Here is a 72,089-nt window from a genome sequence, read left to right on the forward strand (position 1 = left end):
GGTCCTAGCAGCCACCCACAGCACCAAACTCCAGAACTTCAGGAGACAATGATGACAGTGCTGTTCTAACTACACTGCCATATAAAAAGTTGCACACCACTGTCTTCTCTGTTATTTATTTCCAAGGTCATTGAATTGATAGGTTTTAACTGTAACATGCAACATAAAATTAAGTCAGGTAAAATAGTAACTCTTAATATATTGTTTCTGTCTGTACATCTACTGAAGTACACCAGTTGGTTGGAAGATTTGGCAGACAGTGTGCCATTATTTACTTCTATTCGTATTGTTCTGGTTGAATGCTGAGAAGGCATTTTCACTTCAGCAGGCACCTAAACACAAGTGATTTATTTGCCTGAATTAAAATGAATTCTGAAGTTGAAATGAAAAGGGAACCAGGCACACTGTAATTTATTATGTTGCATTAGTCTACAGCTAAGCACAGCCATCTACTAACTTTAAAAATTTGTGCCAGGAAAAGATATTAAGATAACCACTTCATTTCTCAGTCTTAAAATAAATCGTGCTTTTCTTTGCTTTTTTATAGATTTTAATAACACATAGTCATCATTCATGGTTTTCTGTTAAATAGGATAATTTTGATTTACTTTTTCAAATTTACAGTTTAATGTAACATTTGTATCTTTGCTAAGATCCACTACACTATCTTGATCAAAAAAATCAAATTTCTACAATTGTTTAAAATGTCACCATAGGCTTTTACTTCATGCATTAATTTTTGATTTTCATTGTTATAACGTTTTTCTGTTGTATGAAATTTACAGTCACAAAAATGGAATATAATGAGAAAACGGTATTATTTCACCATAACTGAATAATATTAATGATCTGTGGCTCCTGAATGGCCTGTGTTTATTCTCTAACATTCTATGACTCTATGTGTAATGCTGAACTAAATTGACCTATTCTAATGGCTCTATGATCAATGGCCCATTTCTTCTGCAGTGCTATGTAAAGGACAGAGTCAGATGATCCATTTTAATAGGGTGAGCTAAAGCCATCAGCGTGATATTTGTGCTCTTAATGCCATGAAATACTTGAGCTAGCAGTGCTAACAGACTACCTTGGAGATGATATTGTGCAATTTCTTTATGTAGCCACATAACATCTTGAAAAAAATATGCTTGGAATTCAAATGGGGATCATTTGTATTACTTCAAGTTTTAATTATATTTTTTTAAATCTTGTTATTTTGTGCAAAGAATTATCTAAGGAAATATTTTTAGTGTTTTCCCGCATTTAAAAACTACAAACACAGAAATATAACGTGAATCTTGGCATCATGCATTAAGTGAAGGAAAGCTTTTCATTCATAGTGACCAAAATATTATGTATTGTCTTTCCTTTTAAAACTAGAATGGGAATATTCCAACAATGGGGGATGGAATTGTAATGGTAATGTCATTATCCTTATGATGTAGTGTTTTAAGATGATGCTCTGCGGCCATGGGTTCAAATCCTGCTATGGCAGTTGCTGGAGTTTAAGTTTAATTAATAAATATGGAATCTAAAGTTAGTTTCAATAATGTTAGTTGCCATTAGCTATTATTCATTGTTTTTTTTTTAAAAAAAGCCCATCGGGTTCACTAAAGTCCTTGTCTTGTCTAATTGTGACTCCAGACCAACAGCAGTATAGTTGACTCTTAACTACCCTCAAAAATGGCCTTGCAAGCCACTTAGTTCAAGGGCAATATGGCCAATAAATTCCTGGGATGCAATGCTCACAGCCCATAAAAGAGTAGAAAAAAAGTTGCATAACTACACAGACAAACTCTTTATATTGCTTGGTAAATGAATAAAAAAACTATATTTATTTATTGCCTTTAATGTGGACAAATATCCTGAAGCAACATTGTACACACAATATGGCCATTGCCAAAGAAGGAAATACCAGGTGACCAAAAGCTTAAACAAGGGCAGCCTTAAAAGAAGAGGATAACTAACATAAAAGGGGATGGTTGGGATGAATGGAATGAGGTTGGACTTGGGATGGGTGAGGATTGGAATTCCACAGCCCAAGGCCTAGGCCAAAGTATGTTTGGAGCAAAGAAAGGAGGAATGCAAAAGAAGCTAGAGTCAGAGGACCAGAGAATTTGAATGAAGGTTGTAACACTGGGGGAGATTAAGACAGGGACAAGTGAGGCCATGAAGGAATTTAAACATGAGAAATCAAATTTTAAACTTAAGGCGCTGGCTTGATCAGCAATTGACAGGTATGATGGGTGAGCAGGACTCTGTATAGAATGTCAATATGGGCCACTGTGTTCATAATATGAAGGACTGAGTATAGAATGTTGGTCAGGCGTTCATTGGAATAATCAAGTCTACAGGTGACAAGGGCATGGAAGAGGGTTTGAGCAGCAGATGAGATGAAATATGGTTAGTTAGAGGTGGGCAATGTTCTGCAGCTGGAAGGTGGGGCTGTTGATGGAGAAAATATAGGTTTGGAAGCTCAGTCAGAGTTGAGTAGGATGGCAATGTAATGAACTGTCTAGCTCCACCTTGACATTCTCATCCTCTTTGAAGTATTAGACACAGTCAGTCACACAACAGGTTAAATGAAGAGGGGTGGAAAGAGGCTTGTGTGGAGCATAAATGGCCAGCTTGACCAAATAGCCAATTCTATGTTGTGGGTTCAATGGCCCTGAAATTGACCAATGCAGATTGTGAAGACTTGGGCAGGAGAATCCAGCTATTTTGGTTTTCTTGTATGGTGTGGAGCTTTGATTTCATAACATGCATATTGTTTTTTTTTTTCGCTAGGATTCCTGCCTGGAAGACAGCCTGATTGACAAGCACAGCTTCCAGTCATGCAGGGAAATGTCTGGAACAGGTTTTAGCCACACTAGGAAGCCTGCAGTTGCTACTGGAAGAATGAAAAGGGGCCTGATCCTTGATTGCGCAGAGCGGGTCCAATTCCTGATGCCGTAAGGGTCTTTGTATGGGAGATGTGGGGAGGAATGGGAGGAAGGCCCAAGCCAGTGTAAGAGGGATGTCCTTTTCTCTTCCACCAGCTGTACTATAAAGACTTTTCCCTGAAGCTGTCCCCACCTCCCTCTTTAATGAGTGCTAGCAGGCAACTCAAGGGCTCTTTAAAAATTCCTTGTGTGGCTGTTCCGAGTATGCGCTTAACTCCTTTACCAAGATGGTACCTTGTGCTAAACCTGGCCATCTCAGAGACTCTTAACACAAATCATGGAAAATTGAGCCCTTAAAATTTTAACATCTAACTCAACCCCAACCCAACAACGCATGGAGGATAGAATTCACCCCTATCTAACTCTATCTAATATCCTTCCAATTAACACCTCTCCTCAGTTCTCCAGCTCAGTGGGACTCTATTTACCTAGTTTCTCTATTACCAGTACAATCTTTGAACATTGTGTGATTTTGAAGTATTTGTCTACAATTCTGTAATTGTACTTTAATTCTTATGCTGTGAAGTAGTTAGTGACACTTGGGGATTTGAAAGGTGCTATTTAAGTGTTTTTAGTGCTATTTAGATCTGCAGCCATCTTGGGTGGAATCTTGTGGAAGTGGAGAGTCTCAGCTGTCAGCTGGAGCAGCAGCAAAACACCTGCATTGCCACTTTTCAAGAAAGTCTGCCACTCAGGCACCCAACAGGCCACTGATGGGCCTTCTCCTGGTATCAATGACCCGGGTTGAAATTCCTGTCTCCCGAGAGCTGCTGGTCAATCGGAGGCAGGCAGCTTTTCTGTACTCAGCAGCACCATTATGGGGGTGGTGGCTGCTGCTGGTACTCAGATTGAGGCCTCAGATTGGGGAGGGGCTGAGGCACAGGTTATTATGGGGGGGAGGTGGGGGAGAGAGGGGGCCATGTGGGAGGGATGGGGAGGGGATTCTGCAGCAAGGGCAGGGAATAGCTCTCAGCAACACCTCCCACCCCTTCCCAATGCCGGGTCCGTCGATCGGGCATTCACTTTGAACAAGGGACCCCCCCACCCCCCGCACTCCCTTGGGATCCTATAAGCAGACATGCCTGGGTTTGCATATCAAGCAAACCCTGCATAGAGAGACCCCACCCACTGTGGAGTTAATGCCAACAGTGGCAGCAGGAGGCCCTTAAGTGTGCATTAATTGCCCACTTAAGGGCCTGAATTGGTGGGAGGGCAGGAAGATCCTGCCAGGACTTAATTGGGTGAAGGCAGGAAGGTGGTGAGGTCCTCACCCACCACCCTCCTGCCTGTTTAAATGACATCCCCCACACCCCCACCACCAAGGTCAGCATAGGGGAGGGCACAAGATTACGCCCCTTCTCTTTTGTAGATCTGCCATTATGCTAATATCATATACTGTGCCTTCAGAGTAGTGTGTGATTCTGTATGAAAATTGAATTAATTGATCAATAGATATGTGATTATGTTAATAGATTGTTCTTAGTCCTTAGCATGAATGCACCCTACATTCCACCTGAACACTGAAAAATATTAGAGCATGAAAATTATCTGTGTGATGCTGTCCTGTTGAAGTATAAAATAAGGACACTTCATTTTGTCAGGTGCCTCAGCAATGACACAACATTGCTGTCATTACCCCTCTGAAACTGACCGCAACTTCTGGATGTCAGGCAATGTGCAGATTAGCGTGTAAATTCTGAGGTTGTGGCTTGTCACACAGCGCTTTGGCACAGCCTGCATTCTGCAACCACCCAACCATGAACACCACCCACACCTTACATCCCTTCTGTCCCCCACCCCCCCTCAACACACCCCAAACCAGCAATCACTGAAATCAGCGAGAATTTAAACTTTCCCACTCTCACATTGCTGTTGGAGATCCCATTAAAAAGTTACACCTTGTTCAATAAGGTATAACTGGGTTTTTAATGGTGACGTGATTCATGAAATTTGAACAACAGAACTATTGCTGAATATATAATTTTATACTAATGGTGTAAAGAAGATTTTTAAGCTAATTTTTAAAATTTGTTTTTAAGGTTTTTCGCAATATTTTTGCTTTCACCTTCACCCCATATGTATGACCTAATTTTAATTTGCTTTATGAAAACATCTTTAAAACTGATTTTACTTTACTGCCTTTTGTTTCCTATTTGTCTGTCTGTGAAAATCTTTTAAAGTTGCTTGGACAGCCTAATGACATCACTCCATTGGAAATTAATGGCAGTAAAGAACACTGAAATCAGTTGCAGTACCACTACAGGGCGATAGGGGTAAAATTCTTGAGTGATGTCACTAGGGGCAGCATTTCCCCGTTGGTGAGCGGGGGGCAGGTCCCGCTCGCTGAGACGTAAAATATTGTGCTGTGACATCGGGCGTACATCCCGATGTCACCGTGCGTCATTTAGACTGTCAGTTCAGCAGGCGTGCAGCCGAGTCACCTGCGTGCCCGACGAACTGTCAAAGGCCTGTTAAGACCTGTTAAAAACTAATTAACTCAATTTAATGAGCTGCCCGTCCAACCTTAATGTTGTCGGGCAGGCGAAGAGCCCAGGCGGCCTTCGCATTTTTCATGAAACCTCATCCACCGGCAGGATGATGTTTCATGAACTTTTTAAAAATCTAATAAAAATGTATACATTTATTCTTCGACCTGTTCCAGCTCATGTGATTATCACATGAGGGGACATGTTTTAAAAGTTTAAAAATCCTTTATTTTAAAGTTTAAGAAGCCCCAGGGAGATCTCTGTGCCCTTTTCGCACGCTTGCGTGTGGAAGAGCGCAGGAAACCACTCAGGGAATCCCCCCACACCCCCCTGCACAGGAAACGAACAGCGCTTTCAAGTGCGTGTCACAATGGGCGGGACGTAATTGGCCCGCTCACGTAACATGGCGCCGCTGCCCTGATCGGGGCGCCAATAGGGTTTGCACCCACCCCCGCACAACCCCCCGCAACGGGGGTGGGGGGGGAAATCTCTGGCCTAGGTCTTTTAGTGAAGCTTACTTTGAGAGCAGTGGAGAGTGCCCTTGCTTCACCACCGACCTCAAACCCTGGGCCAATATAGTTAGTAACGTTTAGCCCTGATTTTGTGGTGCTAATGTTGGTGAAACTGTCAGCAATCACTGTCATTACTCTGCTGAAACTGACAGCAACATCGAGAGCCCGCACATCGTTAAGCACAGAAATTTAGAAGTTGCTGTCAGTGATTCTATGCTTCTCCAGAGGATGCACTGTTGATGTCTCTCCAGACTGCAATCAATTGAAAATCAATGAAGTGGTGACAACTTCCACTCTTACATTTGGCAGAATAATACAGGAGGGCAAACAGCATGTCACCTCTCCCCACCACCGTAAACCACAGAGCCGACATGCTCCATGCTAACTCATCCCACCTCAGCAGACATAAAGCACAGTGGGAGGGACTAATGCCCTAAACTGAGTGGTTGCTAGGTTATTTTGGAGGGTATTTAAGAGTCAACCACATTGCTGTGGGTCTGGAGTCATATGTAGGGCAGACTGAGTAAGAATGGCAGACATTATAACAATCAATAGTTTCATGGTGACCAGTTTCCATAGTGGGATTTGAACCCATGCCTCCAGAGGATTAGATTGGAACTCTGGAGTACTAATCCAATGACATTGACATTACCACTACACTATGCTACCATCTCCCCCAAGTGGTATATTAACTCCATAATTACTGATAACCATTCTCTCTGACCCTGGAAAATTAATTTTATATTTGAGTATTGCTGAAAAAAGATATTTTGTCAAAGTTTTTTGTCTTGCAATCATCAGGACAATCGCAAGAATACCAATGTCAGAGGAAGCAACAACTTTTTACTGTATGAGAAGAGAGTGATGATTGGTTGGCAAGTGGACTCTGATTCATAAAGGCATTGCCAAGGAGAATGCACCAGTTAATGGTGACTGACAGTTAACTGCCAAGCATTGTTTGAATTTTAAACCAGGCAGCTTGACTCTTGTGCATTCTCCATGGCAATGCCTCTACCAATCAGTTCACTTGCCAACCAACCAGCATTCTCTTCTCATATTGTATAAAGTTGTTGCTTCCTCTGACATTGGTATTCTTACAATTATCCTGATGAGTGCAAGACAAAAAGCCTTGACAAAATGTCTATCTTCAGCAGTACTCAAGTTCTGTACTACCAAATGACTAAGTTTATATTTGTGGAATGCCAAATTTTCCCATGATGATTAAAAATTCACTTATTTTTAAACACATTTATTGAAAGTTCCTTTACCTTCCGTTTAGTTTCTACTTTAAACCAATCATAAACCATTTATTTTTCTATCCAAAATTTTAAATTAAAAGTGTTATTAACTTCCATGTGGCTGATTGCTTGCTGACATCTCTGCTGATGGATGTCTGGAGATCCCTTGACTTCGCTCCAGATGTAAATTGCTGTCAAGAAAGGAGAGTTCCGCACCTCAGAGATTGTTAGATCTATGTGAACAGCATTCTTCAAGGTCAGTGGCATGCACTGTTTCTTTGTTTCTAACCACAATATCTGGACCAAAGTGAATCTTTCATATAGTGATCTTTGTCAGAGAAAAAGAGAGAAATTATGTGTTCCCTCCAGGTAAGGATCAATACCCATAAGCAAATTAGATCCTGCCATGTAAAGACATGTATATATATATGTGGTAAAAGCTCAGTTGCTGACTTTGAAAATATCGTTCTCCAAGTACAATACTCTTTCTATACATTGCCAAACATATTGTTAATCATCTAAATTGGATTTCTCCAAAGATGTTCATATACTTTTCCATTAACAGCATTTTAAATGCCCATTTTTTTGTATTTGTACTTCAGTAGAATTGAATACTACAATGACTTTTTTTAATTTCCAGCCAGATCATTGTATTTTTTTTGCAGTGTTACTTTGACATATTGAATCAGGTTTAATCTGAGCGGCACACTCCCATTTACTTAATTTAAATGATACAAACAAACATTCATCTCGTCATTGGCATCAGTTCAGATTTGTATTCTAGTGCACCTTGATTTACTTCATACAATGTATGAATTACTAAGGTGACAAGGGAACAGCTGAGTTTCACAATCAATCACACCAGGCTGTAATAATTAACACACAACAATGAAACAGTGAATCATTTCCTCAAAACAAAACAATTCATTACCTTTCAAGACCCTGCAGCTTTACCTGGAAATTTTCATTTGGACTGATTTGAGTGATTATTTTTGACTTTCACATCCTATTTCCTTACATGGGTTTCTTCTGATGCTTTATATGAAACCCTCATTGCTTATTTCCCATCATGTCCACAATGGTCAACTTTAATATTTTGCATTAATATTTATTGCTAAAATTCATGCTTTTCTTAAAAGAGAAGGCTTTGCTCATCTGCACATCTTCTCTCCATTGACTGAAGTATGCTGGTCATCACAGATTGGGGGAGAGTTATGACGATGGTAACTGAAGGAGATGTCATGCATGTTTTTTTCAAACATATTTATTACTTCATCCTTGTATCCCACCCAACACAATCTAAATGACAATCTGCCAATGCTTTCACCAGCCACCTATCTCTCTTTGCTATATTTTCATAATAAAAGCTAACCCTTGTCTCTCTCTTTCATTTCAAGTGCTGAAGATGTGGAGATGCTTCTACCACTTCAGCAAGAGGAGACCAGCCTTTCTGAAGACACATCTTAGTTGGTTTCACCCTGGAAAACACCAGCTCAGAAACTGGCATCATGCAAATTTTAAAGGCTGAGATGTAGGATGGATCTTCTTGCAGTAAGCACCACTGCAAGCGCGCAGGAGCTAGTGGGGGGATGGGGGGTGCAGGTTGTGGTTATAGGATGTCACAGGTGCCAGCTCGCTGGAGAGCAAGATCATATATTAGCTCTGCTGCAGAGGACTGAGACGCTGACTTTGAGGGCCCAGGCTACCAAAGAATGTTGATAAGCATACATTGGGAAATGCCAGGTGCATTGAACAGTTTGCCAGTGAACTTGTGCACAATGGCTCAGAGCATATTTGTATCAAAACTTTGTACAAAGCACAGAGATCATTCTGTCCAACAGTGAGCAGCCCATGATCACAACACTGGCACCTAGTGTGATGGAACCTCTGTCGTCAGCTACCATGGAAGTTCGAATGTCTGCCATCATGGGTTTTGGGACTATTGGTGACAGAAGCTTCCATGATGTTACATCACTCCTACACTCTTTTCTCGCTCAGCTTTAGGAGTTCTAAGACTCAGACTAAGAAATGCCCTGGTTCCATGAGAGAAGTACCTGCTATCCACCCTTAAGACCACAGCATGCCAGTTCCACTGCTGCCCACTATGTCATATTAGTGCCACTTAGCCAGCCGGGTCAAACCGCTTTGGTCCATGTTGAGATGCTACAATTTGGAGTTGGGTCCTCAAGGCCAAATTTGCTTGATGCTGCCCACCATGGCTATCTGAAATGTCTTCAATGAAAGTTTAGCCTTCCATCTTCCAAGCTGTAGCCACTGAGGAGCACTTTGTGGGAACAATAGGATAAGTAACTAAGCACAAAACACAGGTATTTGCACAAGGGTGATTAATAATTATTTTTGTTAACTATTAGATACAGATGGAATTGAATTATTTTTGTTTCATCTTGAGTTCAGGGTCTAGCAGGAATTTCTTTAGGATATGCCTGTTACCAAAGAACACTACCATAAACAGTTATCTGTAAAAAAAATCTTGTTCATTGACCGTTCTTTGTACATCTCAGTACTCTAGACGAGGCTGTACATCTGCTTCCCATCAGGTAAGTCTCTTAGTTATGTGACATTGCATCATAGTTACGTCAATAGATAAATTGGTATCAGGTGCTCCTGATGCTAACTTTTCACTCTACATCTCCCCCCAAGTCTTTATCACAAATATATGCAAACTCCTACATCGCCGCCCAAAGTCTTAGGGCAGAATTTTATGGCCCCTCTTGTTGGTGGGATTTTCCAGTCCTGCCAAAGTCAATGGACTTTTGAATGGCTCGCTGCATTTTACGGCCCTGTACCCATTGCCACAGGGCCATAAAATTCCACCCTCAGACTTCACAGGGTTAGTCTCTGTGGTGCCTCGACCACTCTCCCTGAACTGGCCCTGATTTTATTGAGGTTGAGGGCTAACTGCACTCATTGTTCGATAGGAGTATCATCCACCTAGGCGGTAGGAGAGTTCCTACTTGTTTCTGCTTACTTGCCTTTATCCAGATCTAAATGACATGTCCAAGGTTCCATTGGTTTTCTTCCCAATGATATCAAGGTTCTTTGGTTCATTCTGATATTTCCCTGGTCCATCTCAATTCTATAAGATCTTGGCTGAAGGGCTCTTTCTATTACAATGCCTTCTTTCCATTGGTCCAATATCCACACCCTCTCCCCAGGCTGTAGCACTTTTGAGTCTCATGCTCTGCCTGAAGTTGAAATTATGAGCTTGACTGTCTCTTTGTTGCTCCTCACGCTTCCTAACTCTCTCATGATCATCTGGGGTAATGTTAGGTTGTAGTGTTTGTTGTAGAGCTGGAAGCTGTGTTCGCAGCTGTCTTCCCATCAATAGCTCTGATGGTGAGAACCATTTTTTAGTGGTGAGGTTCTGTAGTTAAGAAGGGCTAAGCTCATATCTTTGTTCTTTTTCATCAATTCCTTGATTATTCGATCTCTGGACTTCTCCATTTGACTGAAGATATCTAGGCAAACTAGTCACATGCATTAAATCATATTCCCGCATAAAGTTATGGAACAGCTTGTTAGCAAACTGAAGACTGTTATCTGACACCACAATGTCTGGGATGCCCTGAGTCATGAAGATCATTTTTAGTGATGTAGTAACTGCTTCTGTCATGATTCTGTGCTATCTACTCACTTCAAACCGTCTGGAATAGTAGCAATGACGAGGATGAAAACTTTGCCTTCAAATTCAAATAAATCCATTCCTAGGCACTGCTGTGGCCTCGAAGGAAAAGTGGAGGGTGCCAGTGGCTCGCTCTGTTGTTGGCTATTCACTGCACATGTAAGGCAATTCATGATTAACTCTTCAATGGAATGACTGATGTCTGGCCACCAGATTGACTGCTGGGCTCTTGCTCAGCATTTTGCTATTCCAAAGCAAATGGATGGATTTTCTGGGGAATGTTGAATCCATGTATTTTAAGGATGACTAGTCCATTGTAAAAACTAAGAAATCACCAATAATTGTGAATCTTTTTCTCTGTTCAAAGTGTTGGCAAAGTATCAGGTTGGTAGGAGTATAATCTGACCGTTGGTTATCAAAATCCATGATGAGGCCTTGGACTTTCCATACGTTGGAAGCCTACTGTCAACAAGAGCAGACAATGACAACGAGGTTCAACACCACCTTCAGTGTGCCAGTGCAGCCTTCTATCACCTGAGGAGGTGTGCTTGTTTGAAAACCAGGACCTCAAACCCAGCACCAAGCTCATGGCTCACAAAGCAGTAATGATACCTGCCCTCCCATATGGCTCAGACATGGACTATGTGCAGCAGGCACCTCAAAACTGGAGGAGTACCAGCAGTGCTGTCTCCGCAAGATCCCGCCATCCCCAGCATCGAAGCATTGACCAAGCTCGATCAGCTCCGCTGGGTGGGCCACATTGTCCAGATGCCTGACATGAGTCTCCTGAAACAAGCACTCTGCTTGGAGTTTCAACACAGCAAGCGAGCCCCAGGAGGGCAGAGGAAACACTTCAAAGACACCTTCAAAGCTTCCTTGAAAAAGTGCAACATCCCCACCGACATCTGGGAATCCCTGGCCCAAGACTGCCCGGACTGGAGGGAAAACATCCGGGAAGAAGCTGAACACTTCTACTCTCATTGCTAAGGGCTAGCTGAAACCAAGCATCGACAGTGAAAGGAGCGCATGGCAACCCGGGTGCTCCACCCACCCGTTCCCCTTACCACCGTCTGCCCCACCTGTGACAGAGACTGTAGGTCATGCATTGGCCTCTTCACTCACCTGAAACTCATTTTTAGTGTGGAAGCAAGTCATCCTCGACCCCGAGGGACTGCCTAACAAGAAGGTAATGAGTGAAATATATGCTTCCGCTTCTTCAATAAAATGTAAATCTTCCACTTTGACTCCTTCTACTGGTATTCTTGATAACGTATCTGCTGTTACCTGGTACTTCCCTTGAAAGTACTCAGTTGCTGACTTGTATTTCACGAGTCTCAGTCTAAAATGTTGCATTCTAGGTGGCATTTTTGCAATTTCCTTTAGGTTAAGAAGAGCAACCAAATGTTTGTGGTTGGTTTCAATTTTGAATCTTAATCCCATGACACAATCAGAGAATTTCTCACAGGCCCAATGTGACTACTAATGTTTCTTTATCAATGGGTGCCTACCACTTCTCTGTGTCCGCGAGAGATCTTGAGGCTTAATAAACTGGTCTTCTTTGTCCATCTTTTTGAATTTGAAACAATACTGTGCCCAAGCCTGTAGATGATGCATCCGCTGCCACAATTGTTGGCAACTCTGGATCAGGATTTCTGGCAAAATTAGAAGATTTTTGACCTTATCAAAAGCATTTTGCTGGTCCACGTTTCAGCACTACTGTTGATCTTGTCTCTATAGTGGCTCATTGTTTTCTGTCAGGTTTGGTAGGAACCTGCCTACTTGGTTGACCATCTCAAGGATTTTTGGTAATTCTGTGATGTTTTTAGGCTGTGGGAACTCTCAAATGACCTTGTGGTTTTCTGTGGTTCAGTCATAATTCCCACAGCTTGCACAATGTGCCCTAAAATTGCAAATTCACATTTGTCATTTAATGTCAACCCTGCTTCTTGTAGAAACTTGAGGGCTCCTCTCACTTGATGGCCATGTTCTTTTCTCGATGAACCATGTATGAGGATGTTATCCATATGGCATATTACTTCTTCCATGCCTTCTTTGGTCTGAGACATCATTCTTTGGAATGTCTCAGATGTAGAAGCAATTCTGAATGGTAACCTATTAAAACAATAATGACCAAAAGGTGTGATCATAGCTGTTAGCAACCTGGATTATTTGTCCAGAGGCAATTGCCAAAAGCTGCTGTTAGCACCCAATTTTGTTAAGATGATGCTGTAAATCAGCCTCAACTGCAGGCATGCTTTCTGCTCAATAATGATGACTCCTGCTCCTGTATAACATAAGGGATTCAATAATTTATTTTTCCTTGTATCTTAATCTTGCCAAGTGTTGACTAATTACATTCAGCGTAGTCCCTCCTAGATCTTGCAATTGAATGGGGGATGGCTGTCACATGATATTTTTAAGCTACTTTACTTCATCAGATAATACAGAAGTGCCTGTGCCAGTATTCACTTTGAATTTTGTGGGGTGACCATCAACTTTAATGCTCCAATAACTATTTTCTGTTTTAATTTATCCTAGAAATGTTATTTGTTTTTTTTCTGTGCATCTTCCACTTCTTGAATTTGATTACTGTGTTATTTTCACTTTCTTCCTGTGAGCTACTGCATTTTAGATCAGCAGGTATTTTTAAACTTTCCATAGTTGTGGCACCCTGCTCCCTCTGTTGGGCATTCTTTCTATTTGTGCAGGGCTTTCACGCCACACCGAGAACATCTCAAGAAGGCGATTGGTGTGTTTTTTCCCAATTTTGGGGGCTTTTGCTTCACCATGCTCTCTCATTCTTGTCTGTCATTGAATGGCTTCGCTCATTTCTTTCCAAGGGTCATCACTCTCGTTACGAACAGCTGCTCTGTTTTGCTTCTTAAGCTTAGTCTGTCATGCTATTTGTACTATTTGTGAGAGTTATATCTTCCCTCATTTTGCAAAAGACCTGTTAGAGTTTCATCTAAGACCCTGACTACTATAATTCCAATTTTCCTTGAGTGTGTACAAGTTATTTATAAATGAATCCATTTTGCCCATTTTTTGCCTCCTCTTATTAAATTTCACCTGCTCAATTATCAATTCTTTTTGAACACTGAAGTATGAATCAAATGTCTGGAGGATTTCCTCATATAAGCTCGAATGCTCTGACTTTCAATAGCATTGTCTGCTATGGCACCTATTGCATAGAGTAAAGTAAGTGCCTGATCCCTTTGTTCCTTCCTAGACAGACTTGAACCTATTTTGTATCTGGGGAACCTCTTCTTCCATTTGCCCCAGTGTTGAGCCAGTTGTGAGCATCAGCACTTTGAAGAGGTTCTGGGCATTGCATTGTAGACACCATCCTTACCCTAAGCTATGGATTTTTTTTTTGCTTCAGTAATTTGGTTTGTAGGTTGTGACCTGTACTTACTTCTGTCTTGGCTCTGGGTCTGTGTGCCTGTTTGCATCTGCAGCACCTATGATGCTCCATTCTCAGGTGAGTCATCGGTCTTCCTTTTTCTTGCCTTTTTCCCATGGGTATGTAGGTTTTTCAGGTCCGCTGTTGTCCTTTAGAGCTTTTCTGGGCCTTTACGCTCTGTCTGCTGCCACCATGTGTTGCTTTGAGTTCGGGGCCTAGATGGGGTTTAATTAGGGTTTGCTTGTTACACTAAGAATGCTACCATAGAATGTTATTTGTAAAATCCATTCTTGTTTATTTCCAGGTCTATGTACATCTCAGTATTCTACAAGGTTGTACTTCTGCTTCCCATCAGGTCTAAGTCTTAGTCATGTACCATTGCATCATAGTTACATCAGTATCTGGTGCTCCAGATGTTAACTCTTTACTCTACATCCTTTGTTTTGTTCTTGATTTGGAATTGGTGCTTATATTTCTCGTGAAATGCAGGCAAGACTCATATGACTGGATTGAAGGAATACAATCAGATTGTGGCAATAAGAAGGGTACTGATAGGGATTGTGGAAACTGCTAGTTTACTGGAGATGGGAGAGATGCTTCTGGTGCAGTGCTCTTTGATGAGCTGCTCTTTGGTAGCCAGGTTGACTGGTGGTCAATACCACTCCAGCTCTTCTTCCTCTTCATACTCCTCCTCCTCCTCCACCACTACTGCTCTTTCTGTACTTCTTGCTACACAAATAGTGGTAAAGCCTGGTCTCTCAAAATGGCAAAGTTATGGAGCATGGTGATGGAGAGCATACAAGCCAATGTGGATGATGGGGAAGCCAGGAATGCAGGTCTAGCCTAATGCTCTCTCATCCTGTTTCACTCAATCTATCACAGAAGTGTATATCTGTTCAGCTTAGCGCAGAAAGCCGTGGTGCCCTCCCTGATACAGCCTTGAACTGCAAATTATGAGATGTCACTGATGTCACCTGCTGCAGCCTGATAGGAGTCCAGTAAAAATAATAGTCTACAATAACTTCTATTAACATTGACACTTAATTTTGAAATAATTCATTGCTTTTTTGATATCTGTCCCTAAACGCATATTTCTGTAAGCAGATCAATACTCCCAGCATCTCTTTCTATAATTCTCAGCACTGACAGCTCTGTAACTTTTCAACTGTAAACAAGGCTTTCTGCACAGTGTTTCCCACACTTTGACAGGTTGCTAGGGATTGATGAAGAATAATGAGAAACCGAGAAACAAACCCCCTCTGATCCACATAATTAATTTATCCTAAAAGGGGTAACAGTTACATTTTAACACAACAGTTCAGTGATTGATCTATTCCAAAGAACTTGTTAGCTTCCGATGTTCCACCACGGATACTTTAGTTATGATATCAATGCAAAATTAAGGACAATGCCGTCTTAATGTGCAAAAGTGGAATCCAAATCTATAAGTCTAATGCTGATTTTTTTTTGCTGTATTGTTATACCAAGATATCAATCCAGTGTAATGTGGATTTGATGTCAATGCTCTCTCTTAACCTCGCACAGTTGAAATGTGTTCGACATTATGAAGCACCTCTCAACAGTGCTACATAAAAGAGATCATCAACTACTTTCAGGTTAAGTGCTAATTAATTTCTACTGGCTATTTCAGTGATTGTAGACGTTTTTGGTGGTTTCCAGAATTGTTTAAAATGGTTGAAGTCTATAGGGAATGGTGTGGCACATGTTGTAGGACTTTACAAACCATTTGCTCCCGGACATGGCTGCTGTAGCTAACAACTCCTTTTGGATTATAGCATGACGGGAGAAAAAGCAATGGTAATATAGAGGAGGACAAGATTCTGGAAGAGGTAGGAGGAGGAGGGAGAGAAGGGCTCTCAACAGGAGACCATATCTGTCCACACAGTATTCAAGATTCTCCTGCCTCAACCTTAGGGTGGAACAGTGTGTCAGAAGTTTACACTTCACTAAGGACATTCTCGCTGAAATTCACCACCTGCTGCCACAAATGCAACATGGGTGTTCCCATCTATCCGCTGCTCTTGTCCTTCTAGATTGTAATGGTTGTAGGTTTGGAAAGGTGTTGTCTAAAGAGCCTTGGTGAATTCCTGCAGTGCATCTTGTAGATGGTACACACTGCAGCCACTGAGCATTGGTGGTGGAGGGAGTGATTGTTTGTGGATGTGGTGCCAATCAAGAGGGCAGCCTTGTACTGGATTGTGTCAAGCTTCTTGAGTGTTGTTGGAGCTGCACTCATCCAGGCAAGTGGAAAGTATTCCATCACACTCCTGAATTGTGCCTTGTAGAGGATGGACAGGCTTTGGGGAGTCAGGAGATGAATTACTCGCTGCAGGATTCTTAGCCTCTGATCGGTTCTTGTAGCCGCAGTATTTATGTGGCTGGTCCAGTTCAGTTTCTGGTAATGGTCAATGGTAACCCCCAGGATGTCGATAGTGGTGGATTCAGTGATGGTCATTGAATGTCCAGGGGCGATGGTTAGATTCTCTCTTGTTGGAGCTGGTCATTGCCTGGCACTTGTGTGGCATGAATGGCACTTGCCACTTGTCAGCCCAAGCCTGGATATTGTCCAAGTCTTGCTGCATTTGGACCTGGGCTGCTTCAGTATCCGAGGAGTCGTGAATGGTGCTGAACATTGTGCAATCATCAGTGAACATCCCCACTTCTGGCCTTATGATGGAAGGAAGATCATTGATGAAGCAGTGAAGATGGTTGGGCCTAGCTGATGTGTGATCAACTCATCATACAAGTCAATGCCCAAAATCCTGGCAGCAGTCATGATACCTTCATGCTGTGGCAGTGGGCTTTACCATTTACCATGGAGCCACCATGACAAACTAAAGAGTTGCTATTGGATGACAACTGCTATCCTTTGTTGACATGGGTCATACATAATTCTGATGCAGTACTCACTTACATGTTACAGCATACATAGAACGAAAACCATGCTGCCACACAAAATGTCATCAAGCAGACCATTGGAATGCTGCAACAATGCTTCTGCTGTCTGGGCTGGAGGATCACTGCACTACTTGGCAAAGCGCATGTCGAGATTGTGATAGTCTGTTACATGCTGCCCAACCTCGACACTGTGAGTGCACAGCTCTTGCCGCCATCTGGTAAGCAACTAATGTTACAATTCCCATGGGGGAATCGTAAACCAAATTTACCAAACAACCCCCCAGTGAAGAAATTACCAAAAAGATTTCACTTTTTGTAACTTTTACTTTAACACGAATCAGAACTGATAGAAATTAAACATGAATTAACGGCCAACTGGTATGTCAAATAAAGAGATACATTTCACTTTAAATAGTCAATACAACAAAAATACTTCTTACACAACCACAAGCATTACCCTTCTGCATTTGTGGCACAACCTAACTACATAGTTCCACACTATACTGTTCTTTATTCACGCAGTGTTGGTTTGAAGTTCTATCTGACAACAACTTTCACCTCCGAGTTTCATGGGTATGATTATCAGCATCAAAGCACATGTCTCCGAACTCTCTGTTCCTCAGTTCACAACAGTCCTGATGGCGTGGCTTTCCTGAGTTCCAACCAATAACACCAGGTTCACAGTTTGGCCACTTCTGGCAAAACGCTCAGTTCTTTAGCATCTTAAAGCTCTTTACATAGCCTTCCTGGTTTTAGATTTAGATTTTAGATTTTAGCCTACTTGCACAGTGCCTTCAAATTGTCCTGCATCTGTGTGATGACGACCTTCTACCTGCAGCTCTCCTTCATATCTGCCAGCCACATGGCTTTCATATGTTACCTTCCTTCCTGTAGGTACTGCTTACAGGTCAAGGGTCACCAGGTCACAAGGACCAATATTTCTTATTATCCAAGAAAATTACAATTGATTGCTTTATAATTGATGCAAACTCTTAAAAGTCCTTTCCAAACATTCTTAAAAACAATTGCAAATTCCACAGACATTTTGAAGAAATTACATATTTTCCTTTAATATACTGTTCCTGGGTCAAATATCATCTTATGGAGGAGAGAGAAAAGAAAAGAATAGTTCTTTTTGGCTGGTCTGACCAGAGTTGACCCATCTGACTGTGATACCAGTAAACACGACCCAAATTCTACATTCACTAACAATCCCACACATTGTGTAGAATTTAATTGGTCCAAGGGAGCAGCTTGAGAGGCAATGCTAATGCCATTAAATGTTAGGGGGTGCGCTTAGACTCTTTCTGATTGGAGATGGCCATTGCCTGATGCTTGTGTGATGTGAATGTTACTGCTACTTATCAGCCCAAACCTGAATGGTGCCCAGATTTGCTGCATGCTGGCATGGACTACTTCATTACCTGAGGAGTTACAAATAGAACTGAACACTGCAATCATTATCAAACATCCCTGGTTCTGACCTTATGATGGAGGAAAAGTCATTGATGAAGCTGATGAAGATGGAAATTGCCCTGAGGAACTCCTGCAGTGATGTCCTGAGGCTGGGCTGATTTGCCTCCAACAAGAAAAATCTTCCATTGTGCGAGTTATGAAAGCTGCATGAGGAGAGTTTTCTGCCTGATTCCCATTTACTCCAACCTGACTAGGGCTCCTTGATGCTACACTTGCTAAAATGCTGCCTTGATATTAGGTATGAATCAGGATTGATAAGAGATTTTTGGTAGGGTTTTTAGTGCATGTGTTCCATTGAATGTTGTGAGAGGCTTGTTATGCAGTTGGTAGGATATGGTATTTGAAAATGCATTCACTGCCCTTGGCCACTTGTGTAAAGTCATTAAACCTTTAGCTGCACTGCATCCAGATCCTCAGAACTAATACCCATGCAGTGATCACTGTGGCTATCTGGTCATACTGCTTTTTGAGAATTTTTCTGGAAGGCCTTCTGGCTCCCTAGCATAGATGATGTCTCCCTCTCCCTCTCCTGCAACAGAACTCCAGTACAACATTGGAAATTCTTAGAGCCCAAATGCTGCCATGATTTGTCATTCTTGTGTCTTTCTCAGGTCAGTATCAGTTGTAGAATGACTTCCAGCTCTTGCTCGAACCAGAATTCACTTCCCCTGAGTGCAGCTCCCACAACACTCAAGAAGCTTGACATAGTCCAGGACAAAGCAGCCCATTTGATTTGCACCACATCCACAAACATAAACTCCCCCCACCACCCATGCACAGTAGTAGCAGTGTGTACCATCTGCAAGGTACACTGCAGGAATTCACCAAGGCTTTTTAGACATCAACTTCCAAACACATGACCACTACCATCTAGAAGGACAAGGGCAGCAGATAGATGGGAACACCACAACCTGGAAGTTCCCCTCCAAGTCACTCACCGTCCTGACTTGGAAATATATCGTTGTTCCTTCACTGTTGCTGATCAAAATCCTGGAACTCCCTTGCTAACAGCACTGTGGGTGTACCTACACCACAAAGACTGAAGCAGTTCAAGAAGCCACCTTCTCAAGGGCAGTTAGGGATGAACAATAAATGTTGGCCCAGCCAGCGAAGCCCACATCCTGTTAATTAATAATTAAAAAGAAGATACAGGCTGACTTTTAATAATGTTTTACATGGTTCTAGCCACTCATGATTTTGCACTCAGCTGCTTAGGCATACAAGCACTCAGCACCACGCTTAGCACTGGCTGCACACTACAATCATTTAAATTAGAGACATTGTGAAGTTTGTGTGCTGCCTGTATCGGAAGTAACAGGTGTGAGTTAATCACACATTGCGATCCCTGCACCCATTTTCAGGGGCTATTACATTTCACAGCCAGTATTTTATTTAGGCTGCAGATTATGGAGCCAGAGATGTTTGGGGATGTAAACTATGAAGTAAGAAGAGGAGCCAATGTAAAGAAAAATATCAGTTTTTTCCAATATTACTGTGGGATACTGTGAAGCAGACTTGTGTGTGTGTGTGTGCGCGTGTGTGTGTGTGTCTGTGTGCGTCTGTGTGAAGACAGTCAGACTGCAAGGTTTAAATCACCAAAAGGTTAGGTGTAAAAGCAGGCATTTTGAAGTGGAGATGAACAACCTACGATGGGGTACAAGTAAATACAACATGCGTAGGAATTTGCATTAGGAGATAATTGAGGAGCTGAGTTTTTAACTGTTGAATTTCAAAGAGAAATAAAAAGAAGTTTTACAACTGGCAACGATCATAAATGAATAAAGCAAAGTTATTAAGTTTATTTTACCCAAAAGTAGTGGCCATAAAGACAACATGAAAAATTTTTGTATTCTGGGAAAGGTAACTTGCAAAGTTAAGAACAATCGATTTAAAGGTGAAAGAGAAAAAACATATTTAAGGAAAGATTGAAAGCTAGATGAGATGTGTGGCCATGTGAACAGTTTGCTGTGTGAGGACAAACCTGTGAAGTAAGCAGCCTTTAGCCATCCCAGAAAAGTGTTTGTTTGTTCCAGAAAGCAATGTTTTTGTACAAGCCTTGGATTTCCATTGTCAAGTGAGAGAGAGAGAGAGAGAGGAGCATGCCAAATACCTCCCCTATAGCAACAGTGGTTGCCTTGGAGTAATATTACTGGCGTTTTCATAGATTAAGAATCTGTATCCAATTCCTGTATTGAGGAAAACAGTCTAATTGTTGCTGCAATTATATTACTCTTTTCATCAATGACAACCCAACAACAATGCTTTATCTGTAGTAATCATTATCTTCAATAATTTTGGGGATTGTGCTTTATGCTTTTTAAAAATGTATTAGCTCATGGGATGTGGGTGTCTTTGACTAGGCTAGCATTTATTGCCCATCTCTAATTGCCCTTGTGAAAGTGATGGTGAGCTTCTTCCTTGAATCTCTGCAGTCAATGTGCTGTAGATACACCCACAGTTGTTTTAGGAAGAAAGTTCCAGGATTTTGAACCAGTGACAGTGAAGAAACAACGATACAGTTCCAAGTCAGGATGGTATGTGGCTTGGAGGGAAACTTGCAGGTGGTCGTGTTCTCATGCATCTGCTGCCCTTGTCTTTCTAGTTGGTAGAGGCCTCAGGTTTAGAAGGTGCTATTGAGGGATCCTTAGTGAGTTTCTGCAGTGCCACTGATGTCACTGTGTGTCAGTGGTAGAGGGATTGAAAGTTTGTGGTTGGGGTGCTGATCAAGTGGGTTGCTTTGTCATGGATGATGTTGAGCTTCTTGAGTGTTCTTGGACCTGCACTCATCCAGGCAAGTGGGGAGTATTCCATCACATTCCTGACTTATGCTTTGTAGATTCCCAGCCTCTGACCTGCACTTGTAGCCTACTGCATTTATATGGCTAACTCAATTTCTGGTTAATGGTAATGCCCAGGATGTTGATAATGCGGAATTCAGTGAGGGTAATGCCATTAAATGTCAAGGGGATATGCCTAGGTTGTCTCTTGTTGGGGATGGTCATTGCCTGGCACTTGTGTGACACGCATGTTACTTGCCAGTTATTAGCCCAAAAAGAAATGTTGCCCAGGTCTTGCTGGATATGGACATAGACTCCTTCAGTATCTGAGGAGTCGCAAATGGTGCTGAACATTGTGCAATTATCAGCGAAAATCCCCACCTCTGACCTTATGATGGAGGGAAGATCATAGATGAAGCAGCTAAAGATAATTGGGCCTAGGGGACTACCCTGAGGAACTTCTGCAGTGATATCCTGGCACTGAGATGATTGACTTCCAACAACCTCAATTATCTTACTTTGTGTTAGGTATAACTTGACAGTTTTCCCCCTGATTCCCATTGACTCCAGTTTTGCTAGGGCTCCTTGATGCCACACTCAGTCAAATGCTGCCTTGATGTCAAGGGCAGTCACTCTCACCTCACCTCCTGAGTTCAGCTCTTTTTTTTATGTTTGGACCAATGTTGTAATGAGGTCAGGAGCTGAGTGGTCCTGGCGGAACCCAAAATGAGCATCGGTGAGCAGGTAATTGCTAAGCAAGTGCCGCTAGATAGCACTGTCAGCAACCCTTTCCATCATTTTGCTGATGATTGAGGGTAGACTGATGGGGTGGTACTTAACCAGGTTGGATTGGTCCTGCTTTTTGGGGACAGGACATACCTGGGAAATTTTCCACATTGCCGGGTGGATGTCAATGTTGTAGCTATACTGGAGCAGCTTGGCTAGGGGTGGGTAGTTCTGGAGCATAAGTCTTCAGCACTATTGCCAGAATATTGTCAGGGCCTTTTCAGTATCCATTGCCTTCAGCATTGTGCCTCACACACGTGGAGAATGAAGGAACGGGGAATTCTGAAGGAAAATAAGATGATAATATTTTGCAATTTCTTTTTCAGAACTTTCTTCATTTTCCATTCTTTTTGTTGATTGTACCTCACTTTTCTTCCAACCTTCTTGAGACCTGGGGCAACTTTCCATGAGCTGCTTTTCATCTGTGCATTAATTTTCAGTGATTTATGAAGCTGGACACTCAAATCTCTTTACTGCTTCACAGTTTCTAGTCTTTTGCCATAATGAAAGTATCCCAATTTATCTTTAGTGGACACAAAGAGGATTACCTCATACTTTCCAGAACTAAAATCATCTGCTACATTTTTTTCCCACTCTCTTACACTATTTATGCCCATTTCTAACTTTCTGCACCCACTTACACAATTTACTGTCTCTCCTAATTTAATATCATCTGCAAACAAGATTATTGTGCGGTTGGGTTGGAGTAGTTCACTAAATTCTCAAAGACTGCAGGCTGCAATAAACTCTACCTTTATTGTAACATATTTACAGCTTTAAGAACACCCTACACCAGCTTCTGTCCATGCTTCGTCTCAACTCCCAGATTACATGAGTGTATATCACTGCTTTCCATGTCATCACAGACTGTTACAGTTAGTCCTTAATGGGACTTAGTCTAACATACTCCACCATACAACATCTCCCCCCAAGTCTCTGTTCTGATTTCAATGTTCTCTGACATTCCTGGAAGCCAAATGCTTCAGTCTCCTAGCCATTTGGAACATTTTGGCCCTAAACCTCTGAGCTCTAGGGCAGCGTATCTGGGGGACCCATCCTAGCACTGCCCAGGCCTGACCCAACCTGACCCGACACAACCCAGCCTCCCCACCCCTCAGGCCCGATCTGATCCAACACTCCCTGGCTCCCACCTCTCAGGCCCATTCCAAACCCCCCGACTACCAGACGTGACCCGAAACCACACCCCCGGCCGCGCCCTGACCCAACCCAACCCAAAACTCCTCACTCTCCAGACCCCACCTGACGCTTCCCCTCCCCCCCATGCCAGTCCGATTCTACCCCGCCCCGCCAACCCCACAGGCCACATCTGACCCGATCACATCCACCTCCCTCCTGCCCCCGCCCCCAAAGCTTACTGTGAGAAATGAATGTGTTTTTGAAATATTTTGGGGGAATGTTGTGTTATCTTGTGAAAAAGGCATGTGCATGTGCATGTATTATTTAATTAAGCTGGGCAAAGTTTAATAGGAGAGAGGTTGCTTGGGGGTTTAAAACAGTAAAAGGATAGATGTGTTAGATTTAAGGTACAAGTGAACTGATTAGATTTAACATTTGCATTTTTAGTTAAGTGGAGATTTTATTTGAATTTCAAAGGAAAGTCAGGGGTGGAAGAAACATGTTTGCATCTTGCAGAATAAATTGGTAAATAGAAGTGGGGCTATTGTATTTTATTGACCTGGAAGCAAAGACAAGATGGAAACACAAAATAACTTATATTTAGAAAAATTTGAGTTTCAAAGAGGTGTGAGAAAAATGGAACCTGAGATGAAAGGCAGAAAAGGTGTTTTAGAGTTACTGTGGAGAGCTTAGGGTAGCTGTAGCTATTGTTGAGCTGGAGCTGTGAGCTGTAGCTGCTGAGCTGTGGCCCTGGGCAGGGAGAAGATGCAGTTTGAATCAGCCTTTCAGTCAAGCCAGAAAGGCCTTAGGCTGCAAAAAACAGTCTTATTCGTAGTTTGGATTTTCACAGCAGAGTGGAAGTTACAGGTCACGTGGTATTCCTTTATTAAAGCTACCGTAGTTTGCATTGGGTAATACTTCTGGATTTTTATAGTTAAACACCTATAAGGGAATGTTGTCTGTAAGACTTGTGGGTCTAACCAAGCAGAGAGCCTTATTCGGGGAATGTTTTGCAAGACTAAGTTTAACTGTGTAACTGTAATCTTGTGTGCTTTAGTTTTCTTTTCTTGTTTAAAAAAAGTTCTACTTCTCATTTTTAAAATCCCAAAAGTGTTACTGGACTTCTGGCTGCTGAGATCAGTAGAACTTCTTCTCATTTTCAGTAGACAAAAAAAAAGGGTATGGCCCAAGACCAAGTTTTCCTCTGGGATTTGGTCTGCACAGCAATTAGCATTGGCTGTGATCATAACACTACCCACTTACCTTACACATTTACCTTCTAGAAACATAGAAATTAGGAGCAGGAGTAGGTGGTTTGGCCCATTGAGCCTGTTCCGCCATTCAATATGATCATGGCTGATCCTCTATCTCATTGCCATACTGCCACTCACTCCCATACCCCTTCACATATTTAAGGCAGGATTTTACTGTCGGCAATCGGGGGTGGGGCCCGCTCGCCAACGCATAAAATAACACACGGTGATGTCGGGGGGAACTCCCGACATCACCGCGCCTGTTCTAAATTTTCAGGAAGGCGGGAGCGCAGCAAAATCAGCTGCGTGGCTGCCGACCTGTCAATGGCCAATTGAGGCCATTGACTGGATCAATTAAACAATTAAAGGACCTGCCCGTCCAACCTTAATGTTGGCGGGCAGACCAGGAGCCCCGGCAGCAACTAGAAATAAGATGAAACCTCATCCACCAGTGGGATGTTGTTTCATGTAGGGTTTTAAAAATTTGTTATGGAAATTATGAACATGTCCCAACTCATGTGACATTGTCACATGAGGGGACATGAAAGGGAATTTTGTTTTCTCCATTTTTAATATTGTTGAAAGTAGAGCCGATCTTCCTGAGGCAGCATTTAGCCTCAGGGAGATGAGTGCGCTTTTTTGTGCGCATGCACGAAAGAGCGCCCTCCCGATTTTAGGGATTCCCCCCCCCCATCCGCACATATCGCTTCCCTGCGGACGTCACACTGGGCAGACCTTAATTAGCCCAACATGTAAAATGGCCTCCGATTGGGGACGTCAATCGGAAGTGCGCCCGTAAGCGCCAGCCCATCAACGTCCCCCCCAACACGGGGAAAATTCTGCCTTTAGAGTCTAGAAATCTATCTATTTCCTTCCTAAATAGATTCAGTGACTTGGCCTCCACAGCCTACTGTGGTAGAGAACTCCATAGGTTCACCATGCTCTGAGTGAAGAGGTTTCTCCTCATCTCAGTCCTAAATGGCCTACCCTGTATCCTGAGACTGTGACCTCTTGTTCTAAACTCCCCAGCCAGAGGAAACATCATCCCTGCATCCAGTCTGTCCAGGCCTGTCAGAATTATGTTTCTACGAGATCCCCTCTCATTCTTCTAAACTCTAGTGAATACAGGCCTAGTCAAACCAATCTCTCCTCATATGACAATCCTCCCATCCCAGGATGATCCTAATGAGATCCCCTCCTTTTCCAGGAGAAAAAAACACAGTTCAGACCACCAGTACTCTTTTCTCCCAGTTTTTACTGGTGTTCCATTTTAAGGCATACAAGACCAGTTCGGACAATATTATATTGGTTCCCTCATCTAAATCAGTGATATATATTATGAATAGTGGGGATCCAAGCTGGGGCCCAAGCCCTTGCAGCACCCCACTAGTCATTGCCTGACACTCTGAAAAAGACCCATTTATTTCTACTCACTGTTTCCTGTCTGCTAACCAATTCTCAATCCATGCCAACATATTACCCCCAATCCCATGTGCTTTAATTTTGCACACTAACCTCTTATGTGGGACTTAATCAAAAACTTTCTGAAAATCCAAATACACCTCATCCATTTGTTCTCTCTTATCTATTCTGCTGGTTAAGTCCTCAAAAAGCTCCAATAGGCTTGTCAAACATGATTTCACTTTCATAAATCCATGTTGACTTTGTCTAAACCTATTGATATTTTCTTGGTGTTCTGTTATCTCATCCTTTATTATAGACTCTAGCATTTTCCCTACTACTGCTGTTGGGGTAACATGTCTGTAATTCCTTGCTTATTCCCTCCTTCCTTTTTTTTGAATAGCAGGGTTATATTTGTCACCCTCCAATCTGCCGGGATTGTTCCAGAATCGATAGAATTTTGGAAGGTGGCAACAAACGCATCCACTATTTCCACGGCCACTTCCTTTAGTATCTTGGGATGTAAATTATCAGGCCCTGGGGATTTATTGGTTTTCAATCCCATTAATTTCTCTAGCAATATTTTATTAGTAATACTAATTTCCTTCAATTCCTCCTTCTCACTAGATGCTTGGTTCCCTGGTATTTCTGGGAAGTTATTTGTGTCTTCTTCCGTGAAGACAAAACTAAAGTAGTCGTTTAATTGCTCTGCCATTTCCTTGTTCTCCATTATAAATTCTGCTGTTTCGGACTATAAGGGACATATATTTTCCTTCACTAATCTTTTCTTTCCACTCTTACGGAAACTTTTACTGTCCACTTTCATTTTCCTTGCAAGTTTACTCTCATATTCTATTTTCCGCTCTTAATCAATCTCTTGATCTTCCTTCACTGAATTCTAAACTGCTCCCAATTCTCAGACCTGCTACTTCTTCTAGCAACTTGAAATAACTCCTCTTTGGATCTAATACTGTCCTTAATTTATTTTGTTAGCCATGATTGGGTCGCTTTTCCTGTTATGGTTTTGCGCCAGAAAGGAACGTATAACAGTTGTAATGCTTACATTTGTTCTTTAAATATTAGCCATTGCCTATCCACCGTCATGCTTTTAATGAAGTTCCCCAATCTATCTTAGCCAACTCACACCTTATACCTTCGTAGTTTCCTTTATTTAGGTTTAGGACCCTAGTTTTGGATCGGACTGCTTCACTTTCCATCCTAATGAAGGTTTCTATCATTTATGGTCTCTGTGGCTTACCAAAGTGCCTAGGTGTTTTAACTTACTTGGTTTATGACAGCTAGTGCCATTAGAATGCGGGTGTGGCTTACTTACCTTCGACTGAACTGCCCTCGACTGTAGGCCTCAGGAACCCACTGCGTTGGAGTGATCTCACCTTGTCTGAGTTGGAAGGTCGGGTGAGAGAGGAGTGGCTTCATTTTAAGAATCTAGGAGCATAGTGGCAATCTGACTCAATTGCCACTCCACTGGAAATTACGGGTCGATGTATTCTGTAATCGCATAGGATATGTAGCCTCTTATTGCTCTCATATCATTTTTCTTTCCCTCTCCACGTTCTCTTCTTGTTCTCTCTCCTTCATGTTCTCTTTCATTGATAAACTTTGTGGTCCCTTCACAAGTCTACTATACCTACAGAAAATGCTGGAAAAACTCAGCAGGCCTAGCAGCATCTGTGGAGAGAGAAACAGAGTTAACGTTTCGAGTTTTATAACTCTTCAGACTTTTGAAGAAGAGTCACATGGACTTGAAACATTAACTCTGTTTCTCTCTCCACAGATGCAGCCAGACCTGCTGAGTTTTTCCAGCATTTTCTGTTTTTATTGCTGATTTCCAGCATCCACAGTATTTTGCTTTTATCTACCATACCTAGTTCTCCTCTTGTTTGCAGGGGATAAAGCACTCTCATTCTGATGTCAGCTTTCTAGATGCTGTTGAGCAAAATTTGAATTAGTGGATTGTTCGGGATATCTGCTTTGGTGTCTTCTTTTATTTTTTGATGCCTGCAGCCTCTCTGGTCTCTGATTTTAACTCCGCTGCTCAAACTGCAATCAAAAGTTTTCTATTTCTTCTTACTGTGCCCAGTTCCACCTGGACAATGTAAGATTTCGAGTGTCATGATTTCTCCACTATTTCTCCATATCACAATTGATCTCTGATCCAAACCTGTTCTCCCAGTTGAAGCTCTGATAATGTCTCATTCCTTAATGACTATCATAGTGGTTCACCTGTTTACTTCGATAGGTTCCCCCTCTTTTTATCGTACTTTCTCTAAATCATCGATATGGCATCAATGTATGTGGAAGGATAGGAATCTGTGTCCGCAACTTCCTTCCCATGAGTAGCTTGCATGGAGATAATTCATTCTGCAAGGGTGAAGATCTGTAACTCAAGACTGTTAGTCAAAAATCCTCATCCTTATTCAGTAATTAAGCCTTTACAGTTTGGGCACCTCTTTCTCCGGTTTTCCATTAGCCTGTGGAAACTTTGGTGAATTTGCTGTGTGAACAAATCCAAATGATTCTGTAAACTCTTGAAAGCCTACATTTGCGAATTATGGACTGTTACCTGATATCACAATATCAGGAATCCCACACTGCGAAAATTTCTTTCAATTACATTATCACTGTTTCTGAAGTGTGGCTATGTAACTGTTTCACTTTAATCCACCTCAAGTAGTAATCTACTACTATTATGAACACTTTCCCTTTATGCTGAAATAAAACAACTCCTAGCATTCCCATGGCCTTGTAGGAAAAGAAGATGACATCAATGGTTCTTTTGATTCCTGTCTGTGAATTGAATATTTGATACATTGGGATATAATTTCTTCCAATAAGTTCAAGAGACCTGGACACCAAACTGAATACTGTGTTCTGGCTCATCTTCACTTGCTAATAAATAAATAACCTTGATATCGGCATTGCAAGATATCAAGTCTTAATACTATTGGGATTACAATTCTATCAGCATATACCAGCAAATCATCGATCACTGTCAGATGTGCTTGCTGCTCAAAATACTGTCTAACTAGAGTTGCCAATCCTCCAGGATTGGCCAGAGTCTTCAGGAATTGAAGATCAATCTCCAGGACACTGCTGTGTGCAATCCTGGAGAAAATTTATACGGACATTAAAAAAGATTGTTCTCCTGTCATTTTCTTTGAAAATTTATTTTTTACCATATATAAATATATTTAAAATGGGGAAAAAAGGCTGTTAGGCTGACAGTCAAGCATCCTCCAATTAGGTGATGAGTATTTTTGCTTTTCAATTGGCATAGTGTAATAAACTTGGAATGCAGGACAGGTTTCTTATAAGAAAGAGTAAACTTTATTTACAGACTCCAGATGAGGCTACATGCTTGTTCCAAGAACCAAGCTAAAAAAGGTTGCTTTTATCTACCATATCTAGTTCTCCTCTTGTTTGCAGGGGATAAAGATCCCCCCCACCCTCACCTTAGGGCTGATTCACCTATGCAGTCACATGATCCCCATAACAGTAAGAAATGGTTTAACTTACAATTACTACATTCCTCCTCCTTTAATTTTGTTTTATCTTCTTATTTACAAAGAAATCTTAACCCATATTGTATACAATTATATATATTTCATGCCATTATAAATTTAGTCTTTGAGGAGGCTTTCAGATTCAGGTACAGCGACGCAATTATATAACTGAAGGTTCTTCCATTGCATCGACTTGGACAGGAACTGCAGCGACATCCTTAGACAATGAAAGTTCAGAATTATTTACTTCAAAGGAGACATCAGAAATGTCTATTCTTTGTCAATCTGGCACCTCAGGGGTTGAAGTTTTGACTTCGACTTCAGGTGGATTAATTGGCTGATGGAGGGTTTCTCGACTTCTGAGATGATCCACGTGTTTCCTAAAAATCCTGTTTTCCACTTCTACCTGATAAGATAAAGGCCCTGTTTCAGAGATGATTGTACCAGGGCCCATCTTGATCCAGTTGCAAAATTGCACACAAAAACTGTCTGCCCCCAGTAAACTCTCAGTCCATACTGTGAATGTCATGATTCACTTTCTGATTACCCTGGTTTCTCGCTGCCTTCCCCTCTAAATTAGGGAATGCTTGACTCAAGCTTGCATGAAGTTGGTGCTTCATTAACAATTCTGAAGGTGTTCAATCAGCGGTCGCATGAGGAGTTGTGCGATAGCTGAACAGAAATCTTGAAATTCGTACTTCTAATGTTCCCTCTGATAGTTTCTTCATGCCTGTTTTAAAGGTTTATACTGCTCTTTCTGCTAACCCATTGGACAAGGGATGATACGATGCTGTTCAGATGTGTTTATGCCATTTCGGTTCACAAATCTTTGGAATTCAGCACTAGTGAAAGTAGTACCATTATCTGACACAATAACTGCAGGTAAACCATGAACACTGAAACTCTGCACAGTTTTTCAATGGTTGCAGATGAAGTAGGTGATCTCACTTCAAACATGCCCATCCATTTGGAATGTGCATCGATAATCACAAGAAACATGGTACCTAGAAATGGGCCTATATAGTCTAACCCAGGGTCAACCAGGCCACTTCCACGGATGCAGTGCAGCTGAAGTGGGCAACTTCTGCTGTTGCTGGCACTGGAGATGGAGTTTCACCACTTTTTCGATATCACTATCTATATCTGACTGCCAGGTGTAATTTTGTGCGTGAGTCTTCATTTTCAAAAAACCAGGATGTGCACTATGAAGTTCTTTTAATAATGTTTCCCTTCCTTGCACAGCGATGATGACTCTTGCTCCCCGTAACAAGATACCATGTTGACAACTCAGTTCATATCTATGTACAAAGAATGGTTTTAATTCTTCAGGGATTTGTGCATTTGACTATCCTTGTAATACCTGTTCATGGATTCTTACTAAAATTGGATCCTAATTTGTCCAATTCTTTATCTGTCCCATGCAAATTGGTGAGGAGTCCAGGAAATTCAATGCTATTACTACCTCTTGAGGTACTGGAACATGTGTGATATTATCTGGCAAGGGAGACAGCTGAGGACATCTGCATTAGCTATATGCACACCTGGACAGTGCATAAAAGTGGACTCATATGGCGACAAAATTAAAGCTCATCTTTGAATTTTAGCAGAGGCTATTGGTGGGATTACCTTATCTTCACTAAACAATCCTAACAGTGGTTTGTGATCTGACACTATGGTGAAGTGTCAATCGTGCAAATATTGATGGAAATTTTTAATCCAATTATGATAGATAAGCCCTCTTTTTCAATTTGAGTAACCTTTCTTGGCTGCAGAAAGGGTTATGGATAAATATCCTACTGGCTTTTCAGCTTTGATTTCTGTTTTTTTCTCTTTGTGTTTACCACAGGCTTTTGTCTCGTCCTTCACTTTGATTTCACTCTGTTGAAATCTCAACTTGGCTCAGTTCAGGCATTGAATTATCCATTTGCACCTTGGAAAGTTCCATGACTTTTCCTTCTAATGCCTCTTTTGTCTCAATTTACTGATTCTTCAGTTCTCCTGTCTCTTTTTTGTATATTTTGGCTTCCTCTTGGAACAACAAACACTGTTGGGTTTTTTCTTCCAACTGTTTCTTCAGTTGGTTCAGAGTGGCACTGTATTCGTTTTGCTTCTTTTCATGATTTTCCTGTGGAACCAGCTCTGACCTGAGGGATCCTTGCATCCTGTGAAGTTCCTTCAGTTCTTCTATCTCATTCCAAAATACACCATGATCTTCCCTTGTCAACCCAGGATTTCTTCTTGTCCTGACCTGAAAATTTTCTCACCAGTTTAGTTTGATTTATTTCAGCCAATCACAGCCCAGAAGGCTAGGTCGTTCTCCTGAGACAACAATTATTGGCAGCTGAGTTGGCTGTTGCCTGTATGATACAGCTGCAGAGATGATGCCTTTCACCTGTATTGCTTCTCCTGTTTTTAACTGAGCAGCGGTTTTCTCCAAACTCAATGACTGGGCACCTTCCCTGAGTATTTAAAGATGTGTTCTCCCACCACTGTGGGCGATACTCCTGTGCTCACCACCATGAGAAGAGGTTTTCCATTTACTTGAAGTGTAACAGTGATTGGTTTAGTTTTCCTGGCCTTCAGATTATGTTGGGAATAAGTTTCAGCTTCAATAATTTCTAGCTCATCTATATTGCACACTTCATTTAACTTGAATCTAGTCCTGCACTGCTTAACAGCATACCCTCTTAGTGACAATAGTGGTTTTCTGCCTCGTTAATCCTACAGACTTTGGGTACATGATTCCCTCCACAATAGTTACATTTTAACTCCTGGGTTACTGGTGAGCTGCTTCCAGTATTTCTTTTTGTTTTTCTAGTGGTAGCCTCGCTGGCCTTCGCACCACACCAGGTGGCAGATTCACACCCTAACTACAAAATGGCACCATGTTTCACACTCTACAAAGTCTGCGAATCCCTCTCAGCACTCCCCATTACTAGCGCTATCTCCATGGCGCACTTCAGGTCTATCTCAATTTCTGCAAGCAAACGGCACTGAATAGCATCGTCATTTATGCCCCAAACCAAACGATTTCGCAACATGTCATTTAAAGTATCACTGGAGTCACAGTGCTCCGTTAACTGTTTTAACTTCGTGATGTACATTGCGATTGACTCACCGGGGGCCCTTACTCGAGAGTTAAGCTTGAATCTTTGCATGATCACTGAGGGTTTAGGCTGAAAATGTCCTTTTACGAGGTCAACTAGCTCAGTGAAGGAGCTGGAATTTGGTACATTTGGAGCAGCCAAGCTATAGAATAGGCTATATGTTTTTCTCCTGCAAACGCTTAGGAGAATTGCCTTCTGTTTCTCCTGTGCCGTTATTTCATTGGTTATGAAGTAGAAACCTAATTGCTTAATGTATTGAAACCTGTCCTCGATGGATGAGTCATATGGGTCAATTCTGCCAAAGAGAGGCATTGCTGGTGAGTATACTTCTTTTCTTTCTTCCTTTAAAATATCAAAATACTCACAGTCACGAGGTGTGGCGCTGTGTTGGTGATATTTATTTTTGTCGCCAATTGCAATAATCTTGGCATGCAGGATAGGTTTCTTGTAAGAAACAGTAAACTTTATTTACAGACTCCAGGTGAGGCCATATGCTTGTTCCAAGACCCAGGCTAAAAAGCTCCATCCCTAAGATTCCTTGTGCTTAGGGCTGATTCGCCTATACAGTCACATGATCCTATAACAGTAAGAAATGGTTTAACTTACAATTACTAAACATAGGAAGGCAGTGCATTACAAGGATGGTTGCGATGGCCAAATAATGGCTGAAGTGTGGGGGCAAGTCTGGAACTTCCAGAAATATGTTTAATCACAGTTGGTCTAGTCTCACTAGTCTCTAGATAGGACTTTGTGGTATATATGTTGGCCATCTTCTAATACAAAATTCTCCGTTCTGCTTACAGGACCCATGTATCAGAAATCCTTGTAGGATTTCTGCATTCCTTTGATTTTACTCAACTTTTGTGTAGTTCCTGGTAAGGTATGGACTGTCATTAAGGTAAATTCCTCAACTTCTTCCACAAATTCACCATCACATCTTTTTGGATTCACTGTTTCAATGCATAATAATCTGTTTGCTGTGCTCTGTTGTTTGCCTTGAACATATACTATATGAGTATCAAATGCTCATCAATCTCAATTTAAATCTTTGAACTCCTGATGGCATTGATGCAAGCTCTTTTGAATTCAATATGGGGCTAAAGGTTTGTGGTCTCTTTTTATCATAATATGAAGACGTGGTCAACAAATTTCTCACATGACCATGTAGCTGCGAATGCTTCCTTTTCGATTACTGTGTATCTCTTCTCTGTATCTGTTAATGACCATGATGCATAATAGGTTGGTCTGCATTTTCCATCTTTTTGTACCTGAAGAAGCACTGCACCCAATCCTTTAGAGGATGCGTCTGCTTCAACAATTGTGGGTAATCCCAGGACATAATGTGCTAGTATCTCTGATAACATCAACCTCTCCTTGATTTTTTCAAATGATTTCTGATGTGCCTCTTCCCATCATAATTTATTATTGGCCTGGTGGAAAAACTGGCATAGTGGCTTGTTGACCACTATTAAATTGTTTGGAAATTTTCCTACTTGATTCATCATTCCCACGAACATTTGTGACACTGTAATGTTCCTTGGAACTGGGAATTCTTTAATGGCTCTGGTGCACTCACCATGTGATCAAGAAACCTGACTGTTGGCTGTGAAAAATCGTGCTTACTGTTAAGTGTCAATCATGTCTCTTGTAGTCTTCTCAGCACTGCTCTCACTCTCAAGCTATGTTAGCTTGAGTGGACACACATATCAACACATCATCCATGTGGCAAATAACTATGTATAAGCTCTCTAAAAGATTTGACATGGTTCGTTGAAAGATTTCTGGCGCTGATGTTATTCCAAAGGGTAACCTATTAAAACAGATTCTTCCAAATGGTGTTATGAATGTTGTGAGAAGCTTGGGCTCCTCATCCAGTGGTATTTGCCAGAATTCACTATTAGCATCTAATTTAGAGAATATTGAGCTCTTCCCTAATTTAGCTAAACTCTCATCTACTAATACCATTGGATAGACTTCTCTTTCCAAGGCTTCATAAAATTGTATGAGATCAACACATATTCTTATGGAGCCTTTTGGCTTTGGAACCAGTACCATCCCTGACTACCAACTCATTGGCTTTTTTATGGGTGAACTGACTACTTGCCTTACCATTGAGTCGATCTCTTGCTTTACTTTTGGAAGTAATGGGTGCGGGATCTTTCTGAGTGTATATACGCATATTAGTTTCACTTCTGGGATTTAGTATTATATGATACACTGTTTTCAGATTTCCCAATCCTGTAAACAACTTCGGGAATTCTGCTCTGAAATCTCCTGATTGATCTTCACCATTCTTTATTTCTTTTATTCTGAGGATTAGATTCAATTCCATATATGCTTTTCTAGTTAAGAGTGAACAACTCTGATCTTGAATTATGTATTGTACTTCAGTAATTATTTTCTCTCTGTGCTTTAAAGTAGTTTGTTCTCCCAGAACCTTCAGCTCTTTTCCTCCTGCCCCATCTTTTTACATCAATGGCATTGCACATCTTTGGCAGGACAATTCCCATGCCTATGTCTTTCTCTGCTGCACCAGCAAAAGCTAGCCTGGGCTCCAGCCATTAATTGCTTTTCTTGCCACACATGTCTCTTTCTGTCTATTTTCCCTTTTTTATATCCAATGAATTCAACTGTATCTGTTACTTTGGGATTTGGGCTGGCTCTCTGTTCTACTGAATGGTTTTGCCTCCTGATCTCAGCTTGTCAACCTAATTAAATCGCCTTTGCTAACATCAAGTCATCTTGGGACTGCAATTAAATACATCATCCACTACGCAGACAGCTATTCTGTGGTGAATTTCTCATCTTTCAGATAACCATACTCACAGCCTTCTGCTAATTGGTGCATATCATTAATAAATGCCTTGATGCTTTCCCCGTGTCTCTGGGTGCATTTATTGAAGCTTGTAAATTCCATGATGGTATTCTTGTGGAGATTGGAATATATGTGGCTTTACCCTCAACGATCCCTAAGATAACTATGATGTCATCCACATAGACGCCCATTGCATACAAAAGTGTACTGACCGGCTCACAGCCTGGCTTTGCTGTCAGATCCAATGTGATATGAAATTGAGTGAATCCCCAAAATCAATTTGGCCACATTTCAGCCTGATTTAGGCCTGTGACTTCTCAAAGTGCTCTGGTAGAGATAAAGTTTTTTCAAGTGCCAGCTTTTTTTTTTACTGCTGTCACCATATATTATTGTTTTGTTGGGTTTGTGTAGTTTCAATAAATTCTCAAAGACTGCAGGCTGCAAAACACTCTAACTTTATTGCAATATAATTAGTTATAAGAATACCCTACACTAGCTTCTGACAATGCTTACTGTTATGAAAGTATAATAATTTTCATAATATTATTCTGGTTTAGAGTAAAGTAGGTTTATGGGTGTGAGTGTAGATGGCTCTGTCTGTGAATTTAATTACATTTGGAGTCAGGTAGACTGCAAGCTTGAAAGTATCAAAAGAAGTTAGGTGTAGAAATGTACTTGATGCTAATGGATGGGGTCTTAGCATGTAAGATATGAAGTGAATTTGCATTTTTAGATAAGTGAATGGGTTATTTGGATTTCAAAGGGATGTTAGGATGTTTACAACTAGCCAAATAAACAAGGCTAAGCAGTGTGTTTATTTTTCCCTGGTTACTGACAATATTGGCAACATGAAAGAATTTTATATTATGGGAAAGCTAAGTTCCAAAGACATAAGGAACAATGGAATTTACATATTAAAGAGAGAGAAACATCTATAAAGAGGAATGAAAGGTTATGTTGGGGGACCATGTAAGATCTAACAGGAATGTGTAAAACAACCTTTGGGAAGCCTACAGCCATTTGAGTCTAAGTCTGCTGTGTCTAATAACGAAAGTTGGAGACAAGTTTCTGGAATTGCACTATCAAATGGGTACTGTGGTAACTTGCTGGCTTTTTATTTAAAGTTAAAATCTATTTTGGACTGTTGCCTTAAATTGGGTGTGTAATTTAGAGTCAGGTTAATTAGGAATTTTAGGATTTGTTATAGTATTAAGTAATTGTAGTCTTAGAAACATAGAAAATAGGAGCAGGAGTAGGCCAATCAGCCCGTCGAATCTGCTCTGCCATTCATTATGATCATGGCTGATCATCCAACTCAATAGCCTGCTCCTGCTTTCTCCCCATATCCTTTGATCCCTTTTGCCTGAAGTGCTATATCTAACTCCTTCTTGAAAACATACAATGTTTTGGCCTCAGCTACTTTCTATGGTAATGAATTCCACAGGCTCACCACTCTCTGATTGAAGGAATTTCTCCTCATCCCAGCCCGAAATGATCTACCCCGTATCCTCAGACTGTGACCCCTCGTTCTGGATTCCCCCACCATCGGGAACATCCTTCCTGCATCTACCCTGTTTAGCCCTGTTAGAATTTTATAGGTTTCTATTAGACCACCACCCCCCCCCACCCTCATTCTTCTGAATTCCAGCGAATATAATCCTAACCGACTCAATCTCTCCTCATATGTCAGTCCTGCCACCCCAGGAATCAATCTGGTAAACCTTTGCTGCACTCCCTCTATAGCAAGAACATCCTTCTTCAGATAATGAGACCAAAACTACACACAATATTCCAGGTGTGGTCTCACCAAAGCCCTGAATAATTGCAGCAATACATCCCTGCTCTGTACTCAGATCCTCTCACTATGAAGGCCAACATACCATTTGCCTTCTTTACCAACTGCTGCACCTGCTTGCTTACCTTCAACGACTGCTGTATGAGGACTCCCAGGTCTTGTTGCACATTCCCCTCTCTCAATTTATAGCCAATCAGATAATAATCTGCCTTCCTGTTTTTGCTACCAAAGTAGATAACCTCACATCTATCCACATTATACTGCATCTGCCATGCGTTTGCCCACTCACTCAGCTTGTCTAAATCACACTGAAACATCTCTGCAACCTCCCCACAGCTCACCCTCCCAATCAGCTTTGTGTCATCTTTTTGTCACTCTTATGCATGTGCTTGAAATCTTTTCTTTTGTTAATAATTTTTTAAATCTCTAAAGGTCTGAGTGGACTCATTATTTCTGAATTCAGTTTGCACATCTTCTGGTAATAATTAAAAATTGCAAAGCTGTTGTGAGAGTGTGGCCAAGTTTCCTTTGAGGATTTAGTTCACCTGGCAGAGAGCACCAAAGACAATCTGCACTGAAGCCACACCCATATTTTAAAGCACCAGCTGCCATTAAGTAAGTTTGAAGGTCCAGTGTGAATGTTAGAGGATGGGTGAGTGAGTTGGTAGAGCAGAAGGGTGGGTAGGTGGGTGAGCAGGGTCAGGGGGTTGTTGGGTGAAAGGGACTAGTCAGGTTAGGTTGAGGGTCAGTCAGGGCTGATAAGTGGTAAGTAACATTCAGGCCACACAAGTGCCACGCATTGGCCATCTCCAGCACGAGAGATTCCAACCATCTCCCCTTGACATTCAATGACATTACGATCCCTGATTCCCCCACTATCAACATCTTGGGGGTTACCATTGACCAGAAACTGAACTGGACCAGCCATATAAATATTGTGGCTACAAGAGCAGGTCAGAGACTGGGAATTCTGCAGTAACTCACCTCCAGACTCCCTAAAGCCTGTCCACCATGTACAAGACACAAGTCAAGGGTGTGATGGAATATTCTCCAGTTGACTGGATGCATGCAACTCCAGCAATGCTCAAGAAGCTTGACACCATCGAGGATAAGTCAGCCCGCTTGATTGACAACCCATCCATCACCATCAACATTCCCTCCCTCTGCCACCAATGCACAGTGGCAGCAGTGTGTACCATCTATAAGATGCACTACAGCAACTCAAGGATCCTTTGCCAGTGCCTTCCAAACCCATGAGCACTGCCACCTGGAAGCACAATGACAGCAGAAGCATGGGAACACCCCTGTAAGTTCCTCTCCAAGACACACACCATCCTGAATTGGAACTATATCGCCATTTCTTCACTATCGTTCGGTCAAAATCCTGGAACTCCCTCCTTATGGGCGTACCTTAACCACATGGACTGCAGCAATTCAAGAAGGCATCTCTCTAACACCTTCTCAAGGGCAATTAGGGATGGACAATAAAAATGCTGGCTGAGCCAAGAGTGCCCAGGTCCCATGAAAGAATAAAAGAAAGGTGGTCAGAAGGGAGCTGGGGCCCAGATGGGAGCTAGATAAGTCAGATTGGGTGGAGTCTGGAGACTGTGGTGGGAGGGGGGGGGGGGAGGTGGAGTTGGAGGATTGGGGGGAGTTGGAGGATTGAGGGGGCAATCAAAAGCATCAGTTTTACAGCTGCCCAGCAATTGGCTAGGATTCTTCAGTGCAACATTTCCTGGGTAACGAAACAGGTAAGTAAGTTGGAACTGTCCAAAGTCTCTGAATTTAACTCAGAGTCAGAGACATTTTCAGAGGGTCCCAGAGAGTAAGGGAATTGCTCATCAGAAGTTCAAACTTCCTGGGCAATTCTCACGGAGTCGGTGTATCGGTACTTTTGAGGGATCCCAAAGCTCATCTTTGGTACGTCCGGTCTCCAGTGATCTGGAGACTGGGAGGTCTGGGCCATTGTCTCTTTACTAACTGACTGGAAACTATATGGCCAAATTTCCACATTGGCTTCACTGCCTCTTTTCGGTCTCCATGCCTTCCTCAGTTTATCAGGTTCGTGGTGCTGGGCAAACTCAGTGATTAAAATCATTTGATTTCCAAGAAATATTAACGTTGAGTAATTATCTGTTGTTCTACCCACAAGCATGAAACTTTCTCCCTCAGCACCTGACATGTTCAGCTGCTTGGCTTTTTGTCTTTTATTCCTCGCCATTTTTTCCCAGCTACGGAAATTATCAACAATTTCCTAACTGAGCTCTAGCAAACTTAAAATGTATTAATTCCTCGGCGGTATCCAGTGAGGGCAAAGAAGGTTTTGTTTTTGAAATGGTAATTGTTTGGATTGAGAAGTCGGGTGGCTTTAGGACCTGGAGTTGCAGGCGCCTGCGCTCCTCAGTCTCTGTTGCTGCTCTTTGGACAGCTCGTCACTCTCCAGCCGGCATTCAGACGGTAGCTAAGCAGAAATGACAGTGTCTTGTCACTTTAGTTCAACACGGGCATCGGAAACCACTCTTGACTACCAAGAAAACTGAGTGAGACAGCAGATGAATTATTGGCTTCTCACGAAGTAAGTGATACTTTCAATGGAAATCACTATTCTGCCTATTTTTGACATTAATAACACATTTAAAATCGTTTAAGGTGCAACTTAGTAAATCCTTTCATTTGTTACTGATTTAGTTCACTAATAATATGGGTGCGCTGATCTTCGCACACGTTAGAAAGTAGAGAAATAATCAGAACTGAACAATATTTCTCGACTTATTTTATCCCGTGGGGAAAAAGAATCTGGATTAAAAGTCGGAAGATGTATATGAATTAGTGCTGCATATTCTGAAAATAGGGAAGGTCTGAACAAATGAATTCAAGCTTGTAACAAAGTATCTTGACACTACAGTGTCTTTTTCCCGAAAGGAACTAGTTGGTAATTGGTAATGGGGACTTTGTAGTAAAGGACATTTCTTCCTGAAATGCCCCTCGGACCGGGAATTTGTTAAAGAGACAACATTGGGATCCAGCTGCTCAGTTTCATACCCTTTCCTTCGATTTTGTCTCAAAAAATCATGTGTTGAACGTTGTGAAACAAAATGGGAACAGTCTGCAGCGAATAAAGCAGCACAAGGGAAGCTTCAGTAACAAATAACAGTTTGTCAACATTTAGGGAAAAACTTTCAGCTCAAGAATTTTTTTGTTGTTGAAAAGTTGATTCAAATTGCCTTATATTCTTCATTAAGTTAGGCGGTTGCTGTTATTTTTTAAACGTAGGGTTCAGTAGCGCAATGAATCGTCAAACCTAACGAATCTCAGCACAAGACGGTGAGCATGGAGAACATCACAAGTGTGATCGAGTTATTAAACAATTCAATGAACCAGCCTGAAGAAATGAAGAGGATGCCTCAGAATCCACTCGACTATCAGGTAGTCACTATACTTCTAGCCCTGTTGATCTGTGGAGTGGGGATAGCGGGAAACGTCATGGTTGTGCTGGTGGTGCTTAAGACCAAGCACATGAGAACTCCCACCAACTGCTACCTGGTGAGCCTGGCTATCGCAGACCTGATTGTCCTTTTGGCGGCGGGTCTGCCCAATATCACAGAGAGCGTGGCCGCCTCCTGGGTTTATGGATACGTTGGCTGCCTTTTCATCACATATCTGCAATACCTGGGCATCAACGCGTCCTCGTGTTCCATCACTGCGTTTACCATCGAGCGCTACATTGCAATTTGCCACCCCATCAAGGCTCAGTTTATCTGCACCGTGTCCAGAGCCAAGAAAATAATCGCATTTGTATGGGCCTTCACATCTGTGTACTGTGTAATGTGGTTCTTTTTACTGGACATCAAGCAGATTCAACACGTTAATGGCATCCAGGTGGTTTGTGACTATAAAGTGTCCAGAAACCATTACTTGCCCATTTACTTTCTGGACTTCACTATATTCTATGTGATTCCTTTATTCGTGGCCACAGTTCTTTATGGGCTCATTGCTCGGATACTGTTCCTGAATCCGATCCCCAGCACACCGCAGGATACAGCCAATAACTCCATTCACAAGGGACGCAGCAATGCCTCCAAGATGTCCTGTCGCCGTAACAAGGGCACGCAATCTTCAAGAAAGCAGGTAACGATCCCGATTTAAAACCGCCCATTGAATTGCCATTTCTTATCACTGACTTGCTATACTTCTTTCATGGTCTTTCATTGTTCGGTCCCAGACATTCTACTTCGTGCATTTGCAGATAGGTTATGCCAGCGGATCTCAGAAAGATACAGTATTTGAGAATTGTGGAGTTAATCACAGGGTGACAAAAGAGGTTTGAATAAACAGCACTCCCGCAAATTGCGGGTCCCGCACAACTGATAAACTACTAGAGCGTCAGTAGGCAGGCAAACATGTTCTGGAAATCAATCAAAGTATGGCAGAAACAAAATACCGCAGATGCTGGAAATCTGAAATGTAGAAAAAACTGACAATGCTGGAAATACTTAGTATGTCTGGCAGCTTCTGTGCAGATTCAAGGACAGATTTAACTTGTCAGGTCAAGATCAGAAAATGCTGGAAATACAGCTCTGATCTTGAACCTAAATGTTAATGCTGTTCCTCTCTGCACAGATGCTGCCAGACCTATTGAGTATTTCCAGCATTTTCTGTTTTTATTTCATAATATAAGGCAGGATTGTTTCCTGCAATAGAAGTATATCGATTCTAAAATGGACAGCTAAATATTATAGTGACCATTTGATTTTTTTTGCCAATTCTTGTACATTATTTTCTGATGAAACATTCATTTTTCCAATCGATACTGTTGCATACCTGAAAATACACAAAGGCACACCTCTCTTCAGTACTCTTACCTTTCGTTTCTGCACAGTGCAAGTTTATATTTACAATTTAAAATGCTGGAAAACAGAATTACAGTAGGTGGCAATATGAGCCCTCTCTAAAGTAATGTTGAGTTGAAGTGATACGCTCTCCTTACCGCTCCATACCAGCTTACTCACTGTTATACTACCATTCGCCTAGCTCTGTGAAGTGAAACATTTAACAGCAACAAGAAGTATGTAGTATGTTGCAGTATCCAAGTAACAGGATTTCTGAATCAAATAATAGGAAGTAGAAAGTTGTCTCAAGAATATCAGCAAATGAATAGATATTTAGGATCATATTGAAAGATTTATAATGTACACAGATTGCTTCAATATTACTTGGCATATTACTATGTATGCAACTTTTTGGTTTCATTGCTACAAAAGCAATACATATGTCAATGCAGTTTTACTTACAGTAATTCATTTGTTTTTTTTATTTACTTATTTAATGCCATTTAGAAATCCTTTCAGCCAAGTACCTTTGATAGTCTATATTCTGAGTAGCTGAGTCATAATGATCAGGAAGATTTCACATTTGATCCGAATCCATGCTAAGTTATCCAATTTCAGGCAGTAAGGCAAGCTACAATTGGCCTTAATGCCCAATGGTGAGTGAACATAGAAGTCGTTGTGCCCTGCTCCTGATTAGTGTTTAGTGACCACTGTTGGAAGTTACATATGAGCATCAGGTAAGAATGTGATGCCCTCTGCAAGCAAATAGTTTGCAGCCATTCCTTGTCAATGTTCACACATGAAGAAAGATTATTTAGTCAAGATATTGATGGTCATGCAGTGCCCATGGATTGGTGCCCAAGGAAGGTGACAAGACTATCAGAAGAGCAAGGAAACAGAAAATATTTTTAAAAATCTTCCATTATTCAGTGCTTCAAGTTTTGTTGACTGATAATCAACAAGATTTCCAGTTGAAATTGACATTTTAAGTCTGCCACATTCTTTTAATCGTGCAGCATTATTTTCTGATGCATAAACCATACTGGTTTTTGTACATCCTCCCCCCACCTCCAAAATAAAAACCAACATTCCACCATCTTAATCCATTGACTTTGTACATGTGCACTAGCTTTTAGAGATTTGTCTATTTGAACATTGAAATCCCTTTGCACATCCGCAGATGTTAGATTATTGCCATGAAGAATATATTCCAATATTTCTTCTACAGATCTAAAATGTATTATCACATTGAATTTCGTTGACTATAATGTCATTCACTCCCTCAGCCTGTACACATCATTTTCCAAATTTCTTCTCCCATTTTCACAACTTATTGTTTGCTTAATTTAATGTCAAATGCAACGTGGATATACAACTCTCTATTTCTCCATCCAAGACATTGAAATATTTGGTGGAAAGCTGAGAGCCCAGAATAGATCTATGGGGAACACTGCTTGTCACAACTCAACAATCAAAGAATGTTACCTTTTTTTCTGATTTTGTCTCCTATCTCTGAACTGATTACCAACTTTTATCTTACAGCCTTCTGGAGAGTAATACATACAATATCCATAGATTCTTCGCACTCGCCAAGTTCATGACTTCTACAAAAAATGTCAACTAGTCATACTAAACCTCTCCTCCACAAATCCATGCTGACTCTTTTTGATCTGCCTATGCAGAGATTTAGAGAGGCAATTCCAGAGTTTAGGACAGAGGTCGGCAACCTGTGGCTCTGAAGCTGCCTACGGCTCTTTATCATCTAACACGGGGCTTCCAACCTTTTCCAGTTGGATTGAATTGTCATAAAAAAGCCTAAAAATTATGTTAATTGAAGTAAGAGCCATACTTTTATAATGGGGGATAAAAGGTCAATCATTATTCTGCACTTTATGGTTTCAAATGATTACATTAACAAATGACATCATTGTGCTCTAAATAAACTTGTTCAAGTGGTATAGTTACATCATAGTGAAAGATAATACCTTTGGTTTGAGGAACAGGTTTTATGGTTGTGACCATTATTGTTTCTTAGATAGCTGAGATGATAAATTATTCTGAATGTGCCATTAGAATCTCTTTTCTGATCACAAGGATCAATAGCTGTGCAGACTGTCCTAATCCTATGTATTTTAAATTAAAATTTGTTTCGAAGATGACTTTACTGACAAAATTATAATAAAATAATCCATTTACAACAAGATTCGTTATAAAAACACAAACACAAAAAGCATTTTTTTCAGTTTTATATGTATATTTCTAATGGCTTTTATATTCAAAGTGGGAATATGATGTTTTTCTCCATTAATTAATATGCAAATAGATACATAAAAACTGAAAATGCATGTATTGGAAATGTGAAGAAAAAATATTTTAAAAGATGCACACAATGTCAAAAAAATGTGATAGTTTAGAGTTAGGTCTATTTTAATTTTGGTTTTTTTATTATGATACAGCAATCAATGTATGTATTTTATTTGTGATATAGACAAATCATGTAGTCTACCAGGGAAACTTGGCAAGTTGCCATGAATATGGTTTAGAAATGATGAATTCTCATCTTGTGGCTCCCAATAGTTTCATTTTAGGCAGTTTTTTAGAAAGGATTGTTAGGTAAAAAAAGGTTGCTGACCCCTTACTTAGGGTCTTAACAGCTGAAGTCATGGCCACTAATTTTGGAGCAATTAAAATCAGGGATGCTTGAGAAAACAGAACTAGAGGAGCTCAGATAACTTGGAGGGTTGTCGAGCTGAAGGAAATTACAGAAATAGGGAGCGGTAAGACATGGAGGATTTGAAAATGGATGAGAATTTTAAAATTGAGGCATTGCTTGATTGGGAGCCAGTGTAGATCAGTGAACACTGGAGTGTTGGGTGAGTGAGATGTGGTGCGTTTAAGGATATGAGATGCAGAGCTTTGGATGACCTCCAATTTACGAAGGGTGAGAGGCTTGCCAGGGCTGTATTGGATAGTCAAATCTGAGGTAACAAAAGTATTGATGAATGTTTAAGCAACAGATAAGCTGAGACAGGCAGAGCCAGGTGACATTGCAGAGGCAGGAATAGGCAATCGGGTGTGATGGCTTGGATAAGAATATGGAAGCTCATTTTGGGACTGAATATGACACCAAGGGACGAACAATCTGGTTCTGTCTCAGAGAGTTGCGAGGAAGAGAGATGGATTCCAATGAGCCACAATGTGTCAATCACTAACATTAATCTAAAGAAGCTATGTATAGTAGACTATTCGCTACCTTATAGCATCAAATTCATAGTCAATAACAAGAAGTATTAATGCCAAGATGTGTGGGACCAACAAAATCTGCACTCCTATAACTAACTTTCCAATTATCTACCACAATTTGTGTGGAGTTAAGATTTGTTTGAGACCTTTCTTCATTGTACAACTTACAGCAATATCTTCTATGACATGAATCAGTATCACATGGAGGAATTTAATCTTTGTGATGGGGATCTCACCCATTGGCTGGAAACCAGCAGGAGCACTGCATTGTCTCCATTGTGGAAAGCACTCAAGTATTAAGTGCCCATCACGCACTCAAGTATTAAGTGCCCCTCACGCACTTAAGTGGCCAGTGTCATGCCTTGTCCAGGATTAAAGACCCCAGGAGCAGGCATCACCATCCCCCCTTACCCCCCCACTACCCCCACTGGGAGCTGCTCGCCAATCCGAGGCTGGCAGCTCTCCATTTGCCATCAATGCAACTGGGAGCAGGGGCTGCTACCAGTAATACCCGCTCCAGAGGCCCAGGATCGATGAGGGACCCCAGGCCAAAAGTGAGTGAGGATGGGCTAGTTGTGGTGGGGTGAGGGTCATGGGAGGGGGTTTGGACGAAAAGACTGGACATGGCATTCAGTGGGCCCTGCCTTCCTGGTGCCAGATAACTTGATCAAGCACTGAGCTAATTACCAGCAACAGCGGTATGAGCCCCTTAAATAGGCATTAATTGCCTACTTAAGGGCCCAAACTGGCCGTCCATAAGCCTTCCTGGTCCCAGACTTAATTGAGTGGAGGCGGGAAGATGGCGGGATCCACATCCTTTACCCTCTCACCCGATTAAATGTACCTCCCCACCTCCAAACTCACCTCCAGGAGAGCATTAATTCCTGCCTACAGACTCCTGTATGGCATCAATTGGTATCACAGAAAGCGTAAAACCATTATGCTAGAAATGATGCATATGTTTATTCCTCCACTGGTGATATCAAAGTTCCAAAGAAGTAAGACTAAAATTTGGGAACTCTCCATTATTTGTAATTTTCGCTTAGAAGGGTTCAACTCTGTAAACAAGTTTCCACTCTACTTAACATGGGAATGATTATCACTTGACAATACATATCTGATAAATATCTTGTCCTTATCCTGACTAATGTTAAGGTCTAAGGAAATATCGCAACAAGTAAAACTTCATACAATATTAAAAGTGTAAGGAAATGTCAAATTAAGTAAAACCTCACACAATATTGCCTACTGAACTCAGAAAATGAATGTACTAAGATGCATACATATATATATCTAATGAAATTGCTTGTCTCATATATTGTCCATCATAAGTATTGTGAATGTAGTATTTTGTAGTGCAATATTTGCTTTATTTCTTTCCTACTTTGCTTTCTAATTGGTTATGTCCTACTTTCCACTCCTTATACTATAACATTTCTTTATCCCTGCCGTCACTAAATTGCTTCCAAATCACATTACATTAAAAAAAAATCTACCCAGTCAAATTACACCACATAGTAATTTCCTCAAACTAAGCTTGCATGATAGTTTGCTCCTCTTCAAATCATTGATAAAAGGGCTAGAGGGACCATTGTACATTTGCAGATGATACTAAAATAAAAGGCACTATAAGTTATGTTGAGGACCAAGGAAGCTGGAATGGGATATTGTAAAATTGGCAGAATAGGCAAAAAATTTGGCAGATGGAATTCAATAGCAATAAATGTCAGGTGGTACACTTCCGTAAACAAAATGAATTATACTGGATGGAGTGGAACAGCAGAGAGAATTGATGATTCAGACACACAAGACCTTGAAAGCAGCATCTCATGTGCATAAGGTAGGGGGAAAAGATCTTGGAACACTGAGTTCTATGGCAAGATCCAAGGAATATAAGAGTAAAGATGTCATAGTGAATCTGTATAAAACGTTAGTAAGAGCAAAGGTGGATTCCTGTGGTAATTTTGGGCTCCATACTGTAGAAAAGATGTTGAGGCAATATAAATGGTAGAGCATTGGCTCACTAAGATGATGGTCGGTATGAGCAAATACAAAAAAAATGTAACATTTGGGTTGTTTTCATTAGAACAGAGAAGATTATGGGTTTCACTTTTATCTTCATTTGTATCCAAGGAAAATAATTATTCTTTAAAATATATGTGATCCAAGTTTATTTCAAGTAAAAAGGTGCATCTCAATAATCTCTCAATATTTTGAAGAATGGTTCAGCAGGGATGATAAACCTATCTCTATTAGTGATTTGCCATGGTTTGTTATAAATGCACAAGAGAAAAATAGCATTAAGCCATTTATATAAGTCTTTTATAAGATACATTGTAATTTTATGCTACAATATCAATTGTATAGCTTAATTCAATTTATTGCCTGTGTTTAATTTTGGCAAAAATGAAATATAACAATTCATTTTTTCAGATTACTCAGAATGGATGCTCAAATCAATTATACAATAAAAATATAATTACAAAACAAGCTTTCATATAACTTGATAAATATTAATGTTAGGTTAATTAAATATGATAATGCCAGAGATCTTTTTAAGTATTTGATAATGGCTATGTGCTCGAAACAGCCTTTATAAAATTGCTTTGTAAACACTATATCCAGTTATATTTAGTGAATCATTTATAAAGCAAATATAATAAGAAAATTGTATACTAATAGGTTTTCCTTCTTTCAGGACTTAATTAAGTTAAAAAGTTCACACCAATCTAAATACCTCAGTTAGTTAACTGTTGTAGACCATTTTAAAATGCAATGATTAGTATGCAATATTTTGCAGTAACAAGAGACAGGGTGGTAATTCATCTTGGACTGTAGTGTTAAATGGAAGCTAGCAAATTATTAACTGTTTTATACTGCATCCAATTTTCTTTGCTGTTGAAGGTGAGGTTGTATTCACCCGAGACAAATTTCTACCTTATCCACCACCACTATCAAATCATTGATAAAACAGGCAGGAAAAATAAGCAGAATTTCATCAACTACAATAGAAGAACCTGCTGCCATTTTGTTGAATCAAGCTTTTTTATTCCATCATTGTTTTCATGTCAGTGAAAATGTGAAGCTTTTTGGCTCATTCAAGTTAACCATAACCATAAATCTCATACTCTTTTATTCTTTGCATTTAGTCCTTCATACCCTGATGACTGATTCTGGATTATAGCCTATGATTCAAGTATCCAAAATCAGAATGTCAGGTTGTTTACTGATTTTCTGAAAAAAACTAGACATTGTTCATATTGTGTTATTCATTTGTTGCAAAACTACTGAATCTGCTGTAGTTTACAGACTAGGCAAACATTCCACATCCTAATTACTCAGAATGTCAACCTTGGCACAGTGGGTAGTACTCTTGCTTCTACATCAGAAGATTGTGTGTTTGTCCCACTCCAAAGACGTGAGCACAAAATTCTAGACTGGCACTCCAGTGCAATACTGAAGAAGTGTTGCTGCATTACAGCTGCTGCCTTTTTGATGAACTGTTAAACTGAGGATCTATCTGCCCAGCCAGGTACACATAAAAGATTGCATGGCATTATTTTGAAGAAAAGCTTGGGAGCCCTTTCCAGTGGCCTGGTCAATATTTATCCTTCAAACAACATTGCTAAATTAGATTATCTGGTCATTATATCTTTGCTGTTTGTGGGACTTTGTTGTACACAAATTGCCTGCCACAGTTCCTATATTACAACAACAGCTAGACTTCAAAAGTGCTTCCTTGTCTGTAAAGCACTTTGAGACATTCTGAGGTTGGCAAAGATGTTGTATAAAGTGAATTCTTTCTATCTTACTTTGATTGTTATGTATGTTGCCACATTACCATTCCTGGTGTTGATATTTCAGTTACACCTATCTGTTTTTATCCAGTCATTAATTGAATGGCTTTGGGGTTTGGAAACATTTGGTTTTCTCTTTCTAAATAGGTCCCTGCTTCATTTAACTTACAGCAAGTATAACTGACTCAATGTAGAATATTGGTTCTTTACTCTCTTATTTCTAGTCATTAATATCTCCTCTTTTTCACTATGGGAATCAACAGTTAGGAAATAATTTTTCTTTGGGTTATCATGGATTGCAAATGTTTCTGACTTGTACATGGTTTAAATATAATCCTGACTCCTGACCAATACAGACCCCTGGTAATTAGTAGCTGTCCTTTCTCTAGTATGCTACACATACACACAAACAAACACACAGAACACAACACACACACACAGAACACAACACGCACAAAAAGCACTGCTCAGTCTTCCCAAATGATTTATAGACAATAAGGGTATGATCCTGAGCTATTATGAAAAACTATATTAGGCTTGTAGCAGGTTGTTTATTATCCTCAGTGCCAGATTCACTCACTAGAAGCGTTATTGCCTCTGAGTCAAAAGATTGTGGATTGAATTCTCACCTGAGCACTTCACCAAGTTTACATTGAGGTACCACTGCAATTGGAGGAATTATCTTCCATATGAGACATTAAACTAAGGCTCTGTTTGTCTGTTCAGTTGGACAAAGAAATTACCATAACACTATTTTTGTAGAAGAGCAGGGAGTTGTCCCAGTGAACTGACCAAAATTCAGGCATCAACCAACAGAACAAAAACATTAACTGGTCACTCATCTCATTACTGCCTTTGGGATCATCTGTGCACAAACTGACTGTCATGTTTGCCTACAATATAGCAGTAACAGTGAAACACTTTGAAACATGCTGAAAGTTTGAAAGCTGCTGAACAAATGAAAATTCTTCCTTTATTTTCTCTTGCTCTGCATGCACATTAACAATGCAAATTATTAGAATAAACATTGTTTGCATTGTTCATTGTACATGTAAGGCCAAAATTATTTTTTCATTTTTTTCTTGGAAGGGAAGAAAAGTGCCCGTCCAATAAAAATAGTTCCTTGTCTGTGGAAAGCTGTATCTTTCTGGGTGATGATTTACCAGAGAATCCTCAGAAAAATCAGTTTATCGATTCAAGAATTAATATTTTAACCCATTTGATAATCTTTTCTGTTTTTTTATGCATTGCTCTCCAGGTCACTAAAATGTTGGCAGTGGTGGTTATCCTTTTTGCCCTTCTCTGGATGCCTTACAGAACCTTGGTGGTTGTCAACTCTTTCATGAATACACCCTACTTGAACACCTGGTTTCTGTTGTTCTGCAGGATGAGCATTTATCTGAACAGCGCCATCAACCCTGTCATTTACAATCTAATGTCTCAGAAATTTCGTGCTGCCTTCAAAAAACTTTGCAAATGCAAACAGGCACGGGCAGAGAAACCTTCTGCCTATAGCGTGCCTGTTTACTACAGTGTAATGAAAGATATGTCACATGAAAGTCCTGATCATGATCTAACAGAGCAAGAGGATATTAATGGCTACCCAATTTCTAACAAGAAGTTAAATTTTGATAATACCTGTTGTGATACTAACACGTCTAGTATTGCCTGAAGCAGTAGTGAGCATCTTATAAAATTTGTAAGAGAAAGTTAAATACCTACTTGCCAAGCGTATGGTTTCTGATCCATTATTCGGTATTGCTTATGCACTATAAAAAATATAATTCCTTGACAGTTTTAAAGTAAAACACATTAAAGGATTTTTCAGAGAGTTATGTTTTTCAATTTCAGGCACCACTTATGTTTTAAATTATAATAAATAAAAACTGTGATTTTGTGTCTGGAAATTAAAGCTGTCATTAAAGTAAATTAGCTGGATGAGTGCAAAAGATAATTTGTAGCAAAATTGTAAACTTGATTTAAGCACTACTTGAGTTTACACTTGAGCTACCAATAACAGAGGACATTTTCAGTACTCTTTACCAGCACACCGTTTGTTAGCAGTCGAGTCTCTGAAACATGTATATTATCTTAGCAATTCTGATATAAGGATTCAGCTTCTTATCACCAGAACATGTTGATTTACCACATCATTGGATTAAGAACAAGAAAATGTCCAGAAATCTTCTGAAGCTCTGCCATTTTAAATATTTGTTTTGGAGAGCAGCAGCTGCTCTTACAGGGACAAATATAACACCGCAATAGCTATATTACTATGTATCTTCTCTGAGTGATAACAGAAACGTTAAAACTGGGTAATTCCAGGGTAGATCGCCTGAAATAAGTAGACAGATAATTTCTGAAACATTTTTGGATCCTTATTTCTGGTAGCTTTATGACAATCATAAAGAAAATAAAGTGCCATTTCTTTGTGTGACTAAATGATTAATAAATGACAGTATTTTTCAATAGTTACATTTTTTGCTCAACATAAGCCAAGAACTTTACATTATTTAAATTAAAATAAAAGTAAAAGTAACAGTACAAAAATGTGATCAAACATATTGGTTTAACATTTTTTTTCTATTGCACCCAGACTTCGAAGTTCAATCCTAGTAATTCACAAAATGACTTTCTGTTGTGGTTTTTTAAAAGAATTATGCTGATGTGTGTAATTTGCTAATGTTTATTTAGAAATGTCCTCAAGCAAATGTTGCAGCTCTGCATATTTATTAGGACTAGGACTTTGAGAGAATATCACAATGCACTTTCTGTGACTGTTAATATTAAGTAAACATACTATAAGTTAATTTATTGAACTTGTTATTAATTATTGTCATTCCTTTGTCAGCACTGTGCATAGTATGCAATTGTGTTTAAAATGCTAGTGAATCACAACAAAATATTCCTACAGCTTTTAAGTAGTTTCTGTGAATTTGGTTGAGGCTAGAATGCCAGTTAACAAGCTTCATAGCCATGTCTGCAATTATTTATGCTGGCAGTGTAAACCAGAAATTGTAGTTTGGGAGTCTTAGATAAGTTTATTTGTAAAGTATGCTGATTTAATGTATATTTCAATAGAACATATTTCCACTGGAACAGATTTGTGATCTTTTATTTATATATAGTACAAATAAAATGATTCCATAAGTTGTTGTATATGTATGAATTGTAAAGTTATAAGGCTGTATGTAATGTTCTGTGAATGTTCTTGTACTTAAGTATTTGCCCATTAAAGTGATAATTATGATGCCCATATCTCTGATTGATATCAGAAAATTTGGCACTATTGCATTTTGTCTTTTGTTGAAGCCTATTGTCACTACATTCCTTATTTTCTCACCTATCAGCTTTCAGTTAAGAATCTTTTCAATTGTTATTGTCATTTTAGTTTACTCCACCATTTAACTAGTTCATGGCTGATCTTCTATATGTTGCCATTTCCCCTCTATCCCTTGGGGCTGAATTTTTCACTGAGTAGGTAGGCGCATCCACGACCCGCTCAAGTATAAAGTGACGCGCGATGATGTCGGGTAAGCGCCCTGACGTCATTGCGTACTTGCGCGATACATCGGTTGGCAGGCACGTGCGGGAGTTGGCAACGCACCCACCGACAATTAACAGCCCTATTAAGGCCATTAAAGTGTTAATTGAAAGCAATTTTTCGCTGCCCATCCAACCTTATCGTTGGTGGGCAGGGGATAGGCCAAGCGGCCTTTGGATTTTTTATTAAACCTCATCCACGGGCGGATGAGATTTCCAACAGGAATTAAAAATAAAATAACATTTTTGAAATATCATTTATAACATGTCCCTACTCATGTGACAGAGTTACCTGAGGGGACATGTTTTTAACATTTGTAAATTCTTTATTTTTGATTTTAAAAATCTTCAGCTCCATGAGGCTGCTCTGTGCCTCAGGGAGCTTTCAGTGGGCAGAATTTTGCCCTTGGTGGGCGAGCGGGCCTCACCAGCTCGACGGCGGGCAGGCAGCCAACCACCGCCGCCGAAACGGGGCCTGCCGCCATTTTGAGTGGGCAGGCCAATTAAGGCCCACCCAGTGGCCTGCCTGACAGGAAGTGCTATGTGCTCCCTGTGCGGGGTGGAGGGAGGGATTCCCCATCTGTCAAAGTGCGCTCTTTCACACATGCGTGCGTAAGAGCGCGCTGCTCCCTGAAGCAAAGTCCTGTCTTAGAGAGTTTACTGACAGGTAAAAAAAGTCAAAAAATAGAGAAATATTAAAATTATTAACATGCCCCCCCTCATGTGACAATGTCACATGAGATGGGACATGTTAATAAGAAAAACATTAAGTTTATTAAATTTTTAAAAAACGTACATGAAACCTCATCCCGCCAGTGGATGAAGTTTCATGAATAATCTGGAGCCCGCTGGGGCTCCTGGCCTGCCCGCCAGCCTTAAGGTTGGTCAGGCAGGGTCTTTAACAAGGTTAATTAGCCATTGACATGTCGGTGGGCTGATTTCGCTGTCCGCCCGCCTTCCTGAAGATTTAAATGGACCGGGATGATGTCGGGGGTTCCTCCTGATGCCATCCCGCATCATTTTCCCATTGGTGAGCGTGCCCCGCCCCCAAATCGCTGAGGGGAAAATCCTGTTGAGTGCGTGCATCCACATGCAGGCGCCAACCTCTGCGCTTGCCCTCCTCCTGCCCCCACCCTGGCAGTGCTCAGCGTTCAGCGCACATTTCACTCTGGCTAGCTGTTAATTGGCCAGCCAACGTGAAATCGATATGGGGGCCCTATCGTGAGAGGCGGTTGTCTTTGTGACCTCTCCTGGGCCCGCCTGCCGTGTCCACCCGACAAGGTAAAAATCCTGCCCTTGATATCATTGGTACCTAGAAATCTATCAGCCTCTGCTTTGAACGTACTCGTTGATTGAGGCTCACAGCCCTCTGAGGTGGAGAATTCCAAAGATTCATCACCCTCTGACTGAAGAAATTCCTCCTCAAATCGGTCCTAAATGGTCTACCTGTTATTCTTAACCGTCCCCTGGTCCTGGACCCTATAACCAAGGGAAACATCCTCCCTGCATCTGCCCTGTCGAGTCCTGTAAGAATTTTGCACACTTCAGTAAGATCACCTCTCATTCTTCTGCATTCTAGACAATATAATCTCCTCAATCTTTCCTCATAGGATAGTCCTATCCTAGGGATCAGTCTGGTGAACGTTCATTGTACTCTCTTTATGGTCAGTAAATCCTTCCTTAGGTAGGGAAACCAAAACTGTACATAGTACTCCAGGTGTGGCCTTACCAAAGCTTTGTACAATTACAGCAAGACATCTTTACTCCTGTACTCAAATCTCCTTGCAATAAAGGCTAACATACCATTTGCCTTCCCAATTTAAATTACATTTAAATTATAATGGCCAGAATTTTCTTGTTGGTTTGCGGGGCCGGGCCCCACAAACCCGCGTGTAAAATGATGTGTGGTGACGTTGGGCAAGCATCCCGATGCCACGGTGCGCCATTGCAATATTTTGTTGGGCATGTGCGCGATGATCTCCGATGTGTGCCCACCATTAATTTACAGGCTACTTAAGGCCCTTGAGGCACCAATTGATGGCGATTTTCCGGCGCCCATGCGATCTTCAAGTTGGCGCTTGGGCGCAATGGGCAGGGGGTAGGACACATTTGTTTAAACTTATCCATGGGTGGGATAAGAGGGCTCAATGGGGTCGTGAGTGTGGTTTGTCAAATATTGTTTTTTCAAAGTTACTGATACTTGCCTGTGTGATCTGCAATACTTCAAAACGTAAACCAGCTGCTTGCACTGGACTCACAACCTTCAGGTCAGCACTCTGCAGTGAGGAATCTTTTTAGGGCATGCGGGTGTCAGGAAACCTTCTTTTATCCAGGGAATGGGAGATGAACTGTCCACTGGAGGCAGCTCCTCTGAGAAGGAAGGGAGGGCTAGCAGGGGGAGGAGGCCAGGAGTGCACATTCAGCCTCCAGGGGAGCCACCTTTGGGAGGACAGGTGCAGGCACAAGGGGTGCAGGGCCAAGAGGTAGTCCAAGGCATAAGGGGCCACAGATGGTGCCACCATCTTGCTGCCAGGGTATACAGGTGGCGAAGCAGCTACCTCAATATGTCTGAGGTGCAGTGCCGAAGGAGACTCCGTCTCTGAAGGGAGACAGTCAGCTATATCTGTCAGATGATAGGGCCTGAGATCTCCCCTAACTGTGTGGGTGGACACCCCATGTCAGTGGCTCTGAAGGTCACATTTGCCCTCAACTTCTATGCCTCTGGCTTCTTCCAGGGGTCGGTGGGTGATCTTTGTGGTGTCTCCCATCAGCTGTGCACAGTTGTGTCAAGCAGGTTACAGACACTCTGTTCAGGCGTGCATTGACCTTCATCAACTATCGTTGGGATCAGGTAAGCCAGCCACAGCGAGCCAGAGGCTTCGCGGCCATTGTTGGCTTCCCCTGCGTCCAGGGTGCAATAGGCTGCACACATGTGGCCATCAAGGCGCCAGCGGGTGAGCCCAGTGCCTTCGTCAACAGGAAGGGTTTCCACTCCATGAACGTGCAGATAGTGTGTGATCACAGGATGCAGATTCTGCAAGTGTGTGCAAGGTACCCAGGCAGCTCCCACGACGCCTACATCCTCAGACACTCCCAGGTGCCGGGGCTCTTCAGTGCTCCAGCCTGGCTGGATGGATGGTTGATGGGTGACAAGGGTTATTCCCTCAGAAGGTGGCTCATGATGCCTCTCTGCCATCCAAGAACAGAAGCTGAGCAGCGGTACAATAGGAGCCACGTCTCCACAAGGGCTGTGGTGGAGAGAGCCATCTGTCTTCTCAAGGTGCACTTCCGATGCCTGGGCTGCTCAGGAGATGCACTCCAGTACCCCCCCAGAAAGTGTGTCACTGATAGTGGTTGCATGCTGCGCTCTCTACAATCTTGTGCTGGGAAAGGGGGATGCTGAGGACGATGAAGACGCTGACGCAGTGGCTGCGTCTGCACACAATGAGTCCAGCAATGATTCCGAAGATGAGCACGCACAGGGAAATGCTGAGGGGGTAGACGCTGACCTGGGCATACTCCAGGGGGCAGGGGCATCCAGGAGGCTTTAATCCAATGAACCTTCAGCTAGCACACTACAGATGGACCTCCAGGATAAACCTGGGCTACAGGCTTCATACTCGATACCTAAGTGCAAAATCTGCCTGGTTAGGATCATTAACTAAGGGCCTTGTTAATAAAGCTGAATGTCCCACAAATCACTCATAACATTTTTGGAAACCATCCACCTGCAGAAGAAAAGAGGCACCCTCAGCCACGGTGACATGCCTGAATTTAATATTACAACCAAAGGAACTTAAGAAAACAAAATGACAAAGGTGTTAAAAATCACACCAACTCATAAAGACCTCATTGCGGGCCAACACAAAAGCACCAGTGATAAACCCGTGATGTGCCTAAGGTGCCTTATGTTTACGTTTCCGGGTGCTACGTCTTGGTGCTGACCCCTCGCTGGGAGTGGCATCTGAGACAGCCTGCTGACTCTGCTGTCCTGTTGGCCTCGATGACCTTGGCGGCCATTCTCTGGCCTGTGGAGCCCGTGCTGGCCCTGCCTGGGAGGGAGCTGCCACTTCCATGGCTGGCATCTCCCCAGTCATTGCAGCCTCACCGGATACAATGGTCACTGGTAGAGGGACGGCGGAGCTGCTTGTCTCATCCGGAGCTCCCTGAGCAGCTGCTGCGCCGACGTGAGGTCGCTTCGGACCTCCCTGCTCACCGTGGATGGATGGGCACCGAGCTGGGAAACTTGATGCCCAGACCATCTCCCACATTGGCTATGACCAGCTGAGGTCAATACCGATGTGAGGGCTTGCTGGTCCGAGCACATCCCCAGGAAGCCCTGATTGATCATCTGGAGGAGTCTCTCCACAAGAATTGCCACTCTCAACATGGAGGACGCATGGCTCATTGCTTTGGTGATAATCTGCGTAGACTCCTCCACCACAGACACAAAGCCAAGCATAGCCTCAGGTATCTCCCCAAGATGCTCCCACACATTTCTTGCGTTTGCTGCATCGCGGACAACACCAGAAGCACATCATCGACTGAGCATGTGTCTGGTCCTCTGCAGCCTTCTGACTGCTGGCGCCATGGGCACTCTCTGTCTCTGCCAGTGACTGTGGAGTGCCCTCACCACTGTGCCCCAGGACACTAGCCGATGTTCTAATTTGCACCAAGGTGCTAGTATCTGCGCTGGTGCCTGCCTGGCAGAGATGGTGTGAAGCTGGTGAGTCTGTGACTTCAGGGCCCTCAGTTGTGAGAGGGGGCCTCTGCTGCTCCTCCTCCTGCCCTGCTCCGCTGATGCTGAAAGGAAGAACGTGAACATTGTATCAGTTAACATGGAGACAATGTCAATGTACATCCCTGTCCCCCGGATCATTAAGCGCTTATCCTCCATAAGCAATGGTCAAGCCATGTTGCAAAATTAAATCACTTGACATTCAGCATTGCTATGGCTGTTTGGAGAACAATGTTGACCTCACTACTAGGCATACATACCTACCCATGGCATCCCAGCCTCACCGGAACTGGCGGTCCTGGGAGCATGGCGCCTCTACAAATCTAGGGCCTCTTGCTCGAAGCGGCTGAGAATCAGCATATGTACCGGTCCTCCACCAGTCCTCACCCGCTCGGCAGCATTATATGCATTCTTCTCCTGAAAAGGAGAGAAGAGCATTGATTAGTGCTACTTGTACCTGGACTTTCTTTGCACACGGCCCACCCCAACCAGAGAGGGACAATGCAGGCCTCCAGTGTCTCCTCACCCCACTGCTGCCGAACACTCACACAAAGATGCTAGGCCTGACCCCCACCCCACCCCCTTGGCCAAATTCTGGCTACATCACATTAGGCACCACACTGTCTAACCTTCCATAGCAAGGAGACGCAAGCACGTGGCGCGCAGAGGACAGCAGATCGATTGGTGCCACACCACCTTGAAGCTCCCTTCCCAGCATGTCATCACCCTGACTTTGACATGTCCTGGAGGTCCAGCACTGCACCTAGGTGCAGCTTCTCCAGGTTGCCTGCAAAACAGTAAGGTGGGTCTCAGTGTACCACATGCTGCAGGAGCAGAACCCATCTCTTCATCGCCCTCTCAGGGTGACCTCGGCATGGGCAATATCTGCTGGCCCACCCAGCATAGGACACATGCCGTCGATGATTCAATGCAGCCACTACACTCAGACTTGGCGGAGGGGTCACCGGGGGAAAAGCCTACCTGCTGGGTTAAGTGACCAATGCCAACATGGTACTCACCCTTCCTGAGGGCAACAGGTCATTGAAGCGCTTGTGACACTGGATCCAGGTGCGCCGCACCACATCATGGGAGCTCACCACCTCCTCCCAGACACATTTGGTCATGGGGGGGGCGGTGGCGGGGGGCCTCCTCCTCCTGTCCTGGGGTATGAGGACCTCCTGCTGTGCTGCCACCTCCTCGAGGAGGGCAGCAAGGCATTTGTCAGAAAAACGTGGGGCACAATGTCCCCCTGCCCTACCCTCCTGCCTGGCCTGCTCACCAGCAGCGTCTCTGGGAAGCCCTCCCACTGGCCCATGATTCGCAGCCTTTGAAAGGCTGCAGCAGCTTTTTAAAACAGGCCAACAAGTCGCCATTGGACCCTGCGGTCATTGCTGTCCCGCCGCACGCCCACTCTCGCTGTCCTCAGGAGCCGCGATTCACGCAGAGCCAGCCTTAATTGGCCCGCCCGCGTAAAATGGCGGTGCGGACCCAATTGGGGGCGGCGATCGGGTCTGCACCTGCCTGCGCCCACTCCCGCCCCGCCCCGCAACGCCCGCCCAACAGACAGAAAATTCTGCCCAATGTAAACTTTAACCTTTTTGGGAGAATGAACAAGACGAGGTCAACTTCTTTAGTTTGTGAATTGAGAACAATAACATTCCATGATAAATGGTTGTAGATCTTTTGACAGAATTAGGTAAGCAAGCTGGAATTTTACAATATGGCAGGGACCCCGACAACAAGCCTAAAAGCTGGGAACAATGCTGTCTCAGCCATTTATTGGAATCATGTCTGCACTTATTGGTTGTCTGGCAACCAATTAGCTGCCGTCTTGGCTCCTGACCATTTAAAGGAGTAGCGCTGCTGGCCATCAGAGAACCAAAAGCTCAGCAGTAGCTCTAGGATGAGGACACCATGGGAGCAGGCCACTCTCCCAAAGAGGTAAGTGCGGACTGGGGGCCCCAAGGCCGGTCAGGTAGGCCCTGGCAAGGGGTGATGGTGTTGGTGAGAGCAGAGTGGGTTGCCATGTGGTTGGCCATTGCCACCGTGGGGCCGCTCCATGGGCCAGGGCCCCCGAGCCGACTGGGAGGCCACCAGGGTTTACTAAGCAATCTCCCCAAGTAGTGTAGGGCCCATCCTTTTTTTATTCATTTACAGGATGTGGGCATCGTTAGCTAGGCCATAATTTATTGCCCATCCCTAAGTGCCCTTGAGAAGGTCATATTAGTGGTTGTGGGTTTAGACAGAGCTGCCTAAGGATCCTAGAAGGACAAGAGCAGCAGACATATGGGAACACCATCACCTGTAAAATCCCCTCCAAGCCACTCACCATCCTGACTTTCAATTGTATCGCCCACCGTTCCTTCATTGTCACTGGGTCAAAATCCTGTAACTCCCTTCCTAACAGCACTGTGGGTATACCTACACCACGTGAACTGCAGCTGTTCAAGAAGACAGCTCACCACCACCTTCTCAAGGGCAATTTGGGATGGGCAATAGATGCTGGCCTAGCCAGCGACGCCCACATCCAGTGAATGAATTAAAAAATAGCCTGCTGTCAGGCCATATTTGAAAGAATAATGAACATTTTAGTTTCATATCAGTGGTTTTTGTTACAGATGTGTGGAAACCATAAACTTTGATCCCTGAGGCTTTAATTGCAGAATTTGCTATAGCTGTGACAAGACTAGAATACCATGGCTGAGTATTTCATTGTGAAACTGATCCAATATCTGAGTATATTAGGATAATTGGATCTTGGTCGAGCAGCAGTGCAATTTAAAACAGTCAGTCTTTCTAACTTCAGAGAATTACTGGATTAAAAACTGATATAAATAAATGTAGAGAGATTGTTATTTCTCAGTGTTATCCTTATTATACTTAATATGGTCAGAGCTGGAAGGTGTTCAGTAGCTTCCACTGAAGACCAAGCAAAAATATTTCAAATTACAAAGAAATAAAAAGTTATGAAAATTGCTTTCAAGCTAAAGTTGGTTTAAAATGTATGAACAAGTAAGAGGGCAATAGAAAAACAGAACATAGACCGTAGCAAAAGGGATTATTTAAGGGGTGTTACAAATGTGTAAGTAGAATACACTGATGCATTCATAGAGCTTATATTTTCTGTCAAGATACGCCACCCAGTCCTCACAGTTTTATAAGGCTTCACCTTATGTCCCTGATTAGAAAGAACAACAGACAATTTGATTGAGTTTGATGCTTATTCTGTTCACTAGATGTTTGTTTTAATTACACATTTTGTTGCTATCCTATTGTCATCAATGACATCAAATGATTGGGCCTGATATCCCTGGGGAAAAAATAGTTATGCGGAATGAATTTCAAGATAAGCCAATAAAGGATGATTAATTTGCATTTAACACTGCTTCTTTCCTCGGTTCTGTCCTGTGCCTAGTTTCACATGAGGCAGATGGTGCATCTGTTTCCATAGCTAGCTTTTCCCTGGAACAGGTTGCCAGTCTGTTGCCAGAGACCATAACCTGGAGGGTGTCACTCCATATCAAGAATGGCTGACCAGGAGACTTTCATGCTTTTATCACCTGCCATAAGCACATTGGAATGTTTTACAGGTTGATAATCAACCTGTTGGACTGTGATATGAATGCACCTTCTGCGGCCATCAAGTCCTGGAGTGAGACTCAAACCCAGAGCTTCTGGCTCAGAGGCAGGGGCGCTACGTGCTGCACCACAAGACTTCTCGCATTGAGCATTGCAACTGCATCCACCCTCCACCAAAAAAAAAGAAATAGGCTAACAATAATAGTAGGGAAAGGTATTTAATAACTAATTTGTGTCAGGGGAAATTTGATATACCAGAAGTGACTTATTTCATTCAAATTAGCAATTGGAGGAATATATATCCATTTTTGTTGAAAAGAGGGACAGCACATTGTATCAGCATTTTTTCTTTCCTGTTGTATAAACTGTTGTGATTGTTTGAAATTTGGCATTCTTGTGTTTGTTTTGATGAGTGCAAAATGAAAAGCTTTGGTAACATGTCTCTCTTTTCAGCAAAATTCAAATTCTGTATTACTAAGCAACTGTTTATATCCATTTTTATTAAATGTCACAAAGGATAGATGAGATTCAAAACCTTGTCTGGTATCTACTTAATATGTTGACTTATGAGCAATGCAATGCTATAAAAATACATCACACTCAACAACATAAAAGCAATTAAAAATAAGTTTTTCTTTCTAAAGTCAGTACTAGAGAAAACATCTCCATGGCTGTGATGGGACCACAGTCTCCTCTAAACTAGTTCAACTTTAATTCAAATTTTGGTTTCTGGTTGAACGACTTCCTCTATCTAAATTGAAAAAAATATGCAACACACAGCAGAGCTGGCCTTAGAAACTTTACAAGCTGTAGAGCAGAACAACACCTGATGTGTCCAGACAGGGTAAACATTGTTCAGTTGCTGATTCTGTGTTCCACCAAAGCTGAAATACAAATAGGAGCTTCATTGCACTTTTGATCTGCCTCATTTTGCAGGGTTCCTGAAAGGCATTTATCAGTCAGGCTTGTAAAAGGAGCCTTGGACCATCCATCCAGTTTGCCAGCTCCCTCACAAAGGCTGGCATGTGGATTTGTACAAAATGTAGAAATTGTGGCTGGCAGTCATCTAAGTTTTTCTGCCCTTGTGATCGGAGATAATTTGAATGTTAGTGGAACAATAGGCTTCACAATTCACATATGCCATAGGGTTGTTGTGATGTGCCCATTTAGCTATTTTGGTGCCAGAATGAGACCCTGCAGTTTAGGGAAACCAGCTACCTGGTAAACGTGCTGTGCCATTTTGAGTATTTGCCTTCTTTCCTTGGAGAGTGTGATACGAATGTTGCCCTAACAAACGAGGTTTCAGTTTGATGCAGTGATGAACTGTGTCTGTCAAATGTTACTAGTGGGCTGAAGTGGAACACTCCTCTTTGACCCATAAAATTAAAAATTAAAATTTCCTTGTCTGCTTTCTGAGTAGCCTCCAACAATCAGTTTAATGGCTGCCAATTAGGCTGTTTATTACCTGGTAACACTGGGAGGAGAATGCATTGCCCTAAATGACATCTGTACCTGAAAGTTGCAAGTGAGATCCTACAACCAGCATTAGACCCAAATTTCCATATTTAGAAAACCTTTACACCCAAAACAGGTGAGTGCACTGCTTAACCAATTTACAGGCTCTGTTATATATTGTTGTATTATCTGTAAATATCTGTGAAGAGCTAGGAACTAATTGTTGAGTGTAAGTGTCCCGGGGGCCACATTTCATGCACTAGAGACTCATGTGAAGTATAACAGAACCAGTTCAATCCAGTCCTTCTTTGTACCAGGTAGCATTGCAAAACTAAACATTAAGCGTTTCTGATCTTCCTAAGCTTAAAGAGTGATTATTAACAACACCTGGGAACCAAAAGACAATAAGAGCACATTACAGGCCCACCTGAAAATTGTATCATGCAGGCTCAGAGCTTTAATGGGAAGGCTAAACTAGCCCCCACTCCTCCAATTCTGAATTGCCAGTCACCCATTTTCAGGTGAGAAATGAATGCCTGGTATTTGAATGTCATGTCCATAATTTATGGGCCACCTGTGTTAGATGCCGAGTGCCAGACAGGCAAGCACAAATACTTTCTTCCTCTGAACCTCCTTTTTTAATTTCATATCCAGGAGAGCCTTTGGCAAGTCCAGTGAACTGACCATACTGAGCACAGTGCTTATATAGCGTAGCCAACTGTGTTTAATGTATTCCTGAAGGTTTCATCACATGACTTGTCCCCATACTCTAGCCATTGGTCAAAACATCCATTCTTGTGACGCACTGCCTTCCTCTGCCAATTAATTGGAAAGCAAAAAGAATCATTACCCAATTGGATGATGCTTGACTGTCAGCCAAACAGCCTTTTAATTATTTTATATCCGATAAAGAGAAATGTTCAAAGGAAATGACAGAAAGCAGCCAATCGTTTATAATGTCCCGATGATTTTTCTCCAGGGTTGCGCACAGCAGCACCTTGGAGATTGATCTTCAATTCCTGGAGGTTCCAGGCTGATCCTGGAGGGTTGGCAACCCAATGCTTATAGCTGCAGTTGATGACTGATGGCAGCAAGAATGCTGTTCAAGGTATGTGTTGAAGGAGATCCGAACTGCAAAAATGGTAGTAAAAGAATTGCATGATTTTTTTTGTGGGTCTGATTAACAGTAATGTACATAATTTTAGTGTATCTAATGAGGCCTGGATAAAGAACTTTCAGATAAAGAACTTTCTTCATCTCCTGCAGGATTGAGGGTTGAACATGAAGTGCACTTAGGCCCACCAGCAGCACACTATAGAAAGAGCTAAACACTCCCAAACCAACAGATTATATCAAAGCTTTACAGTCCTGTCACATGCAACCATGAATGCTGGTAGACAATTAAATGACTAATGAGAGGTTGAGGCACCATGAATATCCCCATCTTCATTGAAGGTGGAGCCCAACACATAAGTGTAAAAGATAAGGCTGAAGTGTTTTCAACCATCATCAATCAGAAGTGTCAAGTGGATGATCTATCTCAACTCTCCTGAGGACTTGCCCATCACAGAAGTTAGCCTTCATCCAATTTGATTCACTCCATGTGATTTCAAGAGACAGCTGAGTATACTGGATACAGAAAAGGCTAAGGGCCTTGACACCATCTTAACTGTAGAGTTGCATACTCATGCTGCAGGACCAGCCACCTCTCTAGTCAAGCTATTCCAGTACAGCTGCAGCATTGGCATCTGCCTAACAGAGTAGAAAATTGCCCAGTAATGTCCTGTTCACAGAAGGCAGGATAATTCCAATCCAGCCAATTATTGTCCCATCAATCTAATCTCAATCATTAGCAAAGTAATGGAAGGTATTAGCATAAAAGCAAACTACTGCGGATGCTGGAAATCCAAAACAAAAACAAAAATTGCTGGAAAAGCTCAGCAGGTCTGACAGCATCTGTAGAGAGAAAGACAGAGTTAACGTTTCAAATCCGTATGACTCTTCTTCAGAACTCAAATCTCAAATTCAGAACTCTAATGGAAGGTGTTGTTGACCGTGCTACCAAACAGCACGTATTCATTAATAAACTGCTCACCAATGCTCAGTTTGGGTTCTGACAGGACCCCTCTTGGCCCCAGATCTTATTACAGCCTTGATCCAAACCTCAAGCTCAATTCCAGAGGTGAGGTGACAGTGACTACTCTTGACATCAAGGCAGCATTTGACTGATAGTGACATCAAAGAGCACTTGTAAAATTGAAGTCAATGTAAATCAGGGGAAAGGCTTGAGATATATCTAGCATAAAGGAAGGTGATTGTGAGTGTTGTATGCTAAACATCTCAGCCCCAGATTATTGCTGCAGGAGTTCCTCAGGTCAGCATCTTATGTCCAACTATCTTCAGCTGCTTCTTCAATAACATTACCCCCATCATAAGGTAAGAAATAGGGATGTTCACTGATGATTTCACAATGTGTTCAGCCCCATTTGCAACTCCTCTGTTAATGAAGCAGTCCATACCTGCATGACCTGGACAACATTAAGACCTGTGCTGATAAGTGGCAAGTAACTTTCACATCTCTCAAATGCCAGGCATGACAATTGCCACTAAAAGAGAATCTAACCATTGTCACGATGATCTGAGATGCGCATGTGTGATACTAATCTTTAATTTCATCGGCCGTTCAAATATATATTGAACTACTTTTTAAGGATTTTTAAAAAGTAGAAAAGTCACTGACTTGAGATGGCTATCACAGATCACCTGGTATTACAAGTTGGCCAATTTCTGGAAGTTTCCAATGTGAATTACAATTAAGACATAACAAGACAACCCTCCTATGGAATTTCACACGTGCTGATGCCAAGATTACTTCAAAGATTTACTGAAACTGTAACAACCTGACATACTTGGGAGTCACTCTAGATAGGATTCTGCCCTTTTGGGAACGTATGAAGAAAACAGCAGCAAAGGTCAAAACTAGAAGCAACTTATTAACCAAACTTGCTGGATCTACTTGGGGTGCTGCTGCCACAACATTCTGGACCTCAGCACTTGCCCTATCATACTCCATAGCAGAGTACTGTGCACCTGTCTGGCACAGGTAATCACATACACATCTTGTTGACACTCAACTGAATGCAACAATGGGCATCATAACTGGAACTCTCCACTCAACACACCTCCCCTGGCTACCTGTCCCTACACATCCACCGACTGACAAAAATCCACAAGCTGGTTGAAAACATTCGTGATGCACCTTACTTACCACCCCACAATGATATATTCAATCCACCTACTGCCTGCCCTCCATTTCAGCACTCCATATGGAGTTATCTCCCTGAACAAGATCTACTGGCAGGCATTCTTTAGACCAAGGAATGGGAAACACGGGAATTCACTAAAACGCTGTTTGTGACAAACCCCACCTGTCAAATGGCAGGCTTTGATTTACCATGGCGGGAGTGGTCCTTGCTAAACAGGCTCAGAACAAGTCAGGCTCCCTGTGCAGCCAACCTCCACCGCTGGGGCCTCAGTACAAACCCTTTATGCTCTAGTAGAGAGACACAAACAATGCTGCACATTACTGAGGAATGTCCACTAAGATAAAAGCAAAAAACTGCAGATGCTGGAAATCCAAAACAAAAACACCTGGAAAAACTCAGCAGGCCTGACAGCATCTGTGGAGAGAAATACAGTTAACGTTTCGAGTCCAAATGACTCTTCATCAAAACCAAGGAGAAATAGAAAAGAGGTGAAATATAAACTGGTTTAAGGAGGGGTGGGACAGGTAGAGCTGGATAGGGGGCCAGTGATAGGTGGAGATTGTGGGGAATGTCCCCTCTACAGACTAAGTGGTGGACTAATCACCTTAAATTCAGCCAATGAGGAGACAATCACTTGGCTCTGGGGATTTGCATTCACTAAATAAATAAACTGAAATTGTACTGGCCCTCACCATTTGCATTTTTACAAAGTTACCTTTCAAGCAGAAACGGAAAGCTTTCTGGGACAATGATATATTGATGTTCTTCCTATGCCATTAAGATGGAGGATTGATCATTCAGGAGTTAATGGTTGGGACATTACAGAATCTAATCACCTAGGCCAAGGTCTGTCCAGATATGAGCTAATCAAGTACCTTCTGAAATCATTATGGGGAGAGAGGTCATGTGACCAGAATAACCATTTTGAAATGTCTTCTAGTGCAATATGCAAGCTGTTAAAAAGAGGAGTTTGGAAGAAATCTGCCAAGGGATTAGTAACACCAACTCTTTCTCCCCCTCTCTCTTTCTCTCAAGTTCCTTTCTCTGATACAGTTTGAAGCCCATCAAATGAAAGGAACATCAGGCGCAAAAATCATTCACTTTTAGAAAAGACGGATTATGTTTAAAAAAGAGACTGTCTCCAGAAATTGCACTTCACATTGGCTTCAACGCCACTGGAATTTTGATACCACCTGGACCAGCTCTGCCTTAGACATGGATAACAGCAAAGAACTCATAAACAACAAATTCTCTATTTTTTTGCCTTTTATCATTGAATTTTAATTTGGCCAAAAAGTAACCTCTTACTGTATAACTTCTTGTTTTGCGTGTGTGTATGTGTGTGTGGTGTGTTGTGGATATCAGATGCACGGAGGTCAGGATATGGATTTACCTTCTTAAATATATTTATATCTTTACCTGGGTGGAATTTTAGCTCAATAAAAAACAACCCATTTTGTGTTTTAAATGCAATAAAGTCTGTCAGACTGGTTTGTCTTCAATTAGTAAATGGTCAAGCACAGACATTGAACTAATACCTTCATCCCTGTAAATTACAAAAAACACTTACGATCAATTGAGGAGTGGGAACGAAAGGACAAGTGCTGACATGTGTCCTTACTGATTGTACCAGAAATTTGGGGCCCTGAGTCTGAGATTGAACCCGTGGAAACGTGAGTAATTGGAAGTGGGAACTAAATGAATCCCTTGACATAAGTTTGAAAACATCAGTACAGGCTTTCTTGTGTGCGTTGCTGCAGTACTAACAATAATGTCTACATTTGTTGTCAGTTCCTTCGTAGACCAGATTGGAATTACTTTCGATAATTTAAAGGTTCTGTCCCTTGAGGAGTTAAAAAATGTAGCTAAGGAGTTGGAGTTAGAGTTTCATCCAAAAGCCAGGAAATGTGACATTTTAAAACTGGTGGCCGGATAATTGGTTTGAGAACCTGGGGGAATTGCAACAGACATTCGAGCTTTATCAAAATTACAGCTAGAACAGAGATAGCTAGAGCTAGAATTCCAAAACAGGGAAAAAGAGAGAAAGAGAGAGAGAGAAAAGGGAGAAAGAATAAGCTTTCTAAACAGAACAACAGGAAAGGGAGATAAGAATACATAAACTGTGTGGAGGCAGGTCCCCTGTGCCCACACAAGGCACCCCTAGCTCACCAGAATGTACCCCTAACTCAGTTCTTCAAGTGCTCTAATTAATTCCTAAGTTTGATGAGGAAGAGGTGGAAGTTGCTTTCATTTTTTTTGAGAGTAGCTCAGCAAGTAAGGTGGCCAGTAGAAAACTGGACTCTGCTGTTGCAGAGCAACCTATCAGGTAAAGCTCACAGAATTTACTCCCTGCTGCCTGATGAGAGTGCGAAGAAACTATGATGTGGCAAAGAAGGCGATTGAAAATGCGTTTGAACTGGTGCTGGAGGTGTACCATCAGAAATTCCGTTCCCTCAGAAAATGGCAGAACCAGATGTACATCAAATTTAAATCGCTTAAGCAGCTCATGTTTGATCGTGGACCTGGGTGCTTAAGATTGATGCCACGCATGAAAACCTTTTATAAATAATGCTCCTTGAAGAGTTTAAAAATTTACACCTTCTTTCCATCAAGACGCAAAGAAAAGAATAGAAAGTAATTAGGGCTAGACAGGCAATCCACATGGCAGACAATTATGAGTTAACTCATAGAGCCCCTGAATCAAAGCAAACTAGGGTCTGGTAACTATCATATGCAAGGGAAAGATAGAAGAGAGGTAGATGAAGCCGAGGCAAGCTAGAAAGAAAAGGCAAATATGGGAGGAAGGGTGGAACAGTCCCGATCTTTGAATGGAGAAACCCAGAGGGGAACTGTTCCGTGTGTTTCCAACGTGGAAAATCAAGACATTTAAAAGAAAATTGTTGGCACGTGAAGACACCCATAGGAAGTCCTACTGCCAAACCAGTGTCAATGAAAGTGATCAGTCTGTGTGCAAATACAGCATATGACCACAATCAGTGTCAGGAGTTTATGTCCAAGGGAAAGATGACTCTTATCTGTTTAAAAGAGCTGGAAAAAGACATCAACATTCTCCGAGACATTGGCTGTTCACAATATTTGCTGGCAGGGAAAATTGAGGATTTTCCACTCGACTCCATTCAGGAAAAAGCAGCCTACATGACTGGTACTCACCACCTTAAACATTCACTCTCTCCACCACCAACACACAGTGTTAGTTACAAGATGCAGCAACATACAAGGCTTCTTTGACAGTATCTCCTATAATCCAGAACCTCTACTGTTTAGGAGTATGGCCCTTTTTGGGGCTATCCCAGATCAAGAATACCTCTCAGATACCTCCTCTCAACTTCAGGTAGAGAAAGTCAGATCCCAACGATGCTTAAATGGGTCTAAAGAATTGATTTATCTCTCCCAAAAGGAAAAGAAACACCCAAGATTATTACCTTCCTCCAGGCAGCCTTTTTAATAAATTAAAGCCGGATTATAATTTCCTGAATAATATTAGGGTTTGAGTAAGAGCTCCTCAGTAATGTATTCCCCCACTGAAGGGTGTACAGAGTTGGGTTCTTCAGTTAGTGATATTGAAGACTATGAGCTCAATTTTGCCATCGGCAAGCAGAGGGCAGGGCCTGCTCGCCAATGCATAAAATGACGTGGGATGACATCAGGGGTTCCCCCAACATGATCCTGCCCCATTTAAATTTTCAGGAAGGTGGGGGCACAGCGAAACCTGCTGCGGGCCCACCGACCTGTCAATGGCCAATTGAGGCCATTGACAGGATCATTGAAACAATTAAAGGCCCTGCCCATCCAACCTTAAAGTTGGCGGGTCGGCCAGGAGCCCCAGTGGGAATTAGAAAAAACATGAGACATCGTCCACCGGCGGGATGAGGTTTCATGTAGGGATTTAAAAAGTTTAATAAAATTTTAGTGTAATTTATGAACATGTCCCATCTCATGTGACATTATCACATGAGGGGGACATGTTAAGTGTTTTATTTTTCTATTTTTAAATCTGTCAGCAACCTCCCTGGGGCAGAACTTAGCCTCAGGGAGATGTGCGCTCTTTTGTGCGCATGCGTGAAAGAGCATGCCCTCGCTTTTGGGGAATACTCCCCGCCCACACGGGAAGCACATAGCGCTTTCCAGTGGACGTCGCGCTGGGCAGGCCTTAATTGGCCCGCTCGCGTAAAATGGCAGCGGGACCCGCTTCTCTGGCGGGGATTTGCTCCACGCCCACCGGAGATTGGGTTGGGCTCGCCCGCCTGACAGGCAGAAAATTCTGCCCCTCATTTCCCTGAGGCATCTCTGTATGTCAGGGAGATTTTCAAATGTTCACACATGTGAGCATGCGTGAAGTTCCCCACTCAACACGCTCGCACTCCTCTCCCCCACTGCACAGGCAGTATTGAGCGTTGCCGCTCACGTTTCCACTGGGCGGGCCTTAATTGGCTCGCCAGCACGAAATCATGGTCTGGCCTGATCTTGGGCGTTGATTGGCTTCCTGACTGCTCCTGCCCGCCCCCACCAAGCCTTCCTGACAAGGGCAAAATTCTGCCCGAGGAAAAAGAGATGATACAATCTTATTTCTAATAGAGAAGTCCGTTTTAAATTTTAATTATCATTATAGTAAGATATTTTAAGTAGGATATCCATCAAATATTGAAGTAACATTTATCTTAATCCTTGAGTGAGTGAGTGGGTGACACTTTCAGCTACTTAATTGAACACGATACCCAGCTAGTCAAGTGAATCTGATTAACTCCCAGTTTGCTCCTCTATATTTGAAGTGTGGCTTTGGGTTGCATAATTAATTTCTGGGTGGGCTCTTAATTGTAATTGGGTTCCTCCTTTTATGCTCCAAATTCTTTAATATCTTATTTAAAGGAAAATTAAATTATTCTTATTCACTTAACCCTTCATAATGACCATATTTATTTACATGGATTTCTCATAGGAAAACAAGGGCAGCAGGTGCATGGGAACATCACACCTGCAAGTTCTATTCCAAGTTAGAAACCATGTTGACTTGGAAATGTATGGCCAGTCCTTAATTGTCACTTGATCAAAATCCTGGAACTCCCTACCTCACACTGCAGTGTTTGAAGGAGGCAGTTCACCACCCCCGTCCCAAGGGCAATTAGGAACGAGCAATAAATGCTGACCTGTTCTGCGATGCTTATATCTCATGAGCGAATAAAACAAAAATTATACTGAGGTGCTCGTGTATTCCAGCAGGCTAGCACTTATTAAAACATAGCATGGGAAAATCAGTCTGAAGATGAATACAGGAAATTGATTTTTGGATTACAACAAAAAAAAATTCATATCCCACGAATCGTCTTTCCCTTTGAATTAAATTGAAAAAATGCATGACATTAATTGCAGTAATTCCCAGACAGCAGGAAAAAAAAATCCCACTAGCAAATGCCAGGCACTGCCAGTTTAAAGGATTGTTATTCTGCATCAAATGGCACGATGGCACCTTGACACTCATTTTAAACAGATGGTCAGCACAATTTTGTGACATTTACATAACGGTTGACCAGTTTCATTAACAACATTTTCTATTAAAAATACAATAAGTATTTCATTAAAGAAAGGGTGTAGTCATGTTTTGATGTCTTAAGGCTTATTTTAATTTTCAGTGGTGTAAATAGAAAGGATAAGTAGACAAGCTGTGAAAAGGGTAGTCGATCCACTACCATCTGTTTTGCGAGGCCACCAAAAGTTAAAACCAGTTGTATAGTTATATTTAGTTTGAGCCACTGTAGTGCTTTTTCAGACAGGTCAGAGATAAAGGGCTGAACAATATGGTAGCACTCCGACGGTGGCTTCCGCACTTGGAAGTTGGTGGCGTTCGGACTTCCAGGCCCACATCAGGGCGTGCCTGATAATATGTTAATTGCCACCAATTAACAGCAAGGGTGGGTTACAGGCCCAATGTGTGCTGGACGGTGGGATGTCTGGTCTTGGAGGCTGCAGGCTGTAAACCTGAACAAGGTCACAGCCAACACTTTAAAGGGTGCCCCTTGCAATCTTGCTTGCTTGAGCAATCTTGTTGATTTATTTTTGAGAGAGAAAATATGTGTGCATTTTTCACTTTTGCAAGGTAAGTGTATTCGCATTTTAATAGTGTCTGCAAACTATGTCACCCTTCATATGTGGCAGAACTTTTAAATTTCAACAGGTCTCCCACCTTTTGACATTGAGGAGTTGTATGTTTGTTAAATGTTTCCATACATAGATGTCTGTGACACCAGAGTGAGGGGAGAGGCATACTAGAAGGGCCAAACCAGCTCCTAGATTCAATGAGGCCTCCCTTGGAGCTCGCCTGCATGCAGTTTTTGACCAACGTGAGCAGCTCATGCTAACTGCTGGCAAGAGGAAGAGGCCCAGCCAGACACTTGCTGTGGGAGGAGGTAGCC

At 41.9% G+C, this 72,089-nt stretch overlaps 1 protein-coding gene across 1 annotated transcript; it reads left to right on the forward strand.

The window, feature by feature from the left end:
* The first annotated feature begins 39,651 nt into the window (after nt 1–39,651).
* LOC121286735 (thyrotropin-releasing hormone receptor-like) lies at nt 39,652–52,359 on the forward strand. The gene is made up of 3 exons (XM_041203754.1): nt 39,652–39,786; nt 40,485–41,339; nt 50,339–52,359. The coding sequence occupies exons 2-3, from the start codon at nt 40,542–40,544 to the stop codon at nt 50,750–50,752; spliced, it is 1,212 nt and encodes a 403-aa protein (XP_041059688.1). The 5' UTR covers nt 39,652–39,786; nt 40,485–40,541; the 3' UTR covers nt 50,753–52,359.
* The last annotated feature ends 19,730 nt before the right edge of the window (nt 52,360–72,089 follow it).

This window comes from Carcharodon carcharias, chromosome 14 (genome assembly GCF_017639515.1).
Source record: "Carcharodon carcharias isolate sCarCar2 chromosome 14, sCarCar2.pri, whole genome shotgun sequence".
In the NCBI taxonomy this organism is placed as follows: domain Eukaryota; kingdom Metazoa; phylum Chordata; class Chondrichthyes; order Lamniformes; family Lamnidae; genus Carcharodon; species Carcharodon carcharias.

Coding starts and splice junctions, on each gene's coding strand:
- LOC121286735 (XM_041203754.1), top strand. CDS start 40,542: ATGGAGAACATCACAAGTGTGATCGAGTTATTAAACAATTCAATGAAC. Junction 41,340..50,338: donor CGCAATCTTCAAGAAAGCAG/GTAACGATCCCG, acceptor ATTGCTCTCCAG/GTCACTAAAATGTTGGCAGT.